Source organism: Corythoichthys intestinalis, chromosome 19 (genome assembly GCF_030265065.1).
Source record: "Corythoichthys intestinalis isolate RoL2023-P3 chromosome 19, ASM3026506v1, whole genome shotgun sequence".
Classification (NCBI taxonomy): domain Eukaryota; kingdom Metazoa; phylum Chordata; class Actinopteri; order Syngnathiformes; family Syngnathidae; genus Corythoichthys; species Corythoichthys intestinalis.
This window is the reverse complement of record NC_080413.1, coordinates 8,773,702-8,827,535: the sequence shown is the minus strand read 5'-3', so window position 1 is coordinate 8,827,535 and position 53,834 is coordinate 8,773,702. Positions and strand designations below refer to the sequence as shown.

General features: G+C 39.0%; 1 protein-coding gene across 8 annotated transcripts; it reads left to right on the top strand.

Moving 5' to 3' along the window:
- The first annotated feature begins 1,326 nt into the window (after positions 1 to 1,326).
- Positions 1,327 to 33,259, top strand: LOC130908054 (triadin-like). Of its 8 annotated transcripts, none has more exons than XM_057823665.1 (7): positions 10,885 to 11,343; positions 15,133 to 15,298; positions 15,422 to 15,494; positions 18,192 to 18,393; positions 30,340 to 30,390; positions 32,705 to 32,872; positions 32,989 to 33,243. In XM_057823665.1, the coding sequence occupies exons 3-7, from the start codon at positions 15,456 to 15,458 to the stop codon at positions 33,009 to 33,011; spliced, it is 483 nt and encodes a 160-aa protein (XP_057679648.1). In that variant the 5' UTR covers positions 10,885 to 11,343; positions 15,133 to 15,298; positions 15,422 to 15,455; the 3' UTR covers positions 33,012 to 33,243. The 8 variants fall into 8 exon arrangements, with proteins under 8 accessions (XP_057679646.1, XP_057679651.1, XP_057679648.1 ...); XM_057823667.1 differs by having other exon boundaries at positions 10,888 to 11,343; positions 15,422 to 15,476; positions 32,989 to 33,241; XM_057823663.1 differs by lacking the exon at positions 10,885 to 11,343 and adding an exon at positions 1,327 to 1,348 and having other exon boundaries at positions 15,133 to 15,494; positions 32,989 to 33,242.
- The last annotated feature ends 20,575 nt before the right edge of the window (positions 33,260 to 53,834 follow it).

The following is a 53,834-nucleotide window of genomic DNA, read 5'->3' as shown; positions in this document are numbered from 1 at the left end:
ACGTTTTCTAATTCCTTGGTAAAGGCAGCCGCAGTTTCTTTTCAGGTTTTACCGCACAGACAGACGACACATGTGATTTGCGATTGCTTTATAAGGAATCTTATAAGGAAAATCATGATTCTAACATTACGTGGAAATATAGTCCTGTGGTTTACGTGCTCTTTCCAATCCCGCTGGAGACCTTCACTTCGTTTAGTCACCTCAGACGGAGGCACACAGGATCTAACAACACAAAACACAATCGAACTCTCGACATTTCGCAATATTATTGATTCAGCAACCCAACCTGAGTGTAGCGGCGAACTCTCTCTCCCTCTCTCTCTCTTGCTGTAATCACTGGCACGCCTTTCACACAAACAAGGACCCAAACGGGACCGCTCATAGCTGCCGGCAAAAATCGATGATCAAATCCGTTGGCAACTCATTTATTAATCAATTTTAGTCGATTAGTTGTTGCAGCCTCATTAAGAAGATAGTTTAGATAGTAAGATGTCTGAAAATTGGCAAAAATGTGAACTGTTGTTTTCCAAAGTAAAACCAGATTTTTTTCCATGTGCTACGTCGACTTAAAAAAATATATAACGAAGAAATCTGATAATATTTACGACTGAGAAGTTATATGTGTTATAATTTCAAGAATTTAGGCAAGTTTAAGGTAAAGAAGGTCCTAAGTGATTAAACGTTTTTTAAAATAGTTGTCGATTAATTTGCTAATCGATTAGTTATTGATTAATTGTTCCACCTCTAGTATTTTCCCTCTGTTTGCCTGAGTTTTCATAGTTGTTCTCGTTATTTTTTTAATGTTCTCGACTCGGATTAAATGGTCTACATTGTGGAAAGTTGTTGTTAGACCTTTACTTCGCATTATCAAAGTTTGTCTTCTTGGAGTCAGATAATGGTTACAAAAACGTGAACGCGCGGCGTTTGGCTAAGAGGTCAAATGCCAACAGCATAGGTGGTTTCTGAAGAACAGATGAACCCAGATCCAAACTGGTTTGACGTTTGGATTTTTTTTTTTTTACGTCAAAATGTCTCCTTTAGTCAAAGCGAGCGATTTAACCGCTAAATGTTACTCCCAAAGCAGCTAAGACTGTTTATAGATAGTTGTTTACACTCTTTAAACCCATATGGGAGCATGAATAAAAAACAATGTTCATAGCAATTAGTAAATTAGCAAAAACTAAACCCACAATATGGCCATTTTCTGTTAATTAAAGATGATTACGCTTTGCATTAATGATGTCAACCTCCTTGGTGAGTGCAGGTGGAAAGGTGTTCACCAAAATCATCCTGAGTGAACGTGCACAAAAGCATGGCGGGGCATCGTTAAGGCTAACCAGTTCGTCAGGTTAATTTCCACTCACATGCTGTCTTCTCTGCTGTCCTTCCATCTGTCCGGGCTCGCTTCTTGCCAAGGCTGTGTATGTTTTTGTGTGTGTGTTGTACTTGCTTGCATCAACACACAGTATGTTTTGGCAAACAGGCAGCACACCACAGTCACTTTCTGGCTCAAACAAATAGCCAACCTTCCAACAAAATAAAGATTAGAGACATCCAAACCCCCGACACCCCCAATTTCTTGCTTTCTGGACCCTCTTCAAGAGAAGGCTTTTGCGAAAATAGCCCCCGACTGTGGTTTTTTAGTGCCAGTCTTAAAAAAAAAAAAAAAGGACAAAGTTGGGTCACATTGACACTCGACTTGAGCAACACTTTTTAAAAGCGGACCTCGAAGGCTGCAGGCGCATTGGATTAAACTGATTTCATGCTAAATAAACACATCAACGATGCTGTTTGACATCATTATCAGAAACAGCGACACGTTATTCCTGGCCGGTGTGCTCGGCCTGCAAATAGAACATGCGTGTGCGCGTGTTAGAGCTTTTGGCTGGGTACATGTAAATATTATTAGAGCAATAATGCTCACGTAAGAGTTGTGAATACATTTTTATAGTATAGTGTTGGAATTTGTCCTTTTAGCCAGATTGCCGGAATCACACCAGCCAAACCACTGGAACCGCGCTAGCGCAATTCCAATGACCCAGGCCGCGGCAACCCGACAACCCGGCCAAAAGGCCAAACGTGTACTCACCTTAGTTTTAACCCCTTGGTGTGACACCATTTTAAAAGCTTTAAAAAGGCTTCAAAACACAAATTGACAATATATTCCAAGTCGACAGCAATCAGACAGCAAGGCAAAACAGCACACAGACCCAGATGAAGAGGAAGGCTGGATCCAGGGTCACCAAATCACAGTATCACAAAAGATTCCCAAGGAAAGACAGTGGTAGCTAAAGAGTTCAGTCCTTTGAAGGCTCTGGTGAGGCAGGCTGTGGTCCGGAACAAGGATGTGTTTGGGTGGTGTTGAGGGTAATGGTCCGTTGCAGATTGGGCAGAGGAGTCCTTGCGTCACTGGTGCCAAGACAACCAGAGTTGGAGATATTGTCAGCCTCGACACGAAAAAAGCACTGAGTGTTCAAATTGTCAGCCGTGGAGTCTTCTTGTTATCAGGCCTTCCTTGTGGCAAGACAGAATGTGTCGCCATTGTTCCGGGCTATCCATTGTTTGCCCCCAAAGAGTTGATGGCGGGATTTGGTCATCCAGATATGGGCATGTAGATAGAGGTGTACGATATCCATTTTTTAAAAACCTATACCGATATCGAGAACTTCCTGCTCCTCAAAGCCGATACCGATATCGATAACCGATAATAAATATATAATTTTTTAAATGTAAAACCTGAGTTTTTGAACACCTGGAGGTATCAGAAAAAAAACAACTAGTGGTGGATTCAACATAGATTTGCCTTTGATCTCACCAGATTTTTTATAATGACATGAACAAAACAGTGCGTCGCTAGACACCGCAATGTGTAAGTGAATGAGCTTGTAATGTGAACCAAACTAAAAAAAAAAAATAGATGCAGCAAATTATTCTGACCAGCAGGTGAGCAATGCCCCGCAAATGGTCAACTGATTTCTCATACCAGTGTGTAAACTGTAAAGCCAGCACAGTACATATTATCGGTCCTATTAATAATTTTATTGGATTTATCGGGATGACGTCATAATTCTTATTATCGAACCGATTATTATCGTGCACCAGTACTTGTCTTAGTGATCACCTGCTTGTCTCGCTCCGCCAGCGTCAATTTCACTCTGTCAGTTGCATGACGTGTGCGTTGGGCTTCCGTAGTCAGCGAGCATGCTGTAGTTGTTATGCCCTTATCTCCCCTTTGTCTTGGCGCTGCAAATTCCAATCACTCCAAGTCCAACTATTCATACTTCAAATATATTCTACTTGTTTTCTTAAACTATGATTTAAATGCTATTTATTTTATATTGGGTGTGTTAGAGTAATACAAACAGTCAAACAGCAAATATGGGAAAGGATAATATTCACTCTAATAGATATACATCAGCCTTTTAACCACTCAATTTCTAGGTATTAAACCAGAAAAAGTGTTTGCAAGTCAAAGCAAAAAATTGGTCATCAATTAACTCATTAGCGGCCATAGACATCCTAATCTAAGGGAGATCCAAAAACTCGATTATTAGATGCATCGCGATTCGACACGTGACAATTCGATTACGATTCATAAAGGTTCAAAAATGATGATTTTCCCTGATAACTTTATGACAGCTGCTCGTAGCGGAACAAAATTCAAGACACGTCTGCCGCCCGGACACCTTTAACGGACGCACGCACAATATTATGATGGATGCTGCCGGTTACTGAGCGAGAGATTTTCTCCTTTTCAAAAGACTGGAAAATAAATTTGTGTATGAGACAGGGTAGGGACCCAGCGGTCGCACTTCTGTGCAAAAGTTATTTTTTAGAGCGAGAGGGGAAGGGAGATAGTTCGTTGCTCATTTTCTTTCAGATGTCCAGCGGTAGTTTCAAGTCATGTCAATTGAAAAATGTCCTGAGTGTGTTCCTAAGACCCGAGTGCGTCTATAAGAAGTGAGTACACGAACCCTCTTGTACTGTTCAGCCTTTATTGTTGTTGTTTTGGAAATGTTAACAGTTAGCGCCGAGCGCTAAGCTAATTCGCTAACGTGTATTTCATAAGAAGAACGTGTAAAACCATGATTAAGTACAGCGGTAACACTACAAACATGCGAAAAAGTACAGAAATCTGTGAAAACAAAGTATATCGGTTAAAGAAGTCTTATTTCTAAAGACGCTTTGTTTCCAGAAAATGTGGAATTCATTCCACCTGTGTAAATTTTATTGTATTGTTGAGAAAAATAAGTAGTAAGGTACGATGCAACGATAATCGTGACAACCGTGATCATCATCAATACCGTGATCATCGTTCAATAATCGAATTGTAGCACCCTGAATCGTAATCGAATTGAATCGTGGGTTGCCTAAAATGGCACACCCTAATCCTAATCCATAGTTCCATTCTGATTCTAATTAATCTCACTTTTAATCTCTAACTTTATCACAATATATGGCTGGCATTGAATATACAACAACAATCAGAGATAGAAAAGAGGACGTGTCAAGAAGGTTTTTAGATTGTGCGTATTTGTTTATGCCTGGTTTCCTTTCTGGTCACATCCCCCTGTGCCCTGACTGTCCTCTGATGGTTAACAGCCTCTACACTCACACACATAAACACACATTCTACCCTTTAGATGACTTACTCAACTCAACACAGTCTGTCCTTGAAGCCAATGTTGTGAACTTAGAAGCATTCCAGTAAGTAGACATACTTCAAAAATCCTGATATAACGAACGCACTATGAAGCACTCTAAAAGTTTGAACGCGACTTCTCCTCATACTTCTCCAGCTGCGGATTCCCAGCATCCTCCAGTGTCGGATGTGACCTTTTGCCACTGTCCAAGGTGCTGATCCACCCGGAGAACATTCTTCGCCTCGCCTGTGAGACGCCTGTGAAGAAAACAAACATTGCACAACTCTCCAGGCGAACGCTCGGTCGGGTATCGGCCACATGAAATATGTGCCTGCCAACGATTTCTTCCACTTGCACGCAAAAGGAAGTGTCAGCTAAGTTAGTGCTGTACTAAGAATCTCGAAATTAAATTTGATAAACTGTCCAATCACAGTTCAGTTGTATTTAAAGTCCATATGACAGCAAAAAGCATGTTTATTTTTTTATCTTTTCCGCAGTATTTTATGCTGAAATGGACCGCTTGGATGTGTGTGGAAGCGATCGATATATTTATTTGGTTTTTGTAATCCCGTGCCATAAAAATGAGCGACTTCCTGTTTTGACGAGGATTGCTAATGTGACGTCAGCGGGATAGTCATCTTCACTATACAGCCAATACTGCAGTATGCAGAGCGACTGCGGATTCAGCTGGTTTTGCAGATTAATTCATTTATTTTTCGCATCACGCCAGCCAAACGGCCGCAGAAAAATGTTGCTGCACCAGGGAGAGGCGTGTGAGCTTTTTGGGGGTTTCAAAAGGTTCACATTCACCGGTGGATATTGGCCAAAACAAGCCTTACTACTGTGGGACCATTGGACTTACGTGGAACTGAGTAAACATCGGGTTTTGTGTTATGTCACATACTGGGATCGTTTTAATACGTACAGGGTGACCCCAAAAAATGTTTACACTGCCATAATACAACTTAAATGCCATGTTAATTCAACTTAGAATTAGAATTTAATCACAAATTATACATTATTGTAAAGAACATGTACAGTACACTCTATTTTTCAATGTGTCCTCCCTTAAGTGTCACAACAGCCTCCAGGCGCCTGCGGAATGCTTGACAGGTCTTCTTTATGTAGGATGCTGTCATCTTTTCCCAAGATCTAACAATGGACCTCTTCAAGGCTGCCACAGAAGTTTGTGGCTTCTTACAGGCACTGTCCTCCACAGTTGCCCATATGCTATAATCCAGGGGATTGAGATCTGGACTCTGGGGTGACCACATATCACCTTGTCAATCAACTTTTTGGTCCGCACAGATCGGCACTTCCAGACCCAGGTTTTTGTGAGACTGTTCCAGTATCTTTCAGCTTCTTTTTAACTTTGTAGACTGCACATCTGGATATTCTCAGATTTGCTGCAATCTCAGTAGGTGTCAGACCGGCACGCAGCAATTCAGGTACAGCTAAAGTTTTCTTCATTTTCAGCAGAAGCACAGGAATTGTAAAGACGAGAGATTACCAGCTGCATTGAGTGACCTTAATGAATCACTTAAGCATGACAACCTATTTAGATATGTTTCAATGGGTTTTCAACAAGCAGACTTTTTTTTGGGTCACCCTGTAGGTGGCATGCATTTTGTGGCTGACATGCTCCTTGTCTACTCGACCGGCGGCTTGCCGCACATCCCGCACTATACTTGGTTTATTGCCCTCTTCATGTGCCCGGTGTTCTGTGAAATTTTCCACCTGATCAGAAATTGCAACTTTGTGTTAAAAATGGCTGCGAATACAACGATTGCAAAGTAAACACTACAAACTTTCTTCAAATAAAGGACTATTTACTTACGTTTGATCATGGATGGGCATGTAAGTGTATCCTCTAGCACCACAGTTAAAAACCTAGGAGTTCTATTTGACCCAGACTTGTCATTTAGAGCTCATATTAAACAAACCTGCAGAACAGCCTTTTTTCACCTGCGCAACATAGCGAAAATTAGAAATATTTTGTCTAAAAACGATGCAGAAAAATTAATTCACGCGTTAGTTACATCTAGATTGGATTATTGTAACTCCCTACTTGCAGCTTGTCCTAAAAGTTCTCTAAAAGGTCTTCAGCTAGTCCAGAACGCAGCAGCAAGACTTTTAACAGGAACTAATAGAAGAGAGCACATCACCCCTGTGCTCCAGGCCCTTCACTGGCTTCCAGTCAAGTTTAGAATTAAATTTAAAATACTCCTTCTTACATTTAAGACCATTAATGGTTTGGGGCCATCTTATCTCACTGATGCTCTGGTTCCATACCACCCAACAGAACACTCCACTCTCAGAGTGCAGGTCTACTGGTAGTTCCCAGGGTTTCTAAAAGTACAGTAGGTGCTAGAGCCTTTCTCTACCAAGCTCCAGTCTTATGGAATCAGCTTCCAGCTAGCATTAAAGAAGCCGACACAGTCTGTACATTTAAGATTAGACTGAAAACGTTCCTATTCGACAAAGCTTATGGTCAGGCTAGTTGAAATTGGACTAGACTCACAGTTCAGTCTAAGCTGGACTAGAAGCTATAATGCTGGGGGAAGTACAGCCACTAAGTCCTATCTCCTTTTTCTCGCTCTACCTACCACTTGTCTTACTTTATTTCTCTTTTCTAATTTTAATATCTAGTTGACTAGTCTTTCTCCCTCTGGGGAGAGGCTATTTTTCAGCAGCAGCCTCCTGACTATCCGGACCCCTGGCTGGATGAACTTCCTCGCCCCCCCCCCCCCCCCCCCCCCCGTCTCATCTGGCTGGATAGACCTCCTCTTGTTCCCTCACTCTAGTGCAGACATGTCCAAAGTCCGGCCCGGGGGCCAAATGCGGCCCGCGATCAAATTTTATCTGGCCCCCAGCCTCTGTCATAAAATCAATTACGTCTGGCCCACACACCGTATTGGCCCGAATATAAGACTGTGTTTTTTGCATTGAAATAAGACTGAAAAAGTGGGGGTCGTCTTATATTCGCGGTCTAGACATTATACCCATTTGCGACGCTAGATGGCGCCAGATATCATTGAAGCGATGTTCTGTCATGACAGATCTCAGCTACTTTCAAGTTTAACCAGTTTGCATTATTTTATTACAATGTTTTTCCTTATTCAGATTTGTTTCAAGACTACAGTTACAGTTAGACTTCACTTTGATGGTTAATGCAGTTATTGCAATTTTGTTGCTTCATCACAATAGATTGGTTTATTTCCATTTCAAAAACCAGAAGCCATTCATTTACAAATGTGATTGCACTTTAGTTTACACATTTAAATGTTCAGATATTAAGATTTGAATGAGGCAAAATAACATGCTTTTTCTCTCAAATATATTGTTATAATCATTTGTTTCAGATGTGCTGTAATTATTTTCTGAATAAAAATTAATTTGGTGTTCAAAAAGTCTTTTTTCAAACTTGAGTCTTGAAAAAGAGGTGGTCGTCTTATAATCAGGGCCGTCTTATATTCGGGCCAGTACGGTAAATTGGTCAGCAGTGCTGCTACCAATATATCAAGTAGCTTACACACTAAATGCTGCTCCTCATTTACCCACTAAAAGGCAGCAGCACTCTAAGCAACATTACCCCGTGTGACCCTTTACTTCCAATTTTCTAAAATGGCGACAATCAACAAAAAAAAAGAAAGTTGACTGCGATGGCCGACGCTTCAAGGATAGGTGGAAATAGGACTATTTCTTCACTAAAATATGCAACAACTCGGTCTGCCTCATTTGCAAAGAGACAGTAGCTGTTTTTAAAAAGTTCAATGTGAGGCAATAATACCAAACAAGACACGCTGAAATGTACGACAAGATTATAGGGAAGATACGCAGCGAGAAATTGAAGCAACTTGAAGCTAGTTTAATTTCACAGCAGCAGTATTTCGCAAGAGGCCGAGAGTCAAAGGAGAACGCCACAAAGGCTAGTTGCGAGATTGTTGAAATTATTACCGTAATTTCTGGACTATAAGGCACACCTGACTATAAGCCGCCAGCCACCAAATTTGACATGAAAACGGCATTTGTTCATAGATAAGCCACACTGGACTATAAGCCGCAGTTGTCCTCATTGTATTATGGGATATTTACACCAAAAGATGTCAAATGGTAATCCTTCATTTGACAATGGCACCATAAGACTGTCATGAGACCAAATGAACCACCATTAAGCTTTGAACCAATTGGCTGCAAAGCCTTATTTTCACTAAAAGCGCCATTGGCTATCACTGCTTCCTTGGGATAGACAGTCAACCTCTGCTGCCACCTGCTCTCAACACTGTTGTCATCCAACATTCCTCCTAGCATGCATGGCGGCGCTACAGATGTAAATAACAGTCATGTTCTGTGCTAATAATTTCTTCAGTTACTGTTCCAGTTGTTTCATTAATTGCTAGTTATTGTATTTGGTAACATTTTCTTGGATAGTGGTGCCATAATACTGTCATAAGACAGTCATAATTATTACAGTACACTGTCATAAGCATTAATGAATGCTTTTAATAGATGTCGGTTAGTGTCATCCAGCAAATTATCTCACTTTTGAATGGATGTAAAAGATCTGAGCTGGACATAAATGGATTTAGTGACATAATATGCCACATGGCACATATTGACATCTGTTATAAGCATTCAGTAATGCCCATGATAGTGTCATGTAATTATGATGTTCTTATGACAGTCTTAAGATGGTTCTGTTAAATAAAGTGTTACCTATTAACCCAAATAAGTCAACAAATAAGCCGCACTGGACTATAAGCTGCCGGATTCAAAATGAGGGAAAAAAGTAGCGGCTTATAGTCCGAAAATTAGGGTAATTAAAAAAAATAATAATAAAGAAAATGTGACACACAGAATGGCTTGCTAAAATTTGCTTAAATATATTGTTCTACGTAAAGGACGTCATCCAAGGTCGGCCCCCCACATTTTTACCACACCAAATCTGGCCCCCTTTGCAAAAAGTTTGGACACCCCTGCTCTAGTGCATCTCTATAAACTGTAACTCCGTTTGCTAATTCCCATTAGCAGTCCTGGTGCATCTTGTCTATCCGTCCTAAGAGTGGATCTCTCCTCACTGTGGTTCTCCCCAAAGTTTCTCATTTTTTCCAAAAAGTTTTTGGAGTTTTTCCTTGCCGACATGGAGGGTCTAAGGATGACAGATACCCAGGACTTGGACTAGAACTTTATTTAATTCATTTACTGTTTCTGACTGTGTATCATCTGCAAAGCCCTTTGAAACAACCTTGTTGTGATATAGGGCTATACAAATTGAATTGAATTGAATGTAGAAAAGCTCACTGCCAGACACGTTCTGTCATGTTAGCTGCACAACAACTGCCGACGTCGGCCGGTTTGTCCGGCGGTCATTGTCCAGCTGCTTCCCCGCAAACAAGTCCTCTGCCCTCAGTAGGGGAACGACAACCTCTAACTTGCTCGCCGCCGGGCGGGTTGCCGATCGGCGAAGACAATCGACAACCCCGCCGCAGTGTGAAATGATCTGGGCTAGTTATGTGTGATTTTCCGCTTCGAAGACTTTGAAACATCACTCTGTTCGGGTTAGCATGTCGGCTACCTGTCACGCCTCTTGGTTTGTTTACATTCTCTGAAGCCGGCAGGGAAATGACAAAAGCCCGACTAACTATGGTGGCATAAAATATAATTTGGGAGGTGCATAAGTGGACAGTTTTGACCATTATGGAGTAATTTTGCCATGTCGTACTGAATAAATGCAGTTTTATTATTTCATATCCCATTTAGCAAAATACTGTTATTTGTCATGACCATACCATTTATGTAGCTATTGGGGAAAATACTTGGATTAAAAGAATATCCTGTAAAAATATTGGAGAGACTGAAACAATGACATTTTGCGGCTCTCTTCGTCGCATTTTCCTTGTTCTGAATAATTCCCCCTCAATCAGTTGAATAGTAAAACAGATGAAACCATTTGCCTGTTGGGGACGCTAGAGCACAATAATGGTAGGCGTGGCTAACCAGCAGATTAAAAGACTTAATTTCTTGTCATCTGCGCTTTGCCAAATTGTTGTATATAGTCGAATTGTCTCAGAATATGATTCTAATTCACATAATAATGCTATTTAAGACTTTTTTTCTCCTGTTGTTCGCACTTTAGTTTGAAGTATGATAGTTAAATTTAACAAATCATTACACACTGTAAGTGCATTTTTTTACGCATACTGTTAAACAGTCCTTGAAATATAATTTTGAGGTAAATTTTGATTTTCGTATTTTTGCCAGTGCCCTTATGAACAAAACATACAAGACATTAACTATTGCTCTGTTAAATCAAAATTTAACCGTACTTTGATTTTTTAAAAAAAATTATCAATACATTATATGCATATTAACTCATTCAGTGCTATAGTCATGCTACTGAAAGCTACTGTAAGGATTTCTGGAGGTGTCACACAGAGTGATAAAAATCACTGATCAAAGCTTGCGCTCATGCTTCTTTTTGTCCAACACAACCAACACTCGGCACCAGGCGCGCTGATTGCGCTTCATTTCATCAGCTGACTTTCATCAGGAGACATCTCCCCTGAGCGTGCAACTATTTTGCAGCAAGACAATCATCAAAACGGTCCATCGTGAAGGAAAAACAGGAGCCATTTCATGGAGGCAAACGTGTCGCGCTGGGAATGTCCTGAAGCGTTTGTACTTTAGGGGAGCGATGGAGGTAAAACCTGCCTTCCAGGCAACATTTTTTGCAAATGGATTGGTAGCCAGGAATCAAATAGACAGCCAAGAACAGTCAGAAATACAATAGGAGTCCACTTCTGCTGTCTGTGATTATTAAACTGGGAAGATGTGTTCCCAAGGTGTACAGAATCGGTAGTTTGGGGTATTGACAAAACAAAATACTCAAACGATTAGGACTGTCACGAGGATTTGACCTCGACAAAAATCTCATTTTCTAAAGGTCAACATTCATCTATAGAAATCATTGAGTTGGATTCTCACAGGTCTGGATCGTTTTGAAGGTGACTTTTTTTTATTTACAGCTTTCAATATGCCAGCAAACATAAAAGAGGCATAAAGCTGTACAATTACATTGATTTCATTGTTGCTGAATGAGAGATTATTCTTCAAAGACCTTCATAATCAGTGGCTGCTACACCAATAAGGAGGACGTTTGTTATACAACTGTACGCTGTATCGACCAATAAACAGAAAGAAATATATTAGAGATAGTTACCGTGAAGAGAGCGATTGCAATTTGTCAGGATGAAAGGATAGATGAATTCAAAGAGACTCAATTGCTTCATTATGTGAAAAGACTTGTGATCTCAGAATGTCACCGAAGTAGTCGAGTGGTCAACAGTGTTATTACACGTAAAACTAGCAGATGCATTATCTGGCAAAATTGCATGACAACGCATTCATGCTGGTTGGTATACTGCAAGTGTGTAGAACAGTGGCATTGCTGGTCTTTCAATGAGTGTATCCGCCTGTGAGTGCTTTGTGACAGTGAAGGGGCTCAATAGCACCCACAACTCAGTAAGGAAAGAAACTAGAGGGCCAGAAGTCAAGCCTCCAAACACAAGTACAGTGGTACCTCTTTATACGAAGTTAATTAGTTCCAGGACCTTGTTTGTAAGTCGAAATGGTCGTGTGTCCAGCGATTTTCACATCAGAATACATTATATTTCCATTAATTCATTTCACAGCCCGGAAACCTAAACTAAATCCTTTTTTTTTTTTAAACTGTCCTGTTCAGCTGTTTGACATGGAGAATGGAAGTCTAAGTGCCCGGTTGGTCTTAACAGTTGACATACTCTCATTGTGATCATTCAACATACCTCGTTTATTATGACAAAACAGCGAACAGGAAGGGGTTATGGGGGAACAGAAGAAAAGAAACACAAGAGAAGAAAGAAAAGAAACAAAAACAACAACAAGAAATACATTGAACCTCTTCACTAACTACTAACATGTTAGTGCTATCATCAGCTAGATGTATTTCTGGTTGACACCATGTGGGGGGCCTGTTAACCAGGGAAAGAGGGGGGTGGGGGAGTCTATAAGCTAAGTGATTGAAAGGGATAGAGTGTACACAAATCAGCCCTGTGATCTAGAACCCAGCAATCGTGTGAACCCTTGTGAGGGTAAGCCCGTTGGCGACCGACCCTACGCCGCACCATCGCCTATCCCGGCACCGGGACCCCCACCCGAGCGCGCCCTATCACATCCAGCCGTACGCGAGCCCGACCAAGCGCGCGAAAGCCACGCAGACGAGCAGAGACGCCACGCGGGCGCCTACCCAGGGCCACGGCCCCAACCCAGCCAGCCCAGGGAGGGAGGCGGGCAGGGGGGCCTGGGAGGCTTCAGCGCAGCCCATCCCTTCTTCCGCAGCCCAGCAAAGGAGCCATCGTCTAGACGTGTACTTTCTTCAGCAGGGGCACACGTCTGGCAGTGCAGGATTTGACTCCCTGGCGGCGCATTGTGTTACTGATAGTAGCCTTTGTTACTGTGGTCCCAGCTTTCTGTAGGTCATTCACTAGGTCCCCCCGTGTGGTTCTGGGATTTTTGCTCACCGTTCTTGTTATCATTTTGACGCCACTGGGTGAGATCTTCCATGGAGCACCAGATCGAGGGAGATTATCAGTGGTCTTGTACGTCTTCCATTTTCTAGTAATTGCTCCAACAGTTGATTTCTTTACACCAAGCGTTTTACCTATTGCAGATTCAGTCTTCCCAGCCTGGTGCAGGTCTACAATTTTGTCTCTGGTGTCCTTCGACAGCTCTTTGGTCTTGGCCATAGTGGAGTTTGGAGTGTGACTGACTGAGTTTGTGGACAGGTGTCTTTTATACCGATAATGAGTTGTGGTGCACGACAATTATCGATCCGATAATTATCGGCCCTATAATAGGAATTATGACGTCATCCCAATAAAGCCGATAACAATATGTTATCGGGCCTATTAATAACATTTTTGGCACGGTGTCAGATTGGGATGTGTGCATTTGTTTCTACTCCTGTTTTGCCAGCATGCAAAGTTTTGTTACTGTTCTAGAGGCTGTATTTTTCCTTCACTGAGTTATAAACCTTACTATGGCAATTAGCAAATGTTTGCATTTTACAGTGTTATGTTTACAAGTTCTTGAGAGGCCTTTTGGTTATTAGTAGGCTTGCTGTTCTATAATTGCCAAGTTAAGAAAGTTGTTTCATGGACCAAGATAACAAAAGTCTACTCTCCTGTTGCACCAAATTTTTTTATCTGCTGACAAAGCATAATACCTGTTGGGTTTATGTTTGTTTTAGATCAGTTCTCATTGTTCAGGGGAACACATCGTCAATGATAATGACTGATGAATTGACTGTGATTGACTCAAATTATATTCATTTGAAAAAATAATATGGACACTTTATTTGAAGTCAAAACTGGTCTTGTTCTTGTTTTGTTCACTATAATAATGCTCGTGTCATCATGAAATATTCTGGTCCGGTCAAAGGCAAATCTATGCTGAATCAACCACTAGTATTTTTGACCTACGGGTGTTCCAAAACTCAGGTGAATATACAGTACATTGAAAAATTAGATATATATTATCGGTTATCGTATCGGTATCGGCCTTGAGGAGCAGTAAATTATAGATATCGGTATCGGTTTCAGAAAAGGGATATCGTGCACCCCTAATAATGAGTTAAAACAGGTGCCATTGATACAGGTAACGAGTGGAGCCTCGTTAGACCTCGTTAGAAGAAGTTAGACCTCTTTGACAGCCAGAAACCTTGCTTGTTTGTAGGTGACCAAATACTTATTTTCCACTCTAATTTGGAAATAAATTCTTTAAAAATCAAACAATGTGATCTTCTGTTTTTTTTTCACATTCTGTCTCTCATGGTTGAGGTTTACCCATGTTTACAATTACAGGCCTCTCGAATCTTTTAAAGTAGGAGAACTTGCACAATTGGTGGTTGACTGAATACTTATTTGCCCCACTGTAAATGCAAATTTGAAATTGTTCGTTTTCTCGGATAGTCACCATGCAAACGGCCCCTTAGAGCTATCACCACTGCTTCATACGTAGATACGTAAACCCCCCCCCCTTTTTGAGCACGCTACATTCCAAGTCCAATCCAGCGCTAACTTTGGCAGCTGTCTGGGCAACTAATTATAGCCAAATGCAGGTCAAGCTCTCCGGGCAAAGCTGGAGGTCAGGTTACAGACTCGAAATCTGAAAGTGACTCTCTGCACCAAAAGCTTAGAAGTTTTCTGGTATGAAAATCTTCTCCCAATGACGGTGATAGACGTCCAATCCATTTTGACTGGGAGAAGCTAGCAGCAAATGATCGCTCCTAGTTAAAATGGATTGGAGGTCTATCGCCGTCAATAGCAGCCAATATTAGCAAGAATGTCTTTCTCATCATTTTTTTTATCTTTGTCCTTTCCATCCCTTCATCTTTGCTCTCTTTTTGGTTGGCCTCGCTTCCCCTTCTGTCTCCTTTTTATCTCTATTTTAGACCTCGAAGAGGGGGAGTTAGTGAGGGGGGCGGTGAGTTGACTGAAAGGGTGACCCCTCTTCTTGTCTCGCTCTGTGTCCTGCTACAAAGTGAAGCTAACTACCTCGGACTGGCAACTTTCTTGGAGTGAAAACTCGGACCAACTTTCAAAACTATCCGGACGAAGGTTGTGGTGTATTTTTAGAAGCAGCTGACTTCAAGCTCGAAACAATTTTTTTTTCTTTGTTTTTATCAGCTGCGATCTTTTCTTTCTGGATTTAATGAATGACTTACATGCCGGTTTCTATAGTAACAGCGCGCCGACTGAGCCTTTCAACTGACTGATGGTTATCACACAACGCCAAGTAAGCTCCAAATCTAAGGTGCGATGAAATAATAAGAACGGAAGAAAATTTTACGCGGGCTGATCTCGGTAATGAGCATGCTTCTGATGTTTTGAACGTTAGCCCCACTGAGTGAGAACTTGTTTTGAAAGTTAGAATGGAGAACTGAACCTGCCTGAACATGTCTGATCCATGAGTGCAAAACGCCCAAAAAATGAATTGGCGGTTATTGTTTTTGATCAAAAACTTCAATTGACATAATAAAATACAAATAATCATTCATATTTTTCAACATATTGTATTAGAACAACTGACACTTTTCACACTTCACACTTTTGACCTAAAGGTCATTGTTTTTGATCAATAACTTCTCAAATTCAATTGACACGATAAAATGCGAAATCCAGACATATAATCATTCATATTTTTCAACTTATTACTGTATGAAAACAATTGACATTTTTCAGAAGTTTAGATTTTTTTTACCAAAACGTCACCTTTTTTTTTTTTTTTTTTTTTTTTTACCAAAAAGTTCGATTGACACAATAAAATACGAAATCCATTCATACAATCATTCATCTTTTTCAACATATTACTATGTGAAAACAATTGACATTTTTTACAAGTTCACACTTTTCACCAAAAAGTCACCTTTTTTTACCCAAAACTTAACAAAAATTTAAATTGACACAATTGAATACGAAATCCACACATACAATTGTTCATATTTTTAACATATTATTGTATGAAAACAACTGATATTATTAAGAAAGTTCTCTTTTTTTGACCAAAAACTCACCTTTTTTGACCATAAACTTTGCATATAGTTCAAATGACACAATATGAAATCTACACATATGATCAGTCATATTTTCAACATATTACTTTATAAAAACAATTGCCATTTTTCAGAAAGCTCACACTTTTGACAAAAAAGTCATTGTTTTTGATCAAAAACATCTCAAAACTTCAATTGACACAATAAAATACGAAATCCACACATATAGGCTAATCAGTCATATTTTCAACATATTACTTAAGTAAAACAATTGCCATTTTTCAGAAGCTCAAACATTTGACGAAAAAAGTCATTGTTTTTGATCAAAAACATCTCAAAAATTCAGTTGACACAATGAATTACGAAATCCACACTTTCAATCATTCATATTTTTCAACAAATTACTGTCTGAAAAAATGGCATTTTTCAGAAATTTACACTTTTGACCAAAAGGTCATTGTTTTTTATTAAAAAGTTCAATTCACACTATAAATTACGAAATCCACTCATATAATCATCCATATTTTTCACCATGTTGCTGTATTAAAACATTTGACACTTTCAGAAGTTCACACTTCGACCGAAAGGTCACTGTTTTTGACTCCCCCCAAAAATGACCGTCAGCCTCAAAGCAAACCAACGCAATTTCTCGTTAAGTTACTAAACTCAGATTGTTGATTGTGTTATTGTACAGTTTTGATGTATGTTCCATGCCTGAATGTGCGTCTTTAGTTGTATGGGTGACGGGAAACTGATAAGCATATGCTTCATCCCGTCCGCTTTTGTCTTCTTCTTCGGTTCCTTCGGGCAAATCATATCACATTTTGTAACTGTCAATGATTGTCAATGATACCGATGATGATGACAATAAAATTCGATTCCATTCCAATTCCATTCCATTCCATAAAAGTTTTTGTCAATAAATAAATAAATAAAAGTGTTCCAACAATTTCGAATGAACATTGACAAACGAGCAAATAATTGTAGTGTCTACAAGGACAGCAACATATTCATGATGATAATACACACTCAGGGTAGGGTTGATGTCGTCACTGGGTCTTTCAGCAAGACAATGACCCTAAACATATGGCCAAATCTACACAGAAATGGTTCACCAGACACAAAATCAAGCTCCTCCCATGGCCATCTCAGTCCCCAGACCTTGTTGAGTTGGCAAAAGGGGGTTGTACAAAGTATTAACACCAGGGGTGCTAATCATTGTGACACACATTATTTGATGTCAAATAATTTTTTCTTTATGTGGGATTTTTTCCCCACTGAATGAATGCACTTGTATTGAAAGTTGGATTTTTCTCTTTTTTTCCATTAAGGTCCCATATTATTTGAATTAAAAAATAAATATTAGAAGCTAAAAAACACATCTTTTTCAGGGGTGCGAATAATTATGGAAGGCACTGTATCTAACTTACTGAAAAATACTTCAAAATTATCCATTGATTTTCTTCATCTATTTTTCTCCCGGATGCCATCTTACCATGTTTTTATTTATCTATTAACTTAAATCGACCCCCACCCCAAAAAATTTGACTAGAAAGAGGGTTAACTGTAGTTTAAGCAGCCAATCTAGTGAATTACACCAACGTTAAGACGGCGGATAGCCTTTTTCTCCCAATCCGTCATGACGTCGTGACTCTCTCACCTGCGGCTGGTCGATAACGTTGGCCTGTCGCAGTGCCGCTAAATCAATGTGCTGCTTTTATAGGCAAACGCACACACACATCTACACAGGCTACACCGTTGTGCAAACATGTTAAATTGATGTGGAGGTTTGTTATCAATGCAGCAACATGAAAGGTCAACTTGTTGCATAAACAGACTTTTTTTATCCTCAACCTGAGCCAAAAATTTACGTACGTATGCATCAGACAGCTATTGTTTGTGGTCACTGTGTTTTCTGCTGCTAAACCTGTTATTGTAACTCTTAACTCTTATCTTAGCTGCTTTCTCCACCAATGAGCAGCCAGACCAGCGGTGGGGAAACGGTCTCCCCACCAAGAGTCAACCAGAAGACAATTTGGGATGACATGATCATGACCTTCAGCTCGCCAATGGCGTGGCTGCTAGTGGTAGCGTTGGTCATCACCTGGGCGGCCGTCGCTGTGGTCCTCTTCGACCTGCTGGACTATAAGACGCTCGCAGGTAGCAAAATCCTATTTGACCTTGTTGTTTTAGTCTCATTCCAGAAGCATAATAATCCCATTCAAATATGATTATAATGCGTAAATAACATTTCTGGTTTCATCTGTTTGTTAAATGTCACTTTTATGTTCATATGTAATAAGAACATTTTCATTGCCAGCTTCCTCGTTTTTGAAGGAAACTTCAAAAGTGGAGGTCATCATTTTTAACATCCAGAGTCACATTTGGGGAGTCACACAAAACAAATTCTGATAAAACTGCAAACTTTCCTTTAAAAAATGGTTATGCAAGGTAGCACTTATGCTAGCTGTGTTGTGTTTTCGTACAAAGAGAAGCTTAAAAAACGTATTTATTATTTTTTAACTTACACTGCAAAGTAAAAGAGGAAAACATGCAACATATTTCACAAGTTCTGAAGGGTTAGTTATCGTTAGTAAAATTATCGACAAAAATTTTTAAGTAAGCAGAAATGTGAAGTAATTTCATAACATGCCAAATAGGGTCACAATTAAAGTAATTAAATATTGTCCAACAAATAAAGCATGAAAAATAATTTATATGTTGTACATATATTTGACAAAATAATCGCGTTTCCGAAGTTCGAGCCTGAAAGGGGATGAACCCGGAAATGATACGTCACACCGGGAACAGCGATGGCAGCTCCATACATACGGCCGCCATACAAAGCCCTTCAAACAATGATTCAAACAGCGATATAAGCGATAGATCGAGCGCAAGGGAGGAGATCCAAGTTTTTGAAGAGTTGGAGGAAGAAGAGGTGGAATTTTATGTTGGACCTAACATGTATTAGCCAGACTCTAAACCAAATTTTTAGGGGCTGCAGATTGGATGTATTTTTATGCTTGTTTTTTTTTTTTTTTTTTTTTTTTGCTTTAAAATGTGGAATATGTTTAAAAGACAGTCGTTTAATGAGGAATAAAACTTTAAAATGGCCATTAATCGTAAGAAATTTGCATCTGGTTCTGAACTCATTTTAAATACCTAAAATCTTTATATTTTTCAATCCACATACACATGTACCTAGAGATATGAGTCACCAGATTATTTAGTGTTTCAAAATAAAACCCATTGTTTTCCTGGTTTTCTGCTTTTACTTGAAATTTAAAAAAAAAAAACACCAAAAAAAACTGCGTAACACTGTTATAACACAAATGGTGGTGCAACACATGAAGACCTATAATATAACAATACAAATAGTCAAGAATTCTTTCTCCTCTACAGAAAATACAAATATTATGCAAATTACTGAGGAACAGTCATCAAGTGTAGCCACTGTATTTAGAAAAAAAACAGCATATTGTGTCCCCCTATTGTGTCCGGATGTACTAAAAATGACTGATTTTAAGATGGAGGCTAATTTCATGCTGTGACATGGTCACATGACTCCATGTTGGATGGTTCACATCCATTCCCTAAATGACAACTGATGGAAAGGCCACATACTTCCACTGTGATAAAAAAAAAAATCAACCCACAAATTTCCTGCCGTACGTATAATTGTCTTAAACGATCACATCTCCTTTTTTTATGATGACATTTAATGTCGGCTCGGTCATGCGCCTACGCAGACCCTTTTTGGCTGCAACCAAGAAGTGCTCAGATCGCAATTGTGATTTAGTCAAGGAGCTCCTCTTCAAAAGCATTCAATTATGTCGTCAGGAATAATGAAACATATGCTGCTAGAATCACGCTTCATTTTTCAAGTTTGAACACCCATCTGGCCCCAAACAAATAAGATGAAGTCCACATGCTATGTTGTAATAAGTCATGACAAACTGCATTTGAATACAGCCTAAATGTTACTGCTAATATGAAAATTGCTAACATATTTGACAGTTTTATGACAAATGATATGTTTTTAGGGTTGCGTTCCGAATACAAATTTGAAATGGAATGAAAAAAAATTCGGATGACAATTTTGATGAGTTAGTAGTTTACAACTCTTATGTCACTTTTTATTACCATGTTATTATTATGTTATTACTATTTTATATCGTAAATGTCATTAAAAGGACTGAATATCCGGTTTCTTTCCTTATACAACATTGTATTTTAACTAGGGCTGTCAAAATTATCGCGTTAACGCGCGGTAATTAATTTTTTAAATTAATCACGTTAAAATATTTGACGCAATTAACGCACATGTCCCGCTCAGACAGTATTCTGCCTTTTGGTAAGTTTTACAGCAAGGTTTTTTGTGCTGTCTAACAGCGAACTCTTGTGGTCGCTTTGCGACATGGTTTATTGCTTTCTTGCCAGTTCAATATGGCTGCACGACGTCTCGGGCTGACGCCTACGTTAAAATGTTGTGCTTATATGATCCTTGGACAAGATTTGTCCGTAAGTATGGTTGTTGCAAAGAATGTACATATTATGTTAGTAAGCGAAATGTTATATTTTTTTTGTATGAGACGCTTTTTGTTTATGTTTAGTGAACCTGTATAGCGTGCTAAGCTAACATTGTTGCTAATGCAATGCTTGTGTACTTTTTTTTTTGTAGTTTCACTACGGTCTAAAGAGGACAGTGGTTTGAGGCCATTTTATTAATAAATCAGATGAAAAAGAAAGAAGTTTGATTATTAAGGCGTCGTTCACTAGCTGTCTAGCTTTGGAAAAAGTAGACGCTTCGGAGTGAGGACAGCATAGACAGATTTAAATGACAGTAGAGTGAAATGCCCACTACAGTCCTTATGTACCGTATGTTGAATGTATATATCCATCTTGTGTCTTATCTTTCCATTCCAAAAAATTATTTTACAGAATATATATATAATTTACAGAAAAATATGGCATATTTTATAGATGGTTTGAATTGCGATTAATTGCGATTAATTACGATTAATTAATTTTTAAGCTGTAATTAACTCGATTAAAAATTTTAATCGTTTGACAGCCCTAATTTTAACTCTTATGTCACTTTTTATTACTATGTTATTATTATGTTATTACTATTTTACATCGTAAATGTTATTAAAAATACTGAATATCTGGTTTCTTTCTTTATAAAACATTGTATTTTAAAGGTTTAAGAAAAAATGCCAATTTTCTTTTTTTTTTTGGTGGGGGGGTTAGTTTATTTTATATATTCTGTATAAACATATACTCCTGTTCTATAGATATACATTGTTTTTTAGCATTTAAAAAAATGAAAAAAACATTTTTAAACACTCAAAAAATATATTTGTTCAATTTGTCAAATGAAAAAAATAAAGAAAATACTAATTTTATTAAAAACATGTATGACATTTTTTCTAAATTTTTTCCCACAAATTCAACTTTGGGGGGATTTGGTTATTTAATGTTAATTCTGTTCAAATGTCTAATGTCTTTCTTTGATGTATATTTTTTGAGGTTTAAAAAAATGAAATAAAAGATTATTTGAAATATATTGTTCAAGATTTGTTTGATTTTTCAGGTGAAAAAAATAGTTTTATTACAAATTAAAACATTGAATTACAAGAAAACATTCTACTGTTGCAAGACAATGTTATGTAATACTCATTCAAGACAAATACTTCTTTTAAAATTGTCAAAATATTAATCAGGATAAATGTCTTGTTTTAAAACAATTGTATTTCCTCGTTCTTGACTACTATAATACAACAGTAGAGCATAGACATCTCCTTAAAAAGATCTAAATGGAATCGACACGCAGAGTTCAAAGGGCAACCGTCCTCTTAAACAACGCCGCATACCCAAAAATCAATGGCTTTGATTTAGTCATAAAACCCGTGTACTCGAGCGCAGTTAAATGTACTCCAATGACGAACGTCCTTTTCCATCAGTTGCTCTTTTATCTCTCCCATTGGCAACTCCTCCACGTATTCCATGCTCATTACTCCTCTCCTCCTCTTCCTTGACACCCCTGAAACCCCCCTTCACGCCTCCTCTGCGCATCCTCACGCTGTCCATCACCTGCCATCCACCCCCAAAGAGTACACGTCATACTGTGACGACCCCGTGTGTTTATCTCCTGGTAAAAACATCCACATTTTGACTGCTTTGCTTGCTTGCATGTGTGTAGATTTGGGTTTTGGGAATCAAACCTGCGGTGTAAGATGACACTGTACTTATTTGCTGCTTGTCTAATCCAGGTTGATTGGGTGGGAGGAGATTGCCAACTCCCTGGGATAAAAAAAATAAGGGAAACCTCTTTGGTATAGCCAGCCGGCCAAATAACCGTCACCCTTTAATTATTTTTTTTAACCCCTTCAAACCTGCATTTTTTCTGCTCTGAAAAAAAAAATCTTTGCTGATTTTTACTCTACTCAAATACAACCCCTAGCAAAAAGTATGGAATCTCCAGTCTCTCGTACGAGCACTCACCTAGACATTTTATCATGTAAAACAAACTCCGATAAAAAGCTTGAAAAAATAATGAATTAGTTCAAAAGGGCAACTCTTTAGCATTCAGAAACACTAAAAGAAATGAAAAAAAAACATTGTGGTGGTCAGTCAATTTTACTTTTATAGAGCAAGTGCAGGGAAATATATATGGAATGACTCCATTCTGCGGAAAAAAATATGGAATCATGAGAAACAAACAAAGAAATAACATTCCAAACACATCTCTAGTATTTGGTAGCAACACCTCTGGCTTTTATGATAGCTTGCAGTCTCCGGGATGAGTATTGTTCATCAATTTGGTGTCATCTCTCTTTGATTGCAGTTGCCAGGTCATCCTTGCAGGATGCAGCCTTGCTGTGGACCATTTTTTACAATTTCCACCACAGGTTTTTAATAGGGTGTGCATTTTTTAAAGATTTAACCACAGCCATCTCCCCAGTGCCTTTGCCTGACATGCAGCCCCATATAGTCAAGGCCTGAGGGGAATTTTGATGTTTTCTTCAGGCATTCATCTTTGTAAATCTCACTGGAACAGCACCAAACAAAAGTTCCAGCATCATCACCTTGTCCAGTGCAGATTCCTGACCCCTGACACCTCGTCCGATGCAGATTCTTGACTCTTGACAAGGTGATGATGCTGGAACTTTTGTTTGGTGCTGTTCCAGTGAGATTTATAAAGATGACTGCCTGAAGAAAACTTCAAAATTCCCTCAGTCCTTGATGAGATATAGCTGCATGTTAAGGCTGGGTGATATGGCCTTAAGTACGTATCACGGTAAATTAAGCAGAATTACCTCGATAACAATAAATGACAATAAATTCGGCCAAGCGGACTGTTATATAATTTGAAAATTTGAATCAATGCAGGCGGCACGGTGGCTTAGTGGTTAGCACATCTGCCTCACAGTTCTGAGATCAAGGGTTCAATCCCGGGCTTCGGGTGTGGAGTTTGCATGTTCTCCCCGTGCCTGCGTGGGTTTCCTCCGGGAACTCCGGTTTCCTCCCACATCCCAAAAACATGCATGGTAGGCTGATTGAACACTCTAAATTGTCCGTAGGTATGAGTGTGTGCGTGAATGGTTGTATGTCTCCTTGTGCCCTGCGATTGGCTGGCAACCAGTTCAGGGTGTCCCCTGCCTACTGCCCGTAATTGGCTGGGATAGGCTCCAGCACCTCCGCGACCCTCGTGAGGAAAAGCGGCATGGAAAATGAATGAATGAATCAATGCATGGAATACAAATTAACCGTTTCTCGTTAAATGTATTTACCAGCTTTCAATTTAACAGTTGCACATGCAGTCTAAACATTATGTATAAAAAAATATATATTGTAAACGATAAGAATTCTAGTGTGAACATTTATAACAGCTTGTATGACTTGAAAAATGTACATTATAAAAATCAATCTGACGACTGTGCAAACATGTCATTGTAACACAAATGACTTGCAGCTTTAACAGTACACTTCAGACTACTTATTGGTAAGTGCTGCTGTGACATAATTATTCAACACAAGTGTTTACGTCAAGGTTTCAGGTTTTTTTTTTCCAGAACATTTTTTAATACAGGCACCCCCACACAGACACAACTAGATTAAAGCTGTATTGCCCTGATGCCAATGAAATATTTAAAGATTTTATGATGGCAGAATAAAGCAAACACATACAGAAAAACAGCTGTGGCCATTAAACTGTCACATTATATATAGGCTTCACTGTTTGATTATACTTTATGCTGAGTGCTTTACCATCATCAAAGCTTTCAGAGAAATCACACAGAGATAACAAATAACGTGACATAATGATTGCTATGGATGAAGTCCGTGCCTAGTTCACTCATTAATTTTAGCCGTTTCGACAAGGTTAGAGCGGCTATTCGACTCCATCACGTTCATTTGTAGCGTTAGCCTGTGGCTTGGCTACCAGAAGAAAGCACTGAAAGCATCCTCTCCTGAAATCGTGAGAACCAGGGAGGACAGTGAGTGAAAGCCCGTCTGGAACCCGCCAAGAGTTTACCTAATGTCGGGTGAAAATTTCGCACAGCTCCCTTAAGCCCGACTCCATCACGTTTGCTTGTAGCGTTAGCCGCTAGCATTAGCCTACCAGGCTTTTGTATGTTTGGCTTCCTGAAAACCACGTGACTCCATACGTAAGCACACTGACTGCTTTCTTAAAGGGGAATGAACATAGCCGAACAACCCAGAGTCAAAGCGGGATGAAAAGACTATATTTTCTTGTTTTATTAAATTACCGAATTTACCGACATGGTCAAAATTACGTCGGTCATCGTGAAGAATTTCGGTAACGGGAAATTTTCGGTTTACCGCCCTGCTCTACTGCATGTCAGGCAAAGGCACCGGGGAGGCAAGTTTACATTGAAACTTTTGACAGCTTTCTTATCCCTTCAGTTGAAAATATGTTTGTCATTTTTCAAGATGACAATGCATCATGCCACAGAGCTAAAACTGTTAAAGCATTTCTTGGAGAAAGACACATTCAGTCAATGTCATGGCCTGCAAATAGCCCAGATCTCAACCCTATTGAAAACCTGTGGTGGAAATTGAAAAAAAAAAAAAGGTCAACAGCAAGGCTCCGCATGGATAATCTGGCAACTGCAATCAAAGAGAGTTGGCACCAAATTCATGAAGAATACTCATCAAGTATATGCCCCAGAGACTGCAAGCTGTCAAAAAAGCCAGAGCTGATGCTACCAAATACTGAGATGTGTTTTGATTTTTATTTCTTCGTTTGTTTCTCATGATTCCATATTGTTTTCCTCAGAATGGAGTGACTCCATAAATATTTCCCTGCACTTGCTCTATAAAAGTAACATTTATTGACCACCACAATGTTTTTTATTCATTTTTCTTTAGTGTTTCTGAATGCACTTTTGAACTAATTCATTATTTTTTCAAGCTTTTTATCCGAGTTTGATCTACATGATAAAGACTGCTGATTCCATACTTTTTGCTAGGGGTTGTACCATAACAAAGTGCAATTTTATTTATATTTAAGGCTTTGTTTATTGGTTATTGGTTGGCTTGGTTATTTTTAATGTTGATGTTACATTTTTTTTTTATGAGAAATGAGCACGTAGGTTTGCCTTTTTGAAGTTGCGTTTCATCTCAGCCATTTTCAAAGAGCTGAAAATAGCAAAGAGGGTGTACTTCACTTCATGATTTGATTTCAGTGGGTAAAGTTTCATTTAATCAGAAGTGGCAATAGCAACTAAATTCAGTGTATTTATTGATTTAGAGACGCGAACGCATCAAGTCCTTCAGTAGCATGCTCAGGTTTGATGGGTTTAATGTGAAAAGTGATTTTTTTTTTATTTTTATAATAATTATAATGTCACAATACCGTATTTTCCGCACTATAAAGCGCACCTAAAAACCTTCAATTTTCTCAAAAGCCAATAGTGCGCCTTAACGCAGCTTTGTTTAGTGGATGTATAATGCAACCCAGACTACTACTACTAATACACCTTCATTGAAACTTCGCCTTATATTTCGATGCGGTGCAATACGGTACATTATTTTACTCAAACCTGAATTAATTAGGCACATATTGGAGTGACAGGGGAAAACAATAGTTAGTAGTAGTAGTATATTTTTAATACAAAAAGTACTAGAATAAAATGATCTGTCCAGCTAAATTTGAAACTGTATAATTTAACCCTTAAAGGCTCTTTCACACTCGCGTCAGACCAGTGTGAAAGGTGGCCCATTGCAAGTGCAAAATGGGAGGAGCCACGTACAGCTGACGTAGACGCTGTCAGGAAGTGAAAAACAGGTGGATTTCAGCAAGCATATTTACTATACAGATAATCCTGGGTGAAGACGTACTCTACTTACGCAATTTCGACTTTACGATGCCAGAGTGTCATCCGCCATTTTGTCTCCAGTCGCATAAACAGTACCTTATTGTACCTCACAGTATGTTATTTTTTACTTTATTAATACGACGTTTTCTGTCCTCACTAAACGTGAAGTTGTTCAGGTTTACAGACGGCAAACAAGGCAATTGTGTTTTTTGAAGCTTTTTACTTCCTTCACTTTTGACAATTTCTCAAGCTGCAAGACACATATGTACACTGATGTTCAAAACCACACGCATTTTAACAAAAAAACACTTGACACAAAACAATTGGTGTTCAAACATCCATCGAGTCTGATCAATGCGTACATTTAGTAGCTTAAATTAGCCTAATTTGCCTAACAAAAGTCCGCTAGCTAAAATGCTATGAATGCTAACGTATTTACAATTCTTATAGCAAATCGCTCAAAGGTAAATCCACAAACTACAGCTGTAAACTTAATTACAAATGCATACACAAACATATTTTAGCTGAAACAACTTACAGCCTTATGCAGTGTTGTTAATAACAGCGTGAAGAGTATAACGGTGTTACTAACAGCATTATTTTTTTCAATAGTGAGTAATCTAATTACTTTTCTCAGCTTGGCAACGCTGTTACCGTTACTGACAATGTAAAGGCATGCGTTACTATGCGTTACCACGTTGGTTGAATGACGCGAGAAAAGTCATTAGACAATCATAACTATGACATGACACTGTCATGAGCATTAATGAATAATAAAGGGTATGAAAACGCAAAGCGGGTGTGAGACATCAATAGAACCATTTTGTGCCAAGATAACAAATATTGATAAAGTTAACAAAAAAATCAATCACATTAATGAGCAATTATCGAAAATAGATCGAAAATGACTAACCTTTCCGAAAGTGTTCCGGAAACAGCCGAATGGGGCGGAGACGTCATAACAAGGAAACAAAAGGTCGAGGCAGGTGCCATCGTTGTTTATCGACGAGAGAGTTGCGTTCGTGTTTTATCAAAAAATCGCTAAAATGGTTCAAACCTGTCATGCTATGCGGTTTACAAATAGCCATTTGTCGCAATGTAGTACCCATGAGTTCCCGAACGTGAGAAAAAGAGCTGGACTACGCAGACAATGAGTAAAGTTCGTCAGTGCTAAGAGGGCTAATTTTGCAATTTTACAGGGAAACGGGAACCTGACGAGCCAGAAGATGTGCCTACAACCTCAAAGAAAACAAAATTTATGCTACTTCCCAATTACTAAAGACCCACGAACTGCGAAGGAGTGAATTCATGAGCCGTATGTGAATAAATCGAGTGATTCGAGCATGTCTGTGGAACAGGAATATCAGCTTGTAGACATCGCAAATCACGGTGACTTAAACGTACATTTGAGACAACAACTCTACCGAAGTTCTGGATTAAAGTCACTTCGGAATATCCCGACATCGCTAGGAGCGAGCTGAAAACTGTGGTACAATTTCCAACATCGTGTATTTGTGATGCTAGCTTCTCTCACTCTCCCATCTTGGGACCATCTCGTCTCAACGAAACAAACTCAGCCCTCCCACTGATTCAGCGGGTGAGTTGTATTTTTTCCCTGCACTTAACACGACGGGGCTAAAAACAAATGCTATTTTATATTTGCTGTATTTTTCTGCCGCACATTGCCGGTGTTCTGACAAAGTTGGCATGCGCGTAACGTTAAAAAGGACCGCGAATGCAGCGATTCCTAAGAACACACTACAAACTTTCTTTAAAGAAAGGAATATTAACTTAGGTTTGCCATGTTTGGCGCACACAACAACTGCACGTAGACCTCTCACTTAACGACTTCGCCGTGTCGTTAAGCGTTAATTTACGCCATTTCCGTGTTGCACATGTATGTTTGTGATGTAAATAGTTTTTTAGCACCATTGGATAACCTTGAGACTCCAACTGAATATAAAAGTGAGACACCGGTCCGTAAAAAAAAGACCCAAATCACACCGGTCCGTGGTGCAAAAAAGGTTGGGGACCCCTGCTCTAATCCCATTCATATTTGTGTCGGTTGGCAGAGTGAAACCGATGATAGCATATTAAATGATAATTATTCTATACATTACTTTATTTTGCGGTCACGGTGTATCAGCTTCACTAAAAGAAATGCAAAACATACCATTTGGTGTTTCCCACACGAACTGTTGTCGGGGTTTCATCAGTGTGATTGCTTCCCTCAATGATCCTTTCATTAGGCTGCATTGGCTTTCGTTTGGGCTCAAATTGATAACCCAAAACACCAAAGAAAGGTTCATAACTGTCCTCGTCACCATTAGAAGAATGTTCGTTTCATCGGATTTGTCGCTGCAAATAGAAACAAAATTGTCCGCCATCATCGCCGCCATTCAGTACTAAGCACTGAGCTGGCTGTTTCCCGAAAGTGACGTCACGCACACAATATGCTAGATTTCCGGCATCTCGGGGGCGGGTCCTTTTAGCTTGACAATCGACCTAATTTCTATCATTTTCTTGTTGTTGCGATGTGTGTACTTACACGAAGTGGCATGATATGAATTCAAAAGGCATGCGTTGATGGATAAATGATGGAATATTAGCATTTCCCCAGGTGTTGTCATACCCTTTAAATAACGGATTTCATTTTGTGTTATCCGGCAAATTATCTCACTTTTGAATGGATGGAAACGATCCAAACTGGACATGAATGGAGTTAGGAACATAATTTGCCGGATGACACTTAATGACATCTGACATAAGCATTCAGTAATGCCCATGGTAGTATCATGTCATAAATATTACCGTCCTATGACAGTCTTATGACGCCACTGTCAAATAAAGTATTAGCAAATACCATAACAAGTATTTAATGAAACAACTGGAACAGTAACTGAAGAAATAATTAGCACACAACATGAATTTTGATTGTTATTCCCATCTGTAGCGCTGGAATGCATGCTAAGAGGCAGCATGTTGCCTATTAACCCAATTAAATCAACAAATAAGCCTCACTGGACTGTAAGCCGCAGGATTCAAAATTAAGGGGAATAAAAAGCTGCTTATAGTCAGAAAATTACAGTAATCTTGGTAGCCCTAATTGACAGAAATAATGGAAATGGGAAGGAAACCCTAACTACAATGTGTCCCACCATAAAGTTGAGTTTGACACACGATACTACCTAAAAAGATCAGTGACATGGCGACAAATTGATGCTCAATTCTGATTGGTTGAAATAAATTAAAGCAGTTGTTGGCTAAACTGATGCCGTTTTATATTTGTCTCTTCTGTGTGCATATTTTTGCTAGCATGACTCTGTTTAATACTTCCCCTCACACGCTCAAACCTCCTAGGTGCTGTCCATCAAACACTGAGGCCGCCGTAATTTCCGCCTGTAAACAGCTGATTAATGCGCTGACATTTCTGTGATTGGCAGACAATGGAAGTTGTTTTGTCACATCCTCCTCGCCTAAGTTTCACCAACAGCACTTTCAAGTTTACTACTCCAGTGTTGAAAACTCTTTAAAACCGTATCCGCGCTCACAGCATGCGTTACATTTGTTCTTTCGACGTGCCTAACATGCCGCTAAAGGTTTTGGAAACCTGCGGTGGAATAACAGCGGCTCTTGGCACTTCATCCCTTCAGTGATTGCGCTTTCATCTCTTTGTTCTTCTATCCTGAATACGTCGCATCAAGCCTTCTTGTTTTCTTCTTTGTTCTTATTTTCCTGTGTTTCTTCCCGCCCTAAGGTCTTCCGCCTCCTGCCGCCATCGCCAGGCGAGGTTTGCGGGCCAACAGAGGCAAGTACACAAAAACAATGCTTCTTTAATCTTTCACTTTGTTACGTGTACACTTATTTGAGGAAATCTTTGCTTGGCTTTTACGTATTTTTCGGACTATAAATAGTATCTGAGTATAAGTCGCACCACCCCAAAAATGCGCAATGCCTTTGGAAAAAAAATTATATAAAAGCTGCACCGGAGTATAAATCACATTTTGTGGAGAAATTTATTTGCTAAAATCTAACACCAAGAGCAGACATGTCAGCTTGAAAGGCAATTTAAAATAAAAATAGAATAGAGAACAACAGGCTGAAAAAGTGTATCATACAGTGGGACAAATAAGTTTTTAGTCAACCATGAATTGTGCAAGTTCTCACACTTGAAAATATTAGAGAGGCCTATAATTGTCAACATGGGTAAATCTCAACCATGAGAGACATGAAAAAACAGAAAATCACATTGTTTGATTTTTAAATAATTTAATTGCAAATCAATGTGGAAAATAAGTATTTGGACCATACCAAAAGTTCATCTCAATACTTTGTTATGTACCCTTTGTTGGCAATAACGGCGCCCAAACGTTTTCTGTAACTCTTCACAAGCTTTTCACACACTGTTGCTGGTATTTTGGCCCATTCCTCCATGCAGATCTCCTCTAGAGCAGTGATGTTTTGGGGCGGTCGTTGCGCAACACAGACTTTTAACTCCCTCCACAGATTTTTTATGGGGTTGAGATTTGGACACTGGCTAGGCCACTCCACGACCTTGAAATGCTTCTTACGAAGCCACTCCTTTGTTGCCCTGGCTGTGTGTTTGGGATCACTGTCATGCTGAAAGGCCCAGCCACGTCTCATCTTCAGTGCCCTTGCTGACGGGAGATTTTCACTCAAAAATCTCTCGATACATGGCCCCATTCATTCTTTCCTTTACACAGATGACTCGACTTGGTCCCTTTGCAGAAAAACAGCCCCAAAGCATAATATTTCCACCCCCATGCTTCACAGTGGGTATGGTGTTCTTCGGATGCAATTGAGTATTCTTTCTCCTCCAAATACGAGAACCTGTGTTTCTACCAAAACGTTCTATTTTGGTTTCATCTGACCATAACACAGTCTCCCAGTCCTCTTCTGGATCATCCAAATGCTCTCTAGCGAACCGCAGACAGGCCTGGACGTGTATTTTCTTCAGCAGGGGGACACGTCTGGCACTGCAGGATTTGAGTCTCTGGCGGCGCATTGTGTTACTGATAGTAGCCTTTGTTACTGTGATCCCAGCTCTCTGTAGGTCATTCACTTATGTCGCTCCATGTGATTCTGGTATTTTTGCTCACCGTTCTTGTTTTCATTTTGACGCCACGGGGTGAGATCTTGCAGCCAGCTGTCACAGTCAACTTTCTTTTTTTGTTGATTTTCGCCATTTTAGAAAATTGGGAGTAAAGGTTCGCACGGGGTAATGTTGCTTAGTGTGCTGCTGCCTTTTCGTGGGTAAATGAGGAGCAGCATTTAGTGTGTAAGATACTTGGGGTGTGACAAAATATCGAAATGGTGATATATCGTGATACTTTGTATCCCAAAAGGTTATCGATATGCTCCTGCCAAGAATCGAGATATCGTTTTAAAAAGGTGTCAATGTTTAAAAAAAAAAAAAAAAAGCAACCAACAAGTTGCTACCACAATCTTCCACCATGATGATGTCTCAGGTAACTGTAAGGCTGCCATTGATGGTCCTTGACGCCCAATCCATTTAGACTGGGAACGTTCGTTCGTTCGAAACCAAAGCATTCGCGGTAATTCTGTCTGATTTTCGGGGCATTTACAGGTCACTTTCTGTTCATTTACAGGTCATTTCTTGTTGAGTTTGAGTCACTGCCTAATCATTTGGGTGATTTCCAGGTCAATTCCTGTTCTGTAACTCAAAATAAACAGGAGGTGACCCATAAAATACCCCAAAATGAACAGTAAGCAACTCAAAATTAACAGGTAAATGACCTTAAATGGCCCAAAATGACCTCATTGTCTGGCATTACCTGCCAATGACGACCATAGACGTTCAATCGGTTTGAAGTGGGAGGGATGGCAGCGAATGAACGAATGTTCATTCGCTGCCACCCTCCCAGTTCAAATGGATTGGACGTCTACTAGTGATAAACTCATTGCAATTCGAAGCAGAAGCTTGTTTTTCTGTTTATTAGTTGTTTGTAGAATATCCTAGAATGATTTCCTGACCAATGTATCGACAATCGTTATATCGCCATATCATCAGATCGCTATCGTGAGCTTTGTATTGCAAATCGTATCGTGAGGTAACAAGAGGCTGCTCCGTTGCTGTTAAGGTGGTGTACGTCCAATCAAGTCCAGCCCCTCCGCCGGTGCGGCCCCGCCGCCGCAAGAAAGCACCGACTGGCTAGAAATGATGTGGACGTTCGCCGCTAGCCTCGTGGCACCCGATGCGGAGGAAGAGGAATCGGAAGGTATTCACCAGATAACCCAAACCCTCACATGTAAGAGCGAGCATCAACTATTATCTGTTTAAAAAAACACCATTTTACATCAGGTAACATTCCGCCTTTGACCTTAAACTAGATTTAAGTGGCTCTTACTTTTTGTGGCCTTTCAGCTTTGCACTCGGAGGAGTTCTGAAGATGGAAAATGCGGAATTGTAGCGCATGGAGGGTCAAGAAATATCTTTGAGGATGTCACACAGTGTGAATCTTTTTGTCTGTTCTTAGGAAGACTTGAGTGAATAAAAATGATGCATTTATGATGCATTTAAAGCTTTGTTACTACAATTCTAGAAAGTTTACAGTGCTTCAGTCATTTTTACACAGTCTGGGAGTAGTTTTAACTCATTCACTGCCAATGACAGCAGTGGACATCCAATGCGTTTTGACTGGGAAGATACTAGAACTTGTTTCAAGAAAATTTAATAGAATTTCATAGTTAAACACCAAACATTTTTGTGATAATATGATAATAATTGAACATATTCCAACAGAAGCATTGTGACTTTAAGCTAAAACAACCACATTAGCGTTTTAGTGTGTTAGGATAATGCTAAGGCTAAGTTCCATGCTATAGTGCAATGCTATAACTCATTATGCAACAGAGCGACACTAGGGTTGTTGCGATCATGTTTTTTTGCTCCCGATCCGATCCCGATCGTTTTAGTTTGAGTATCTGCCGATCCCGATATTTCCCGATCCGATTGCTTTTTTTTTTTTTGCTCCCGATTCAATTCCAATCATTCCCGACAATTTTTCCCGATCATATACATTTTGGCAATGCATTAAGAAAAAAATGAATAAAACTCGGACGAATATATACATTCAACATACAGTACATAAGTACTGTATCTGTTTATTATGACAATAAATCCTCAAGATGGCATTTACATTATTAACATTCTTTCTGTGAGAGGGATCCACGGATAGAAAGACTTGTGACTTTGTATATTGTGACTAAATATTGCCATCTAGTGTATTTGTTGAGCTTTCAGTAAATGATATAGTCATGCCCAAATGCATGATGGGAAGTGGAACTATGACTGGGCGTAGTGCTACCAATTGAAATATCTTCTCTGCGTTGGCAAATAACTTAAGGTGTTAATTGTTAATTGCTACCTTGCTTCCCCAGATTGCTTCCCATGATATTTCTGATCTTAAGGAGAGGGATTGTAAGGTTTTAGCTAATTAAATAAAGGCTCCAAAGGCTGCCAAAATTCACTCTACTTATTTTATGCTGCCTTTTATCTCTCTATATAGGTAGAACGGCGCCATTACAGATTGAGCGCGACAATGCGTGAGTGGGTCGTGCGGCGCATGCATTAATTGCGTTAAATATTTTAACGTGATACATTTTTTTTAAAAATTAATTACCGCCGTTATTAGGATAAATTTGATAACCCTACCTTAAGCCTAAACTAGAGACTCTGGAAGAGTGAAACATATTATGTCTGTAACGTTAAATACAATTAGAAAACGATTTAATTTAAAAAATATATAAATATTTAAAAAAGGCATGGCCGATTTTTTTTTTGCCGATTCCGATGCTTTGAAAAAAATGACGTGATCGGACCCGATCGATTGGGACATCTCTAGTGAACACAAATGGTAATTCAGCAAGTCGAGCCAGCAAATATAATATTGATCGTATATTCTTCATGCTCCTGCCAAAAATCGTGATATTGTTTAAAAAAAAAAAAGGTGTCAATGTTTTTAAAATAAATAAATAAGGAACCAACAAGTTGCATCAAAATATTCCACTATCATAGTGTCAAACAAAAGTTCCAGCATCACCTTGTCCAATACAGATTCTTGACTTTTGACACATTGTCCAATGCAGATTCTTGACTCTTGACAAGGTGATAATGCTGGAACTTTTGTTTGGTGCTGTTCCAGTGAGAGTTACAAAGATGACTGCCTGAAGAAAAAATCCAAATTCCCTCAGTCCTTGATGATATGGGGCTGCATGTCAGGCAAAGGCACTGGGGAGATGGCTGTGGTTAATTCTTCAATCAATGCACAAGTTAACATTGAAAGTTTAGGTGTCAATGTTTAAAAAAAAAAAAAAAGGAACCAACAAGTTGCTATCAAAATATTCCACTATCATAGTGTCAAACAAAAGTTCCAGCATCATCACCTTTTCCAATACAGATTCTAGACTCTTGACAAGGTGATGATGCTGGAAATTTTGTTTGGTGCTGTTCCAGTCAGATTTACAAAGATGACTGCCTGAAGAAAACATCAAAATTCCCTCAGTCCTTGATGATATGGGGCTGCACGTGAGGCAAAGGCACTGGGGAGATGGCTGAGGTCAAATCTTCATTAAAGTTAACAGTGAAATTTTAGACAGCTTTCTTATCCCTTCAATTGAAAATATGTTTGTCATTTTCCAAGATGACAATGCATCATGCCACAGAGCTAAAACTGTTAAAGCTTTCCTTGAAGGAGACTCATCCAGTCAATGTCATGGGCTGCAAATAGCCCAGATCTCAACCCTATTGAAAACCTGTGGTGGAAATTGAAAAAAATGGTCCACAGCAAGGCGCCGACCTGCAAGTATTATCTGGAACTGCAATCAAAGAGACCAAATTGATGAAGATTACTCATCAAGTCCATGCCTCAGAGACTGCAAGGTGTCTAATAATGCCAGAGGTGGTGCTACTAAATACTAGAAATGTGTTTTGATAGTTATTTCTTTGTTTGTTTCTAATGATTCCATATTTTTTTCCCTCAGAATGGAGTGATTCCATATATTTCCCTGCACCTGCTCTATAAAAGTAACATTTACTGACCACCACTTTTGAACTAATTCATTATTTTTTTAAGGTTTTTTATCTGAGTTTGTTCTTCATGATAAAATGTCTAAGTGCTCATCCGAGACTGGTGATTCCATACCTTTTGGTAGTGGTTATTAGTCGTCATCTGGCTGCTTCTTTGTGGTGTTCGGCACCTATTTTGTCCGTTCGGCAGTCAGGGTATCGAAACTTTGAATCGAAATTTAAAAATTCGGAGTGTTAGTCCCGGATCCCATCAATGCTCGATGCCCAACCCTACCCATAATTGCCCCAAAATCAACAAGAAGTGATTAGAAATCAACAGCATTGGACCTGAAATGCCCCAAAATTAAACTCATTGGTTGCCATAGATGCCGTGAGAATTATACAAATCATTTCAATGGATGTCATCATTAGGAGCAATACGTGTTCGCATAATTCCCCAGATTGTTGTGCGGTTAGAAAAAAAACGGTAAAAAAAAATTATCTAAGGTTTAATTAAAATAAATGTCAGGGACTGCTGGGAATATGTTTGCAGTGTCATAATGTTATTACGGGAAATGAAATTACATCACAGGGACATTTATTACTATGAGAGCTGTGCAGCATTGCTGCAAATGATCCTGAAATTATGCAGTGATAGAGAGTTAATAATTCATGTATCAGTAGAAAAAAAAAACATGTTAAACCTTAAAAATTGTGTTTCTAATAAACGAAACCTAATTTGAGCCATAATTCGACTCATCTATACATAAAAGAAATTTTGTTCTTCTCAGTGAGTTTTATAACGAGACCACAATGCGTTCATTGTGCATTGTGGATGCATTAAATTGCTGGCTGTGATGTTTGCACATTTTTACAAAACGGTTATTGCCTGCATCATAAGTGGAAATGCATTTAAAAAAGATGTTACCGCATTTTTTCAGAATGTATGAATACACCATCCAGATTATGTATGCACTCTTATGAAAGCAGTGATATTGTCGCTATCACAGAGTTTAGGTCACAATGAAACAATTTCCCGTTTATTTTATGCACATTTTCCTTAATCTGAAAATATGTGAGTGTAGATAAATGTTTTGTTGTATTTGAGGTTTTCTCAAAGTTAAAAAAAGTTATCCGATACCGATCGTTTTAGTTTGAGTATCTGCCTATCCTGATATTTCCCGATCCGATTGCTTTTTTTTGCTCCCGATTCAATTCCAATCATTCCCGATAATTTTTCCCGATCATATACATTTTGGCAATGCCTTAAGAAAAAAATGAATATAACTCGGAAGAATATATACATTCAACATACAGTACATAAGTACTGTATTTGTTTATTATGACAATAAATCCTCAAGATGGCATTTACATTATTAACATTCTTTCTGTGAGAGGGATCCATGGATAGAAAGACTTGTGACTTTGTATATTGTGACTAAATATTGCACTCTAGTGTATTTGTTCAGCTTTCAGTAAATGATACTGTAGCCATGCCCAAATGCATGATGGGAAGTGGAACCATGACTGTGCGTAGTGCTACTAATTGAAATATCTTCTCTGTGGAAATAACATAAGGTGTTAAGAAAAAGATCATTTGCTACCTTCCTTCCCCACATTGTTTCCCATGACATTTCTAATCGTAGGGAGAGGGATTGTAAGGCTTTAGCCAATTAAAAAAGGGCTCCAAAGGCTGCCAAAATTCACTCTACTCGTTTTACGCTGCCTTTTATCTCTCTACATACTTAAAACGGCGCCATTACAGATTGAGCGCGACAATGCGTGATTGGGTCGTGCATAGGGATGGGAATTGATAGGATTTTTACGATTCCGATTCCATTATCGATATTGCTTAACGATTTGATTCTTTATCGATTCTCTTATCGATTCTAATTTGGGGGAAAAGAAGAACAAACGTTTTGATTGGCATCGAGTTTGTTTAATCAAAAGTCACAACCTTACAAACTCACGAGATCAAAAGAGGCCCAAAGCCTCAATGTTAACTGTGGCAATAAGTGGCAAATACACAAGAATGTGTAACATTTTACTGAAACATTTATCTAATAGAAATAAAAAATATTGGTATATATTGGCATATAGGTTTTTGTTCTGCCTTTGGCAATATGTGTTAAAGCAGGGGTCCCCAAACTTTTTCCTGTGAGGGCCACATAACTTTTCCCTTCTCTGATGAGGGGCCGGGGTCAGTTTGTAACAGAAAAAGTGTGACGATTGCAGAAGTGCATAAATGTAAAAAAATATTGTTTTTCAGAAAGCCACAATCAAATAACCCTTTCTGGATTCTTTATAATAATAGTAATTAATAATAACAACATTATTAATTAAATAGATAATAACCAAATAACCCTCTCTGAATTCTTCAAGGGAAAGGCCAGAAAATAAATAACACGATTGAGAAAAAAAAAAAAATCAAAATGGCCGGACCAAATGTGGAGGCGGGCCGTATTTGGGCCGCGGGCCGCAGTTTGGGGACTCCTGGGTTAACGTGTATTATTTTACCATTACATTGAATTGCATGCCTTTTAGTATTTGTGGCACTTACACGCTCAAGTGGGGGCGCCCTTGCGCTTCCTCACTTGAGGAAGAACGCGCTCACGTGAAGAAGAGCGCGTTTACACCCAAAGAAGAAATGCCGCATCCAAGTGAGTGGGCAAGTTAGTGAGAGAGGGAAACACGTCTACGAGCCAACGTTCTTTGTTAATGTTAATATCTACAGAGGGAACGCCTGTTTGTATCATCTTTTGTGTTGTTGTTGTTGTGTTTCCACTCGCGATCGGACACTTAAATCCAGTTGTGTAGTGGTTTGAACGATGTGCTAATGCTAGCGAACGAATGCTAACCATACTGTTATTAGCAGCTCATCATCGCTGATTTACGTTGATGCAAACCTGTTTGTTATTGGGGACGAAATTGATTTGTTTCATTTCTATTCTTAGTTTCACTCTTCAAGTGATGGTTGAATAAAGTCAGCAAATCTCCACCTTGCAATGACTGCAAGTCGCTTTGTTGTAATTTTTCCTCGTGAAGTGAAGACACACTTTCGAGCGTTTGAACCTACGTGCTGTCATTGTTATGTTTATGGCTGCAATGCTCGCGCTTACCCGTCGTAACCTTTCATTTTCACACTCTTTCCTGGTGAAGTGTAGTCAAACTTTGGAGTGAGTGGTTCTTGGCGCCATGCTAGTTTGATGCGTCTGGACAACAAGACACGTCACGACGCAATACGCGTCTTTAGGAATCGTTAAAGAGATCGTTAAGGCTTTTTCATTGTGATGTCGAGGCCTCGAAACACTCGGAACCGGTTCCGAATTGGAATCGGATTTCGATTCCCATCCCTAGTCGTGCAGTGCATGCATTAATTGCGTTAAATATTTTTACGTGATACACTTTTAAAAAATTTAATTACTGCCGTTATCGGGATAAATTCAATAACCCTACCTTAAGCCTAAACTAAAGACTCTGGATGAGTGTAACATATTATGTCTGTAATGTTAAATACAATTAGAAAACGATTTAATTAAAAAATATACAGTACTGTGCAAAAGTTTTAGGCAGGACACCTGCCTAAAACTGTATATTTTTATTATATTATGTATATACAGGATATATTGTATGTATATATTTTCCCCAAGTGGAAGCTTCCATGATCCTAATAAATTTAATAATTAAAAAAATATATATACAGTACTGTGCAAACGTTTTAGGCAGGTGTCCTAAAAAATATATACAGTATATATATTAAAAAAAGGGATGGCCGATATTTTTTTGACGATTCCGATACTTTGAAAATGTCGTGATCGGACCTGATCGATCGGGATATCGATCGATCGGGACATCTCTAATACAAACCCTTTTTTAGCATGCAAACCTTCAAATGAAAGTTTCTGAGGTGCGAGTTTATTCGCCTAGAAAATATCCCCCCAAAAAACATCAAACCACACATTTTGGGCGGAGCTGCAAGACTTTTGAATTTTGGCTTAGGTCTATTGCAAACACTTAAATTTATGCTTCTGTGTTGCGGTGACAGTGAACCTATGCCGTTAACGTAGAACCTTACAGGCCAGGGTGCGATCACATCCTCAGCAATCCTCCCTAAGTTCCACCCCTGGCGATAACGTCCACTTATACTCCGATCACAATTTTCAACGGCTTATTTTTTTCTTCTGGGAGTTGAGGTGCAAATGCGCCCCGGAATAACGGCAGACGCTCACCTTTCCTCTCCCGAAGCTAAACACCATGAATAATGGATCGGCTCTCCCTCTGGCCCGAGGGGCCAGCTATTCAACATAATTTGTTACTTTCATTTATTTACACAACCTGGCCAAATCCGCCTTCGGGCGACGCATGTTTGGGGTCAAATGCAAACACTCGGGGGCAAAAAGAATAAAACATTCGGCGCCAAAGTTAGTCCCCCATTGGAATCAATGGGAATGCCATTGACTCGGTATTGTTGTCGCTCGTTGTTTGATGAGCTACGAAAGCTAATTGGCACCGGCCGAGTGAAAGGTCGCCGGTTATTCAAAGGTAGCGCCATCTGTTTCAGTCATTAGAGGCACAGTTTGACATTTTGCAAACTCGCTAATTTGCTACTAGCTGCGACCGGCGCAGTCACGCACAGCTCATGTCTTAATTACGGCGAAGAGAGTTTTCTTTAGGATTGATGGAGGGATGAAACCAGTCAGTACAACAAAGATAGAAGGCGTAGGATGATGTCGCTGGGCTGGCGACCAATTCCAGAATCCTGTTTTTCCAAATCATCATGCGGCCAAAACGATGTCACAACAAACTGCCGTAATTTATTTCATTCTGCAGGACTATTTTTGTTTTAGATGCGTAATGCGACCACCTGCTTCGGCCACTCGTGCCAAGTCTCATGGGGAGTCCCTTTCGTTCCCAGCAAAAAAATCTGCGGTGAAAAACCGATGTGAGATCACTCTGCCCTGCTTGTCTAAACAGCCTGTTCCCTGCAGAGCTGCTGGATGACAAATATTACTGTTCATTCGACAATTATTGACATGCAATGGTAATTTTTAGTAACTTTATCCTGAAAACATAGCCAACACTATTGAGTGCATGGGTCATCGGTGATTCCCATGCATGCATACACTGGGGCAAATAAGTATTTAGTCAACCACCAATTGTGCAAGTTCTACTTGAAAAGATTAGAGAGGCCTGTAATTGTCAACATGGGTAAACCTCAACCATGAGAGACATGATGTGAAGAAAAAAAAAACAGAAAATCACATTGTTTGATTTCTAAAGAATTTATTTCCAAATTAGAGTGGAAAATAAGTATTTGGTCACCTACAATCAATCAAGATTTCTGGCTGTCAAAGAAGTCTAACTTCTTCTAACGAGGTTCCTGTCAGGGTTTGCAGGCAGGCAGGTGTGTGTGGACCCAAAGGCAGGAAAAGTGAAGCGAAGCAAAAAAGGCGGTGCAAAAATGTTTTAATTAAAGCCAACAAAAAACAAATTACCAACAAAATTAACGTGGAATCCAAAAAGTCTTAACAAACAAAAGTCAGGCTAACAAATCAGCTTACTTCCGAAGCAGGACGAGGAACTGGGGAAAAAACGCTGACACGAACGTGGAGATTGCATTGACAGAGACTCTGACATTGACAATGACGCAACAAGGAGTGAAAAGAAACTGGGTGCTTATATACACACACATGCAGACACGGGGTAACGAGACAACGAGGAACAGCTGGGTAATACAGGAGGACTCACTAGGAGCAGGTACAACAGGTGAACTCAATGGGTAATTACAAGGACAAGTCACACGAGGAAAAAACCAACACAAAACCTAACAGTTCCACTCGTTACCTGTATTAATGGCACCTGTTTTAACTCATTATCAGTATAAAAGACATATGTCCACAAGCTCAGACAGTCACACTCCAAACTCCACTATGGCCAAGACCAAAGAGCTGTCGAAGGACACCAGAGACAAAATTGTAGACCTGCACCAGGCTGGGAAGACTCAATCTGTGATAGGTAAAACGCTTGGTGTAAAGAAATCAACTATGGGAACAATTATTAGAAAATGGAAGACATACAAGACCACTGATAATCTCCCTCGATCTGGGGCTCCATGCAAGATCTCACCCCGTGGCGTGAAAATAAAAAGCAAGAACGGTGAGCAAAACTCCCAGAACCACACGGGGGAACCTAGTGAAAGACCTACAGAGAGCTGGGACCACACTAACAAAGGCTATTATCAGTAGCACAATGCGCCGCCAGGGACTCAAATCCTGCACTGCCAGACGTGTCCCGCTACTGAAGAAAGTACACGTCCAGGCCCGTCTGCGGTTCGCTAGAGAGCATTTGGATGATCCAAAAGAGGACTGGGAGAATGTGTTATGGTCAGATGAAACCAAAATAGAACTTTTTGGTAGAAACACAGGTTCTCATGTTTGGAGGAGAAAGAATACTGAATTGCATCCGAAGAACACCATACCCACTGTGAAACATGGGGGTAGAAATATCATACTTTGGGGCTGTTTTTCTGCAAAGGGACCGGGACGACTGATCTGTGTAAAGGAAAGAATGAATGGGGCCATGTATCGAGAGATTTTGAGTGAAAACATTCTTCCAACAGCAAGGGCATTGAAGATGAGACGTGAGTGGGTCTTTCAGCATGACAATGATCCCAAACACACAGCCAGGGCAACAAAGGAGTGACTTCGTAAGAAGCATTTCAAGTTCCTGGAGTGGCCTAGCCAGTGTCCAGATCTCAACCCCATAGAAAATCTGTAGAGGGAGTTGAAGGTCCATGTTGCCCAACGACAGCCCCAAAACATCACTTCTCTAGAGGAGATTAAAATATTAAAATTTATTAAATTAATTTAATAGATATTAAAATTGAAGATAATGTAAACATTGTAAGCATTTGTGTTTTTTACTAATAAAGATATAAGTAATATACATTCAGAAAAATAAGTAAAAATGATTTATATTTTGCAGAGTGAAATGGAATATATTTTGAAGATCGCGCAAACATTGACTTTTTCAAATAATAAGGAAATGAATAAGTAGCCTAACATAAATGAACAAATATAAGTTCAAAGTGCACATTGACAGCTAAGCTGTTCTGGGGTTAGTGGTGCGTCCCCTTTTTTCATCCCTGAAGGCCGGTTGATGGGTGCGCTGGTGGCCCGGGGGACCACCCTGGATCCCGGGGGGGCGACGATGGCTCCTTTGCTGGGCTGCCCACTTTCACCCCTGCTTAGACTTCCATTCTCCGTGTCAAACAGCTGAACAGGACAGGTTTAATTAAAAAAAAAAAAAAAAAATTTTTAAGAGTTTACGAAACCAACCATTGAAGGAAGTAAAACGAAACAAAAGGAATGAAAAAGTAGGGAGAAGTGGAAAAAAAAAACACAGAAATATGAAAAGCATTTGGGCACTCACAAGTCAAAAAGAACACAATACAATGGCATGTGGCATAAAAAATAGCAGGTTACACACATACAGTAACACACACCTTGTGTTATGCAAATGGAATGAACGCACACACATAGACTTATCCACAAAGCAAATGTAGGCTGCTGCTTGATGATGTTGTGTGTTTCCCTTTAAGAAGCTTGTCTCCTGCTGGGCTGCCAGGCAGACAAATGCACACACATGAACAAACACACGCCTGCACACGCAGACTAGCTATATCATTGGAGATTAGAGGCTTTGACACATTTGATGCCGCATTTGAAGCATTACAGATTATTTGTGCCTGGCTAAATCTCGTGCAATACATTTACACATTGGCAAAAAGTACTTTTTATTCATATTTCCACAGGGGGTGCCTGAACTGTATCTTGTTGATGGGTTTATTATGGAGTCGTATAAGTCTTGTGTATTAACATATGTACCACTTACAGACATCCAAGGATCGGACGTCTATTGCCGTCAATGGCAGTGAAAAGGGATTATTCACTCATACGCGCTGAAAGAAGGCTATTGGTATTGACCGGCGAAGCCCAGCTCAGGCCTGCAGCTGCGGGACGCGGTCTCGTATGCACGGCGGTGTGTGATCTGCATTCTCTCGTTACGAGCTACTTATTTCCCATCCTCCCTCCCTGCGGCAGACTGCTTATCTCTCCTCCTCCTCCTCCTCTCTAAAAGGTGGAATAGCTCACATGAGCACAGTCAACCCTATTTTACATAAGCAGAAACTGGAAAAAAAGGCTGAGATTTTTCAACGTTATTTTTGGCAGGTGATTGCAACCTGTATGTTTGATCAAATCCAAAATTGGGAGACATGTTTATCATGATAAAACGCATGAAAAAGTCTCAAGAACCTACAGTGGGGTAAATAAGTATTTAGTCAACCACTAATTGTGCAAGTTCTCCCACTTGAAAATATTAGAGAGGCCTGTAATTGTCAACATGGGTAAACCTCAACCATGAGACAGAATGTGGAAAAAAAAAAACAGAAAACCACATTGTTTGATTTTTAAAGAATTTATTTGCATATCATGGTGGAAAATAAGTATTTGGTCAATACCAAAAGTTTATCTCTACTTTGTTATGTACCCTTTCTTGGCAAAAACGGAGCCCAAACGTTTTCTGTAACTCTTCACAAGCTTTTCACACACTGTTGCTGGTATTTTGGCCCATTCCTCCATGCAGATCTCCTCGAGAGCAGTGATGTTTTGGGGCTGTCGTTTCAACTCCCTCCTCACACCGTGGCGTCAAAATGATAACAAGAACGTTGAGCAAAAATCCCAGAACCACACGGAGGGACCTAGTGAATGACCTACAGAGAGCTGGGACCACAATAGCAAAGGCGACTATCAGTAACATAATGCTCTGCCAGGGACTTTAATCCTGCACTGCCAGACGTGTCCCCCTGCTGAAGAAAGTACACGTCCAGGCCAGTCTCCGGTTCGCTAGAGAGCATTTGGATGATCCACAAGAGCACTGGGAGAATGTGTTATGGTCAGATGAAACCAAAAAAGAACTTTTTTGGAGAAACACAGGTTCTTGTGTTTGGAGGAAAAAGAATACTAAATTGCACCATACCCACTGTGAAGCATGGGGGTGGAAACGTCATGCTTTGGGGCTGTTTTTCTGCATAGGGACCAGGACGACTGATCTGTGAAAAGGAAAGAATGAATGGGGCCATGTATCGAGAGATTTTGAGTGAAAATCTCCTCCCATCAGCAAGGGCATTGAAGATGAGACATGGCTGGGTCTTTCAGCATGACAATGATCCCAAACACACAGCCAGGGCAACAAAGGAGTGGCTTCCTAAGAAGCATTTCAAGGTCCTGGAGTGGCCTAGCCAGTCTCCAGATCTCAACCCCATAGAAAATCTGTGGAGGGAGTTGAAAGTCCGTGTTGCCCAACGACAGCCCCAAAACATCACTGCTCTCGAGGAGATCTGCATGGAGGAATGGGCCAAAATACCAGCAACAGTGTGTGAAAAGCTTGCAAAGAGTTACAGAAAACGTTTGGGCTCCGTTATTGCCAACAAAGGGTACATAATAAAGTATTGAGATGAACTTTTGGTATTGACCAAATACTTATTTTCCACCATGATTTGCAAATAAATTCTTTAAAAATCAAACAATGTGATTTTCTGGGTATTTTTCCACATTCACTCTCTCATGGTTGACTTTTACCCATGTTGACAATTACAGGCCTCTCTAAAATTTTCAAGTGAGAGAACTTCCACAATTAGTGGTTGACTAAATACTTATTTTCCCCACTGTATGTCCAAAAATGTAAAGAAAGTAAGCCATTTTGGGTTAAATCGACCGGTTTGTTGACATTTTGGCGATTGCTAGTTGGTTGGTTTGAAAAAATTATTGACTGCCACTTGTATGTTTGATGAACAACCATTTTGGTAGACATGTTTATCATGAGAAGACCATTGAAAAAGTTTCAACAACCAATGCCCAAAAATCTAAAGGAAGTCAGCCATTTTGGTTTGAAACGGTCTTTTAGATGGTTTTGACAACTGCCAGGTGTACTCAAAAGTTGGTTAAAAAATAATAATGATTGCCAACTGTCAGATCGACACTCAATTTGGTAAACATGTTCATCATGACAAGACATATAAGAAAATATCACAAAACTATGCTCAAAAATGTAAAAAAATCAGCCATTTTGGCTTGAAGTAGCTGGTTTTAACCATCCTGAAAGTGGGTTTAAAAAAATATTTAAAGCCACCTGTACATTCGGCGAAAATACAATTTAGTAGACATCTTTATCATGAGAAGGCCTATTAAAAAGTCTCAAGAACCCATGCCAAAAAATGTAAAGGAAGTCAGCCATTTTGGCTTGAAACGGTGTTGTAGATGGTTTTGACAACTGCCATGTGTACTCAAAAGTTGGTTAAAAAATATTGACTGCCAACTCTATGTTTGATGAACACTCAATTTGGTAAACATGTTCATTATGACAAGACGTATAAGAAAATATCACAAAACTATGTTCAAAAATGTAAAAAAAAATCTGCCATTTTGGCTTGAGTTCGCTGGTGTGAACTCATTTTAACCATCCTGAAAGCTGGTTTCAAAAAATATTTACCTGTACGTTCGGTTAACATCCAATTTCGTAGACATCTTTATCATGAGAAGACCTTGTAAAAGGTCTAAAGAACCCATGGCCAAAAATGTAAAGGAAGTCAGCTATTTTGGCTTGAAATGAGGTTTTAGATGGTGTACACACTTCCCAGGTGGACTCAAAAAATGGATTAAATAATTATTGACTGCCATCTGTATGTTTGATCGAGTCACACAAAAAACAGTCTCCAGAACCCATACTCATGGCCATTTTGGCTTGAATTGGCTGGTTTTAGATCATATTGACTATCCTAAAAGGTTGGTTATTAAAATAATTAAATACCAACTGTTTGACTGACACTAAATTTGGTAAACATTTTTATCATGAGAAGACCAATGAAAATTTTTCAAGTACCCATGCCCAAAAATGTAAAGAAAGTCAGCTATTTTGGCTTGAAACAAGGTTTTTGATTGCTTTGACAATTCCCAGGTGTATTCTAAATTTAGTTTTAAAAAAATTATTGACTGCTATCTGTATGTTTGATCGACTCACAAAAAAAAAAAAAAAAAAAAAAAAAACAGTCTCAAAACTAAAACCACGTACTCAAAAATTTTAAGTAAATTGGCCATTTTGGCTTGAATTAGCTGGTTTTAGATCATTTTGACTATCCTTAAAGGTTGGTTATTAAAATAATTGACTGGGAATTCTATGTTTGATTGATAAAGGATCGACACTAAATTTGGTAAACATGTTAATGATGACAAGATTTATAAGAAAGCAGCACAAACCCATGCCCAAAAAAGTAAAAAGTTGGTCATTTTGGCTTGAATTAGCTTGTTTTAGCTCATATTAACCAACCTCAAAGCTGGTTAAAAAATATTTACTGCCACCTGTACGTTCGGTTGACACCCAGTTCGGTAGACATGTTTATCCATTAAAAAAAAAAAAAAAAAAACTCAAGAACCAATGCCCTAAAATGTAAAGGAAGTCAGCCGTTTTGGCTTGAAACAAGGTTTTAGATGGTTTTGACATTTGCGAGGTGTAGTCAAAAGGCGGTTTTAAAAAATTATTGACTGCCATCTGTATGTTTGATAGACTCACAATCTTGACAAAACGTATTAAAAAAATCTTCAAGAACCCATACTAAAAAATTTAAGTAAATTGGTTATTTTGGCTTGAATTAGATGGTTTTAGATTTTGCATAAATATGTCGAATGTGCTGTTTGTCTTTAAGCCACTGTGGCGCCGCCTTATCACAACAAAGAGCTTTTAATGTTGAATTTTTTGTGAATAAATGCTTAAATCCCTGAATTCCTCATAGATAATTGACGTAAAACAGTCTTGATTCTTGATTAAAAGCAAAAAACCCGGGCAGTTAGCACTTATTTTACGTAAATATTGCGAATTATGACGCCAATGGCATGCCGCAGCAGTTAATTTCTCCCATTGATTTTTTTCACGTTTCAAAACGCTTGCATGCATGGTACGAAAAATATAATAATTGTCTTGAATCCTTGAACAAATCACTCCTTAGACAATCCTTCCTGTTTGTATGCGGTAAAGTAGAGGTGTGCAAAATTTCCGATTCTTAGATTATTCGCAATTCGGCCGTGGAAGATTCGAGAACGATTCACAAACATTCAAATTCTGATTATTGAAATATGCCAAGTAAAGCTGGAAGTACAACACAGCGCGCCGCGCGGTCAATGAGGAATGGAGCGAGAGTAGCTAACATCATGCTTCTCATTACCCGGCCCCTCGGGTAATGCCAATGCTCAACTCACGGCTCTAGCTCAACTCATGCCACGAGATAAAAAAACACAACAACATACCTGACTGCTGCCGAAAAGCTGCTACAAAGTACATCCACATAATGTTACGGTAGATATCATTTATATAGGACTAGATGCAATATACATTCGGTAGCGTTAGCAGCACACCTACAAAAAGCTAGATGCGGGCGTTAGTAAACGGCCGCCATCTTAAAGCAGTACACTTCCCTGCAAGGCTGTTGTAGCGAACCTTCCAAGCAAACCTAATTAACTTTTTATCTAAAATACTCCTAAACCGGTAAAATATTGACTTGAATCTATCTTTAAAATAGTTTTAAAACTTTCACATGTCGAAAGTAGACAAAAGGGAAATTATGGAATAACGGGAGCAATTTTAACAACTTTAACAGTTGATTCACAACATTGAATTAATTGAATGTAGTTTAAAGCTGCTGATACAGAATGGGGACTGGAGTTTTTTATTTACTGTTATTTTTGTATATTTTATTTACTGCTATATGTTAACTTGATACTGAAATAGTAGTTTGGTTTAGCCTGAGAGTATTTTTGAACAATTTTGGAACTAATGTACAAAACATTTTTTTAAAAAAAAAAAAAAAGGGGGGGGGAGGGGGGTGCATCAATAATCGTTTTATAATTGAATCGGAGCCTCTGAATCGTAATTATAATCGAATTGTTAGGTGCCCAAAGATTCCCTACGGTAAAGGATTCGTACTTTTTTTATCTAAATCCGGCGTTGAATCACTGCATGTGTTGAATAACTGCCACCGATTTCGACCGACTGAAGCGGAGTGTAGGACGGCCCCCTACTTGAAGGCATGGCACAGTATCTTGCAAATGTGACCTGTCAATATCATTATGAAGTCTATGATTCCTCTCACAACTTAACAATTCTTTCAAAATGCTACGAAATTTGGACCACATACAGTATACAACACATCAGAACAAAGGAGACATTTTAGCTTGCAACATGGTGATGAAATAATAACTTCAGTTTTTGGGACATATTTTTAAACTTGGCTAAACTTAAACGATCAAAGCAAAAAAACAAACAAACAAAAAAAAAAACATTCCCTATATTTTCAGAGGAGAACAAAAGCGATATTCAAGGAGAATTTCTCTCACATGAATAGATGAAACCCTCATTCCTGGTTTCACTTCAAACAAAGTCAATCTTTACTCATAAACTGGCTTAATTATGGGCTACTTTACATCAATGGGATTACAGCAAAGGCAACAACAACAACGGGAGAAAAAAGTGAGCCAGCTGCCTACATGACTGAGACGCTTTTTTTCCTTTCCCATTAATTCAGAAAATTTTACACAATCTCCTATTGAAGCTGTCGGGGTTTCACCCTGAACAAAAACAGCATATAAAAGAAATAAAAATGAATTTTTCAGACTGCCCAAAGTGAAATTGACACGGTATTTGCCAATGAACTATACAATCAAACCAATCTGATATGATGATGATGCTGGAAGAGGATTATGTGCGCCGAGCGGAGTGGAGTGGAGTCGAGAAGCGAGCAACAGCAGTGTTTGCAAACATTTCCGGAGGTCTTGTCACCGGCTTGTGTGTACATACAGTAGTGGAGTGTTTGGGCAAGAGATAACAAAGAGCAGGTGACAAATATTTGCGCAGTAATATTTCTTTGGAGAGCCTGGATTGAGTTCCAGGTGGCCATAAAACAAAACAGGGAGTTTCTTGATAAAAAAATAAAAAAAATACAGTTGAAATGCAGTGTTCAGCTCATGAGCAAGGGAAAAAAAACATGACCATATTTTGTCGGGGGTTTAAATTGGACTCTGAATGCCTCACTATGAGGTACAAAACTCATTTAAAAACTTTTTTTTTTCAGTGAATCAGTGCAATTTTTTGGACAAATTCCCAGCAGGACCAAAAGTGGGTTTTGCCATGTGGCAAAATTGATTTTGCCATCTGGCTTTTTTTTTTTTTTTTTTTTTTTTTTTTTTTTTTTTTTTTTTTTGCTATGTGGCAAAATGCAATGTGGCATTTTTTTCCTTGCCATGTGGCATTTTTTGCCATGTGGCAAAATTGGTTTTGCCATGTAACATTTTTTGCCATGTGGTAAAATTGATTTTGCCACGTGGCATTTTTTTGCCATGTGGCAAAATGGATTTTGACATTTTTCTTTGCCATATGGCATTTTTTTGCCATGTGGCATTTTAATGCCATGTGCCAAAATTGATTTTGCCATATGGCAAAATTGATCTTTCCATCTGGCATTTTTTTTTTTGCCATGTGGCAAAATGCATTTTTCCATGTGGCATTTTTTCTTTGCCATGTGCATGTGGCACTTTTTTGCCATGTGGTAAAATTGATTTTTCCATCTAGCATTTTTTTTGCCATGTGGCAAAATGCATTTTGCCATGTGGCATTTTTTCTTTGCCATGTGGCATTTTTTTTTTTTTTTTTTTTTTTTTTTTTTTTTTTTTGCCATGTGGTAAAATTGATTTTGCCATTTTGCCATGTGGCATTTTTGTGCCATGTGGTACAATTGATTTTGTCATGTGGCAAAATGGATTTTGACATGTGGCATTTTTTTACCATGTGGCAAAATGGATTTTGGTTTGTGGCATTTTTTCTTTGACTCTGAATGCCTCACAATGGGGTACAAAAAAATTTTCAGTGAATCAGTGCAAAATTTTGGACAAATTACCAGCAGGACCAAAAGTGGTTTTTGCCACGTGCCAAAATTGATTTTGCAAAGTGGCTTTTTTTTTTTTTTTTTGCTATGTGGCAAAATGCAATGGGGCATTTTTTCTTTGCCATGTGGCATTTTTTTGTCACGTGGCAAAATTGATTTTGCCATGTGACATTTTTTTGTCGTGTGGCAAAACTGATTTTTCCTTCTGGAATTTTTTTTGCCATGTGGCAAAATACATTTTGACATGTGGCATTTTTTTTTGTCATGTGGTAAAATTGATTTTTCCATCTGGCATATTTTTTTGCCATGTGGCAAAATGCATTTTGCCATGTGGCATTTTTTTCTTTGCCATGTGGTAAAATTGATTTTTCCATCTGGCATATTTTTTTGCCATGTGGCAAAATGCATTTTGCCATGTGGCATTTTTTTCTTTGCCATGTGGCAATTTTTTGCCATGTGGTAAAATTGATTTTACCATATTGCATTTTTTTTTTTTGCCATGTGGTAAAATTGATTTTGCCATGTGGCAAAATGGATTTTGGTTTGTGGCATTTTTTTCTTTGCCATGTGGCTTTTTTTGTCATGTGGCAAAATTTATTTTGCTATGTGGCATTTTGCTTTTTTTATATTTTGCCATGCGGCAAAATTGATTTTGACATGCGGCATTTTTTTTGCCATGTTAAAACTTTCACATGTCGAAAGTAGACTGAAGGGAAATAATGCAATAACGGGACCAATTTTAACAACTTGAACGGTTGATTCACAACATGAAATGACCTCCAAACATAGCAAAGTTTACCATGTTTTTTTTATTTTTGGAATGAAAGTAAAAACATGAAAGGTAACACCAGTTACTTTGCCAGGCAACTAATTACTTTTACATTCAGGTAACAGAGTTACTAACTCACTTACTTTTTGGGAGAAGGCATTTGTAACTGTAAATAACTACTTTTTAAAAGTAAGATTAACAACACTGGCTATGACATAGCAAATCGCTCACACATTACTCCACAAACTGTAGCTCACTGTAGCTCTAAACTTAATTACAAATGCATACACAAACATCATAATAACTGAAGCAATTTACAGCCTAATGTGGGCCAAACCAGTACGCAGCTGTCCTTATAGCCATGTTAGACAAGTCTGCTCCTCAGTCAATACAAGGCTAGTGTCCAGCCAGGCCCATTGCTGCCACCAGAGGTCAGTGTATCCTCCATTATTAAACAAAACACAATACAGTACTTTCCAGTAAACAGTTATTTTGAGATTTAGGGGGTATTTAGGGATACTTAAAGGGGTTAATTCCGATTTGCACGGAAATTCGGGTTACGTCACCAGCATAGGAACGGAACTCGTTCATAACCCAGGGACTAAATGTGTTTAAAAAATATATATATTGTCTTTTTTTGTACAGCTGGCTCATAGTTACACTTCAGCCTAGGGCATCCAGTCACACAGAGCTGGCCCTGGGTATAGATTTCCCAAACACTTTGTAAATCGCCCAAAAATGTCTGCTTTAAATTAGCCTCGATGTCTTATTTCCTATTTAATTTGCAGCATGTTTGTCATGCATCTTTTCATGATAGACATGACCAGAAAATTTCATGTTTATTGACGACGCTGTTGTCGAGGGCCGATTTGGTCTAAACTTTCCGATTAAGCCTGAAATTATCGACGAATTTTGACAACATATTCCTCTTACGTTACATTTGTACGTATAAATCTTCAAATTTTCGCCATGTATAATGTGCGGAGGTTATTTGATCGGGATGCTTGATTCCAATCGGGGCTGATTTTAAGAATTTGGTTGCATATATTCCAAAAAGTATGAAATTAAATGAAAAGGCTGCTATAAATCAAAATGACCAACTCATTGTTTGTTTGTTTTTTTGTGCATTCATCACTACTAAATTTTATGTTGATTGCTAAAGCTGGTGTAAGAGGTTGATTTTTTTTTTTTTTTTTTTATTGATGTTTTTTTATTTGTACTATAACTTTAAAGTCAAACAGCATTACAGATTGCGTTCCACTCCGGAAGTTCCATTGAGGTTTTGTGTTGATTTCATTCATATCCAACTACAATTGCACACTCATCCTCCTCCTCCTCGTCTGCTCGGTAGCAAAGCTTTTTAATGTCACTGATCATCATCATGGTCTGACTGCGTTTTATTTTTCTGACCTTTAAAACGCACACAAGCCTGAAGTTTCACATCTTCTCTTAGGGGGAAGAGGGGGGGTTGTGCTTTCTTATCAGTTGGAGGACAGAACGCTTGAAGGCGGCCTTGTTGCTAGTCAGACCAATGCTGCTGTTTGTGCGTGTGTGTTTGTATGGTTGTTATTGTGTGAATGTTGCCTCTACAGTAATTCTGTTGTGTGTACAGAAATATCAATGACACAAAATTCTATAGTAAATATGAATTATTGGAGCTTGGGATGCGTTGAGATAGGAGTATGCATCCGACTGTGACTATGCTCTTATCTCAAATCATTGAAATTAATGGAGAAAACTCCAACAATAACTTTTAAGATTTTTAAATGATATATTATTTTATATTTTTTGAATTTGTCACTATTGTATACATGAGATAAATCCTCCCAATCAAGTACAATGGTTCATACGATGGCTTCGACACATGATCTTTATGACATTCGACATAACATCTGACTCACCGTTTGTTTCTACATCTGACGACATGCTCGAAGACGAATTTTGACTGCGCCGCAGTTTCTTTGTTTTCCCGCAAGACGGACGCACGGCAGATTTTTTTGTGAGAGAAATCAACATGGGTTCCTAGAAAGTTAGTGCAGGTGGTGAAAAAGGTGACGCTTACCATTGAAATTCAGATGGAAATGATAGAAAAATATGAGCGTGGTGTGCACATCCATGAAGTGGCTTGACAATGCGGCCGTAGAATGCCTATGATCTCGACGGTCCTCCTCCGACTGCCATACGCTAGTCTTTATAAGTTAAGGTGACAATTATTATTATTGTAACATCAGCAAGGAAGTCGTCAGGTTTTTAATCATTTATTTCAGAACTCGTGCAACACAACACGCCTACTGTCCACCGCAGTGGACGCCAACAACAAAATATTAAGAGGAAAAGTAAAGTCTGTATTGCCCCTCTCTCACTCTGTCACGTCAGGCACGCGGTGCGTTCAGGTACAGCACGTAAAACACGTCCGCCACATTAGAACCCGATTCGTTACATTAT

Coding starts and splice junctions, on each gene's coding strand:
- LOC130908054 (XM_057823665.1), top strand. CDS start 15,456: ATGGTTATCACACAACGCCAAGTAAGCTCCAAATCTAAG. Junction 30,391..32,704: donor AGGTTTGCGGGCCAACAGAG/GCAAGTACACAA, acceptor GTTGCTGTTAAG/GTGGTGTACGTCCAATCAAG. Junction 32,873..32,988: donor GATAACCCAAACCCTCACAT/GTAAGAGCGAGC, acceptor GTGGCCTTTCAG/CTTTGCACTCGGAGGAGTTC.